General features: G+C 36.5%; 2 protein-coding genes across 2 annotated transcripts; both read right to left on the reverse strand.

Moving 5' to 3' along the window:
- Positions 1 to 24,891: 24,891 nt before the first annotated feature.
- On the reverse strand, positions 24,892 to 26,252 carry LOC127252307 (probable glycosyltransferase At5g11130). Its single transcript, XM_051276417.1, has one exon. It carries the CDS (start codon positions 26,127 to 26,129, stop codon positions 25,041 to 25,043), a length of 1,089 nt encoding a protein of 362 aa, XP_051132374.1. The 5' UTR covers positions 26,130 to 26,252; the 3' UTR covers positions 24,892 to 25,040.
- A 25,833-nt stretch (positions 26,253 to 52,085) lies between these two features.
- LOC127252700 (glycerol-3-phosphate acyltransferase 9) lies at positions 52,086 to 56,470 on the reverse strand. The gene is made up of 13 exons (XM_051276993.1): positions 56,360 to 56,470; positions 55,927 to 56,293; positions 55,767 to 55,824; positions 55,265 to 55,383; positions 54,925 to 55,024; positions 54,494 to 54,589; positions 54,307 to 54,403; positions 53,626 to 53,713; positions 53,441 to 53,537; positions 53,122 to 53,207; positions 52,692 to 52,811; positions 52,481 to 52,579; positions 52,086 to 52,355 (listed from the first exon to the last, which is right to left on the reverse strand). Exons 2-13 carry the CDS (start codon positions 56,031 to 56,033, stop codon positions 52,307 to 52,309), a joined length of 1,116 nt encoding a protein of 371 aa, XP_051132950.1. The 5' UTR covers positions 56,034 to 56,293; positions 56,360 to 56,470; the 3' UTR covers positions 52,086 to 52,306.
- Between the last annotated feature and the right edge of the window lie 15,619 nt (positions 56,471 to 72,089).

Genomic DNA, 72,089 nt, shown 5'->3' on the forward strand with positions numbered 1-72,089 from the left:
ACAAATAAAAAATGAATGGATTAAAGAAATGAATACTAGAAAGATTAATATGACATTTTTTAATGATTTTCATATTGGATTAGTAAAATAGATATTCATAATTCTTACGAAATTCCTCAAATTAATGTACAAATAAATTTATATAAAAAATGGAATTTAATTAATGGTAATATTGTAACTAGTATTTATCCACTTCTTCAATCTATTCAAATTGATACTCAAGAATGTGAAATTAAAGCTTCTCCATTTCAAAAGGGTAAATATAGTAATGAACTCATAAATATAGAAGATATTAAGAAAACATATTATCAAAATAATTACTCAAATCAAATGTTACATTCAATGTCTAGTCATTTAGAAGTAATTTTAACAAAGATAGATTCAATTCCTAAACAAAAACTTTTTAATAATATCTCTAATCCTCATTTTTAAACAAGAAGTTTACCAAAAGAAACAGAAGAATCAATAAAATTATCTTCAAATAATATGGTTTTAAATAGAATTAATCAAAATCTAAAAATCTAAATAGAAGCCAATTTAGCTAGTTCATCTAAGAAATCATTACCTAAAACTGGTTGTTTAGATCAATGTAATCCAAAAGAAAAAACTAACTCATCATCTTCAGAAGAAACCAAATTAGAATCATAATTGTCCAAAAATATTAATCAAATAAAAGATAATTTTCAAGAAAATAATGATAAATAAGTTTAAAAGATCTTCAAAAGAGAAAAATGAACAAACTAAAAATTAGTACAATAGGCCTACACCACCTGATATTCAATAGGAAGAAAGATCAAAATTTTATCCTAGTAGATATGATTGTCAATCAATTTATGAATTAGAATATAAAATACTAAGGGGCTGTTTGGTTCACGGACTTTTTTTTATGGGATTGAGATTTTATAGTAGGATTTATATGTGATAGGATTTATTATATTTAGAATTTGGAATTCTATCCAGTGTTTGGTGAGTAAGATTATTCGGGATTTATATTTCCCAAATTCAGTTTGTTTTGCAAATTAATTTAAGGATTTGGATTTTTATATTTAAAATGACATAATTTTCCCCAAAAAGTTTTTATTTGTTTTAATAAAAACCCATATATCATTCTTCTAAATAGCATATGCAATTTAATTATAAAATAACAAAAAAAACCAATCAAATCAAATAATTAATATTCACAAAAACAAATCATCCAACATAATTCACAAAAATAAATCATCCTGCATAATTAGCATTGAGAGCATCAAATAACATTAAAACAAATCAAATCAAATAATTAATATTCACAAAAAAAAATCATTTTGCATAATTAGCATCAAATAACATTCAAATAAATAAATGAACTCAAATAATTAACATTCACAAATGGTAGCTGCAAAATTATGAATTGAGAGCATCTCATTTCATAGTGTTTAAAATTTGTTAAATGACCATTTCATGTAAAACACTTTAATCTAATATAACTAAACTAAGCAAATGCAACAAGCCGACATCATATATTATAAACAATAATAACACAATACCATCATTCAAATGCCACAAAAATGTACAGGTCATTCAAGTCTATATTCCCAAATCAACTGAACAAGTATTAACACATAGTTCATAATAATTCATAAACTAGTTAACCAACACAATAGTCTTATGGCAACTCAATCAAAACAATAACCCATAAAAGATTCATATTCAAATGATACCTAAGATTCATTGCTCCAAAATATACTTGACATAAGCCTCTTTGTCAGCCTCATCCAAGTCCCAAAACAATTTGACCTTCTCAATATCAGCTCGTATTTTTTCACATGCTTTGAATTTTTCAATTGTAGTCAAATCTTGCATCTTTGAGATTTCTGATGTGATCATAGAACGGTTATTATCAAAGTCCTCCTCTCGTTCAACTCCCTTACTAAGTGTATTAGACATTTTTTCAATTCCACCACCAAGAAGCATAACTGTATCTTGAAATACTTCGATCATAGGATCAACTCGGTTTTTTTCCTTTCTTACTTTGACTTGGTTTTACAACTTCAAAGGAATCTCCATCAGACTCTTGTGTTTCTTCTTCCTTGTTAGCCTCATTTTCCATCTCAACAAAATCTCGAACATCATTTCCTTGAGCTTTGTCTTTTTCAAATACAGTGCACAACTCTTCATAATAAGGAATCACTTTGTTTTGCCATTTTTTAGCTCCTTTATTCGCCTGTTTCATAACACATGATTATATAGTAATTTTCCATAGCTAACAATAATTATTTAACTTTTTTACCTTAAGATATGCATCCCAAACTTCAGGTTCAGCAACCAGACAATGGGTAACTGGATCGTAGCCAAATCCACTAGTATTCGATCCATTGAGCATGTCATGTACAATTTGCCAATCTCTTTTCATCACTTTTAGTTTTGATTCAATATGAGGTTTACCCAACAAACCTGAATTTGGTAGTTCTTGCTTTAGTACTTGTTCCAAATGTGCTAGATATCCTGTCTTAAAGCCATTATCAACTTTATATTGACCACCACTGATCATGTTCACCAAAGCCTCCACAAGTTTTGTTTCCTCAATATTTTTCCAGGTTCGATAGTGTCATCCTTCACTCGTCATACCTACGACATACATGAGTATATTTAAAATAATCCTACTAGCAACATATATAACAAACTATAACAATTATTAAGTAATTCAAAGAAATACATAAAGATAATAACATGCAGTATTATCCAAAATAAGATAACAATAAACACTTACTTGAATAGCAAAACTTGTAATATTAAGAAACATGTATGGACTGCAATCTCGCTAAAGTAGTACTTGAAGTAGTATTATTGCAACGAATATCTCTAAGATAATATAAGTCCATAAATATGACCTCAAATAATTAAAAAATAAATAAACAATATAGGAAGGTAATAATCCAAAATTAATAGGAAGCTCTTCAAGTCTGAAACATAAACTCAGCTAAATTATCTCTAAATGCAGTCCACTCGTTTGAAGCATCAATAGAAATTATATTATCCTCCTCTGCATCCCCATGATCTCATGTTCCTTCATCCAATGTGAACGTAGCTTCCAATGGATCAAGGATCATTTCTTGTCTTATAAAATTATGGAGAAAAGAACATGCCATAATAATCCTATTTTTTAATTGAATTGGATAAAAGGATCTGTCACTTGAAATATTCCACATTTCTTTCAAAATCCCAAAACACCGTTCTATAACATTTCTCGCAGATGAATGCTTCAAATTAAAAAAAACTCCTTTGCTGTTGTAGGTTGGTATCCATCACGCCAATCATTCAAATGATATATTTGACCCCTATAAGGAGCTAGAAAACCCTCCCCATTTGTATAGCCAGCATTAACCAAGTAATAATAATAATAATAATAATAATAATAATACTTAATTATTATTACACTGACTAAACCTATATTATAAAAATTATATTTAATACATACCTGGTCTTGGAACTTTCAACCCGTAAGGTCTAATAAGAGCATCCCGAAGTACTCTATTATCAACTGCTGATCCTTTCCATCCAGATAATATACATAAATAAACTGCATATCTTGAGAACACACCCCTAACACAATTGTTGCGATGTCATTCTTTCGTGTTTAATATTTAGGTTTGTCTTCAAGAGGTACTAAGCACTTTATATATGTCCCATATAACGCCCCAAGACAATTCTAATACAAAAAAGTGTGATTAATTATTTTTACAAAAATAAAATTACGGTTAAAAAAATGTATAAAGAAGTACATATCTACCTTAAACCATTTCCATCTCGAATCGATTGAGTTTTCAGGAACCGGTTCCGGTTTTTTAAGCAAATGTGAATGTAATCGTAATACCGCATTACAAACACAAGTAAAATACCTACTAATGCCAGAACGATAGAAACGACTAATTATTGTTCAATTCTTTACATTATGTGCAATAATATGATGAAAGATAGCAACTTGTTCTCCAGTACTAACAGTCCTACTTCCTCGCAACCTTCATAATGTTTCCAGCATCCCACACAACTTTGAAAAACACCTCCGGTTCATTATAATTCTGATATGGCTAGCGTATCACTCTCATAAACAAGCCTATGCAATATCGGGTACCGATCAATCTTCGGAGAAAGGTTTGAAATTCTAAGTTTATATTTTTTCCTTTGGACTATTAATATCCAACTCGATAAAATAAAGAATACTACAACCATGGAAACTGCGTAACAAGATTCGATGTAATCTTCCATTCTTCTTTCTTTACGTTTGCGTGTGCTTAAACTTAATCGAGGCATATCTTGCAATAAAAATAATAATACATACAATGACACTACCAAAAAAATGGCCTTTCACCACGGCCCGGGAGTTCGTAACAACAACATCGTAACAAATAGTGGTTTTAGTTATGTGAGTATCCGTGACAAACAAATTTCCTCCTGGTCAACGTTTCAAATTTATTAGTTACGCAAAAAATATGTAACAAATAGGGAGATTATAGACAAAATAACATTAATTATGATAGTTTTTCGTAACAACTTGTTAAAATAATATTAATTAAAATTTTTTTTGCAATAAACAAATAAAAAAAAAGAAAAAGGTAAAAACGTATCTGCGCTTTCACTCCACAGACAAAATAAATACGCTTGTAGAGATCTAGGGCAAAAATATTTCACTTTCCAGTACTTAGAAAAATAAGACAAATTGAGGGCATAGTATTTCGTCCCCTCCAATGATCGACGACTCCCATCTTTCTTTCGTCGACGCGACGCGCATAGTTGTGGAATTGAGTAGGTAGTCCGGCGCTGGCGTCCAGGTAATGTTTTAAAGTTTTCTCCAGTATTATTTGTTGTCGATTCACAGTTCTTCATCTCTTCCTATAAGGAAAAATCGAATTATGGAGTATTAATATTCAGCTTCTTCCTCAGGTTGATACGGAGCTCTGCTTTAGGGAGTATCTTTAGGTACGGAAAGATTTCTTCCTCATCGTTACAATTTGTGTGTGAACATAGGTATTGAGCCCAATTTTGATTTTTCTTTCTGGGTATATTGTTCTTTCATGATATCTTGCGCTAACTCTCACATTTCACAAAGGTGTGGGGGTGGATTTTCAACTATATTTTGTTTTATTTTTCATATTTGAGCTTTCAGTGCCGGGCTGCCCTGCCCCTTGTGCAACTTACTTTTTGTAATTCTAGATTTAAGATAAGACTGTAATCAAAGTGATTCTTAATGTGTGTCTTCATTAATAACTCAGCTTCATAATAAAGATAATTTAATATCTTTATCACCATATTTTCAAATATGATTTTGAAATAAATAAATAAATGTATATTAATGAAATGAAAAAAATAAAATATTGACAACTGCACAAAATGAACTTGAAAAGCCACAGGCTTGTAAATTAAGGATTAATAGTGCGAAGGCCAGAAATTGTTGAATTGATTAAGCATTATATTCGAACAGTGAAACTGTAAATGGTGCTATTCATACTACCCAAGTTTCTTTAAAATCTAGTATAATTCTACCATTCAATAAGTGTTTTGGAAACAAAATCATTTTTGAAGCAGTGAATCAGTTGTTGAATAGTATGATAAAGATGATGTATGTGTGGAATGGAGAAGGAAAACAACAAATGGGTTTTGTAACTAACTCCATCTAATTCATTCCATGAATATATGCATACACATGCACATGACATGTAGTATCATCTTCTTCTCAATGTCTTTTTGTCTGTCTTTGAAAAAGCTCTGTATTCATTGTTGTTGCATTCATTAATATTAAGTTGCTTCTAGAATTGCTGATGTTGTGGGCTTAAGTTAAATTAGGCGAGCTGTTCATTGGATAATTTGCTTAACTGCTATAAATTAATTTAGTTTGATGTGTGATAGATTAGTTTAGTGAGCCAACAGTGTTTGCAATGTGTATATCTTAGTTGTTGCTGCAAATTTAATTAGTTCTAGCCTACCCTGTTAATCAATCTCGTTGTAATTGTAATAGGCTCAGTCAGTTCAGATTGTTTAGGTTAAATTTAATTCCTTACTATGTCTGTGGTACATTAGATAGTTAATATAATCTACTGCTGTCATTATACTTAGGCTAGTTTAATTATGTTGCTCCTTGCTTGGTTAGTCGTCAATTCGTCAGCTTCATTCCCATCAGAATAATAGCATTTCACACTTGTAATCCTTTATTTTAGTTTTATGTACTTCAAATGTTAATCCTGCTCTATCTAGTCTAATTATTGACTAATGTTATCACTTGTTTTGACTGGTTCTTGTTGGCGTAGTTTTGTTCCGAATTCGGCTTTATTTGTGTGTTCCAATTGTGGTTTATTAGATAGTCCAATTAGTGACCTGTCAATTATCATCCCATTCATTATCTTGCACATGAACATATGTATTTATTTTCACGTGACATGCATTATCATCTTCTTCTCATTTTTGTATGTTTGTTATATCCATCTTGCACACAAAACTCCATATCCCTCTTGAAAATGCATGTTTTGCCATTTCTGCATTCAGACCAGCATCTTCTTGCTACACCATTATGATCTCAAATGCTTTTCTACCAAGAACTGCAGTAAAAAAATCAGATAAGGAATTCACATTCACATTCTAGACTTATTGCATTCTAAATAGTAAATGTCAAAAAACATCACAAAAAGAGTAGAAATGTTGAAATCACAACATAGTTGAGATTTGAGAAGGTGATCAAGACATCTGTATTTGGTCATTTCGTTAAAGGGGACTACACTATTTTCTGATGAAAAACAAAAACCAAAAGATATCCAAATACACCTTTGGAAATTGACATAATCTAGTACATGGAATTGTGCAAAGAATCTTCAAAAAACTAAAGTGACATAGGAATATTGAAATCAACAGATCCCGTTGTACATGCATAAAATAATACATTTCACTATGTTGTCAAAGACAGAAGGGATGGGGATGCTATGTTTAAAATCATAATGTCAACTTCAATATGCATAAGCAGATCCATTTTTAGGAAAAAGAACAAATTTAGATTAACAATATATGCAATGAGACAAAACCTACCTTTGTTTATTGTCCAGCCATATCTGAAAATGGAACTCTTACGCGCTTCAAAACTTTAGGTGAGAAAAGATGTTATTTTTGTGGACATAAGGAAAAAACCATATGTATTGATATATCCAGCATATGTAAAAAATAGATTAATTAAATAACTAATTACTTATTAGATTAAATTTGCCATAATAGTATTATCTATCCTTACTCTCTAGCATCCACATCGTTGTATTTTCTTCTTATTTGTTTTTTGTAATGGCGAATTGTTGCTATAAATTTGGAATAGTTAAAAAATTGCCTTAACATAACTAGGATAAGGATTGAAATGATGTAACAGCGTCGGTTTTCCCTTTATATTGTGAAGATTTTGTGTTAGTTATGAATACACAATATGTGCCTTGCATAGACATAAATCTCATTTGTTTCTAAACAATGTGAATAACCTCGTTCTTATTCTAAAACAAAGTATACCCGTGGAAATAATATGCATCATGGTTTTTTATTGTGTGTTAATTTCACATAGTGTCGAGATCCTAGAATTTATAGTGTCAAACAGTCACTTATGATAAATTAATGAAGGAACTAATTCAAAGGCTTATGCTGTAGTTTCAGTCCCTTCATCAGCATATAATACTAAAAGTGATATATATATGTACGAATTCAATCCTAAAATAAAGAATGGATATTGTGAGCTAGTGCGTGTTTAACTTTTGTAGTAGTTTGTGCTATTTTTACTGAAAAGTAGTGTATATTTAACGGGTGTTTTTTTTATAGGACACTAAATTGCGAAGACAAAGGCGTGCAATTTGAATTCAGGAAAAGCAGACTTGAGTTTAACGGAAGGCCTGGTTTCTTTTTAATGCATTTCCATTGTGCAAAGCTTCTAAGTGGTCTATGTTTTATCTGGTGGTGGTGTAGTTAAGTGTTGTATGAATTCCCACAAATCTGAATAATTTTACATCTCAACATATGGTACTTATTTCGTAAGGGTGTAAGAGTTCAAGTATGTATTAGGTAACAACTTTGAGTCAATCATCTTATTTCATCAACTCTATTTTCTATTGTCGTATGTTCTTGCACTTTAAATGCATTACTGGTGTTATTATGTTGTGACTTTCGTGTTGTTTCGCACAGCTCCCTAATGCTTATATGTTGTAGGTTCTGGCAAAAACTCAACAAGGTGCCGTAAGAGGGTCCCAGGATCTGGCTGGCTCGCCCGTAAGACGTGTTACCCTGGCATCCGCACGCAACAGCCCCGTAGATAGAACTAATGTAGCTAGCAGGAACCCATCACCTATGCGGAAAACTGCAAAGAAAATGACGAAATGAAAGGGAACGCGGGTCTCACCATTGCTCCGGAAAGTTCGCTCCATCACATCAAAGTTGGAGAAATGGGGCAATATACATTCTCACACCAAATCAATGACATCATCCGCTCGACGGGTAGTGCTTCAGGATTTGCAGGGGCCTGCAGAGGTAATGTTGCTCTTTTACGTAGATTGGTTCTTAATTGTCATTGAAGTATGTCCTTACTGTGATGACCATATTAAAGCAAACAGGAACATGATACTAGGGATATCCCAACTTCCCTTGAACCAAATGCACCCATGCATGATGAGGATGAGACAATACCCCCCACACAAGTAGATGACGAAACAATCCCACCGAGGCAAGACATGGAGACAGCAGAGAGTGATATGCCATTCTTGGGTGGGGAATTGGGGCCTGAAATTGCGGCCATGGAAGACACAGAGGCGGGCGATATGGTACACTTGGATGGGATAACATCATATGGCGGTTTGGAAATCATCCTTGACAGATTATGTCTTGCATTAAGTAATTACGAAGGTGCTATACATGTTCCTTATAATAACATGTAATATCTTTTTTGTATTAGTTGGTCCCTTAAAGAAGAAATAGGGAAGGGGGCAACGAGAATGCCATGTGGATGGGGAAAAGATCACAAGATGATTGTATTCACATCGCCGGATGGCAAAAGCATTGTTGGACCTGATGTAAACGAGTACAAGACCGCTATTGGGGTCATTGAGCGCAATGGAGCTCGACTTCCTCTGTATTACCCGACATTTGCTGGAATACCGGAGATAAAGAGACAGAGTCCACGGATGGAGGTTCAGGTGATGCAATGTTCATTAATAATAATCTCCTTCAGATTTTTTTTATAGTTTCATTTACTCTTATACTATCTTGTTTGGCCAGGGCGATAACCACAGCACATGTCTTACCACAGTAGCAGTGGATTACCAAACTCAGCAGAGAAAGTGGTCTTGACTGACTTGAGGGAGGTTTGAAGACATTGGAAATACAACATCAAATCAACTTACTTCAACCCAATCGAGGATGACGATGAAGCATTGAAAAAGGTTCCTTCAAGCCGGATCGTGGCTGATCAATGGCCGAAGTTGGTCGAGTATTGGCAGGATGAAAAGGTTAAGGTATGCAATAGAGACGAAAAATAATTTGATTATTATATTTGCAGAGTCCTATTTGAGAAATAAATAATTCGTTTGTATGTAGCTTCAATCCAAGAAAAATGTATCTAACATACAAAAAAGAAGCTTCCCGCATCGTATTTTCTTACAGTTAAGTAATCAGTTCAAATTTCTTTGTTTCTATGTTATGCTCCATCCCTACGTTTTCCTTTCGCATAATTGATAGGTTTTTCAATGACGCAATGCCTTGTGTTGATGCAGATCAAGGCAAAGGGGAAGGACCCCGACAGTTTAGAGATTTGGATATTCAGTCGAGCACAAGGCAGGGAGCAGACAATCAACAAACCGAAGAGATATTGCTATGATAAATTTATTCCTTACATTAATACAATTTAGACATTACGTACCTCTATAAAAATACGTGTAAGGTTGGCCTCACTTGATTCCTTTATTGTAGACATATTTGCAGAATGAGCTAAATAAGATTCCTTCGGAAGAGCGGACTCTGGCTGTTCGGGAGACTCTTCACCGATGGGCTCTTGGGGGAAAGAGCAAAAAGTTCTCAAAGGTTGACAGTGCCATGAGTTCAGCTCATCCCCGCAGTGATGCAACTGGTAACAGATATTGTAGCATTCCAACAAGGGTGGGAAGAAATGCAGAACGGACTTGCAGAGTTTAAGGCAACGATGGCTGAGTTCAAAACCATTAAAGGTGATATGTATGCATTCATGCACAGAAACTCCGGAGCAGTTAGTGGCCCATCTGTAAGTATTCTTAATATTCATACTTTCTGTAATTGTATCCCACGAGCTTTGGATGGCTAATAAATTCACTAGGATCTACTTATTCTTGATAGGCCACAGCTCGTATTGATACGGTCTCTGAGCTTCTCAAGCCTGTGTCTGAATCACCTATGATGGTATGATTTCGTCAAACCCTAAAGTTAACTAAGTGTCAACTTTAGGCTAACCTTCTTCTCCAACCTGTATGCTTCCAACTATTTTTCAATCTTTGTTGTAGGTTGGCACCCATGTGCTTATATTATCTCATACTGGGGAGAAGAAAATTGTTGTTGAGGGGCTTCTGCTCTGCCCCCTGCACCAAGTTCGTGGCATTGTTCTTAAATTTTTTCTTTTAAATCCTTCAATATGATGTTCATACAACATTGTTAATGTTGTGACCATTTAGGTCTCATAGTGCAGTTGATTATGGTTTTATTGAGTATGGACATATTTAATTTGACATATGTGGTAGTTAGAATATTATGTATATATAGGCTGTTAATGTAGGGACAATGGCTATGTTGGTGTAATGCCGATTCTGTGCCGATCTTATATTTTTGATCGTTCACATGACATTGTTTATGGCTATGTTGTTATTATACTATTTAGGTGCACACTAAAGTCCCAAAACTGATGAATGGTTGCTTTATTATTGAGTATTTGTGTAGCCCCGACCTGCACAAAATAGGTTTTTATGTTATGAGGATCACTAACATATAATTTAATTTATCAGTGGTCGATACTCTCAACTTGAACTCATCTACGGGGGTCTTCTCATATTTAGTGCATAAGTGATAATTAATCTCCAATGGCATGATACTACGACACATACATGGAGCAGTCCTATTTGGGGGTAACCATAAAGATTTATTAATTATTGAAATTATCATTTTAATACTATACATTATCTACTGCTTTACGTAGGTTTTATTGGTGGATGGTTGGTTTATAGTTCGAGTTGCAAATGCATTGAAAATTAGAAAGTAGTGTAGTTTGGTGGCTAATTAATGGGTCAAATACCATGTATTGTACTACATGTCCGAATGTACATACTCGTGGTATATAAGCTGGGAAATATACACTTCAGATGAGTTATGACATGTTTAAACATACAGTTTGATCATGATATATACGGTTAACTAAATACTTTTAAATTACTCTTGTGAATGTGTTGATACATACACTTCATACTTGTAGGTGACGCACTTTTTTTGGTCAAGGTGTTCGTTACATCTGCTCAGTCCTGGACATACCCCTTATTTTGCCGACAATTACTGGGGCGACTACCTTTCGCGAGGTTGCCGGTGAAGATCCTATTGAGTGGAACTATAAGGACGTATGGATCTACTTTCATAACTTTCATGTATTAACTTCCAAAATTAAAAGAAATATTACTTAAACTAAACCTTATTCTATTGGTAATAGCAGCTCATGCGCCACCCCTGAAGCATATTGACCAATTTCTTTATGTTTTGCCTCTATTTGCCTTATCAATTGCATGTCGTAGATGTGCTTAGATGGTAGATTGTTATGGCTCTGTGAAATACCAATGGAATAGATGCATAGACATTTGGATTTATATTTTGTGTGGTGAAAATTGTTTCTAGGGATCGATGGATTTCCCCGCTTGCTTATTACTAGGTTGGATGTTTGACATGCTTACGTTTTGCAAAACATAATGTCGAAGTGAAGATGTTGCTAGGCTTGTTTAATGGGTTTTTTTATTTTGTTGTTTGGTGGTGGACATCGACTAGTAAATACTGTTATGTTAATATCCTATGTTGGGATTCCCTTATAGTGTTTATTGTTTGCAATTATGGCTGATCGTAATATTTATAGCATGGTTGTATACAAAATTTCCTTTGGTATAAGAAAGATCACAGTAGGTTAATTTGTTACCCAACAATTTCAATTGTACCACAACTACTCTTTTTTATGAGACGCTATTTTTTCGTAACAAAAGAAAGAAATGATGTAACAAAATGTTGTTTTGGATGTTTTTTGTTACGATCGGTTCTGTGACCATAAAAATGGATAGTGTTATTAAGGGTTCAATGACGTAACAAAAAAATTAAATGACGTAACAAAAAAATGAAATAACTTAACAAAAAGAGGTTTTTGGACGTAACAAATATGAAGAGATAATTTTGTTACAGCCGATTTCGTGACCATAAGAAAATATATTGTTTATTACGGCTTCATTGACGTAACAAATATCGTAACAAAAAGCGTACTTTGACAAGCGGTCATAGTAAATTTTTGGTACGAGGAACTTTTGTAACAAATATCGTGACTAAAAGTCCTGGCACACGCGTGGAAAGCTCGACTTTTTATTACGAGGAAAAATTTGTAACAAATATCGTAACAAAAAGCTTGCCATAAGGATCGTTGACCAAGAGTAGTAGTTACGAAAATGTGCGTGGCAAAAATCATTCGTTATGCGAGTACACATTACGGATAAAAGTCGTCACTAAGGCGTAGCAAATACGCAAATTGCACGAAAATTAGCTTTTTGTTACGAAGTTCCGGCTGTAGCAGAAAACTGTTTTTTTGGTAGTGTGAGATACCACAAAAATATACCAATAAAATTACAAAAGGGTATTGCCTATAAATTGAAATAATAGTTAGAAGAAAATAATATTTTTTAACACAGACAAACAATAAAATAAAATAAAAATACAATACATGGGATCATACAAATTTGGAATTTAAAAAAAAAAACTGGAATAAAAAAAATCTGGAATAAAAAAAATAATCATTCGTACCTATTGCAGTGTCGATTAATCGAAGAGGAAAATACTGGAGAATAAAAAGTACAGAAGAAGTATTATTAGCGCTTTATTGAAAACAAAATTAAAATTAAAAAATAAGTACTGCGTAAAAAAAAAGAGAAAAAAAATAATAATTTATACCTTTACTCGGAATCCGGTAAAGTAAAATGGCAGTGGGAGGAAAGATGGAAAGAAGCAGCGAGAAAAGAAGAAGAAGAAAACAGAGATACGACAAGAAATAAGAAGAACGATCCCCAAGAGTAATTCCGAAAATGCGAAAGGAAGGAAAAAAGTATAGTGTAATTGGAATCCGGTGAAGTGAAATCGCAGTGAGAGAAAAGATGATGAGAAGAAGCCAGAAGAAGAAGACGCAAAAGAAGCCAGAAGAGGATCACGCCGTCGCGAGAAAGAAAAGAAAAAAATAGAGTTTTTTTGGGAAGGGTATAAAGATAAAAATCAAAATACAATAGGAATGAGATTTAAAAATAATAGGGGTACCCTATTATTAAAAAAATCCCTCATTTGCAGGATTTTATACAGTTTTTAAAAATCCGAGTATTTTAAATTCCATTATTTATTTTGTAACCAACATGGATTTGATACGATTTTAAAATCCAAATCCTACGGAATCCTGTCAAATCCTTGAATCAAATAGCCTCTAAATACATTTCAAGAAATCGGTATGACTAGACTTGCCTACAAACTTCAAAATGTAGATGAAAAAAATGCAACTACTTTAATTAATCAAAGTTTTACTGGTCAGCCAAAATATTGGTGAGATAATGCAATTTCTCTTTAAAATAAAATTATAATTTTAGAATACAAAATATAAACTGAAGATGAATTAGGAAATATTTCATTTAAATCTAATTCAACTTATTGCTTAATAGTTACAATAGTTATGGATTTTGTAGAAATCCAACTGAAGAATTAAATTTATCAAAAGTATTTTTAACAAATTTAAAATTTCCAATCTTATCTGATTTTAGATGTTATAAAGATATATTTTTAATATATGTATTAAGAAGACCTTATTGCAATGCTTCATTATGGATAAAAAATTTGTAACTGTATTATCAATTTTGTTTTTACAATGAATTATGAATAATCTCCAAAAAGAATTATGAACTGAAATTAGTAATTTTAAATCTATAACATTTGGTGAATTATTTATTTTTATTAAAAAAATAAGGATTAGCCTTATGTTCAGAATTTAAAATACAAGCTAAGTATGGTTCTGAGCGGAGAGAAGTATGTTCATTATGTCAAACTTTTGGTATAAGTACAATTAAAGCCACTTCGCATCAAATTCCTAAAACTAAAAAATACAAATGTCACTACAAGAATTATGAAAATAGGAAACAAAAAACTTAACCAAATAACTATAGACGGAATAGTAATAACAATATAACATGTTGGAAATGTGGCAAATTAGGTCACAAAGCAAACAAATATGATTTTTAAAAAAATTATGAAATTTTTCAAGATACGGATTTAAAGATAAAATGAAATCATTATTAATTTAAAGTACTGATAATAAGAGGAAAGAATCCTATGTAATATTATGTTTAGAGTCTGTATTAATGTAATTACTCAAAAGAAAGATACAGAGTTTTTATTCGATATTATAGATCGAATTCAAGATCCTAAAGTCAAAAGTGATTATTTGAGAAATTAAAAGACTTAGCACTAAAATAGGAAGAACCTCTTAAATTAGTTTAACCTTTTAGTTTATTAAAAGTTTTAGATAAGTATCCGTCAAATCCTGTCTATTAATAAAAAAAAAAATTCTTCACAAAAAATTTAAAGTGAAATTCATGCATTAAAAAGTCAAGTCAATAAATTAAAAGAAAAAGTGCATTCATTACCAATAAAAGATTTAGAAATAGATGCTAGACTTGCTTCAATTATAGTCAAACTGAAATCAAAATAGGAACAAATATTCCTCCCGACGCTAATTTTTACAAGTAATAGAGAAAATTACTTTTCAAAAATGGTATGTCTTGGACCCCAAGTCCAAAATAATTTAAATGTCGAAGTTAGTGACTTCCATCAGGCCGCAGAGCTTCCATGGAGCAAAAAGATACGACTTCCATAGACCTTTGGACGACAAGCTCCATCAACCCTGAATTGGCAACTTCATAATATCAAGGGAAGACCACAGTACTTATACGTCCTATACGGAAGTTCTAGGGGTCGAAATGGAAGGAAGAGGAATGAGGGTTCCACGTAACTCGAGGCTGTCGGGAACATACCCCCATAGACCGGCTAGGAGTATGGTGGAAACGAATCAGGGTAGGCTGCAGGTTTGGTCCGAAGGCAATGGAAGAAATCCAGAGCGAATGAAATTTGGTCCAGGAACGACGGAAGATGCTCAAAGTGAATGGAACTTGGTCCAAAGGCAATGGAAGCCACTGGGAACTGATGGAAGGAGGTTACTTGGTGGTTAAGAGAGGTAGAAAAAAGTGGAAGAATAATTGTAACCACCCTGTTAGTGGGAGAAGTGGTTATTCTAGCCTAGGACTACAGTTAGGAAAAAGAAACACAACACACACACACACAACAGATCAACTCGTCTATTTTTCATACTTTTCTTTCCTGTTTTATTTTCGTTTATGCAATTTAATTCCAGTTAGATGCTTTCTGCAATTGATTTACTCGCTTTCCGTAGATTATCGTAGTTTAGTTCGTTAATCGCGTAAAATCTGCATTGCCCGACGACGGATTGGCTCTCTCGAGTACTTCCGGAACCCACACCGACGAAATCGATGAGATATTTTGGAATCCCGAATCCCAGGATCCAACAATTGGCACGCCTGGTGGGACCAAGTCGGGTTCGTGTTCGTGTATGCAACTTCGTAGCGGTAAAGTGATGGCCATGGACAATCAGAATCAGGGCTCAGGCCTGAATATCGGTGCAGGATTTCCTGGAACTGGAATGCCGGTTCATCTCAGTGGAAGCTGCACCCTAGGGCTGAGGAGAGAAGAGGAATCGTCGTCGACCGAGACGATGGTGACCATGGTGCGCAGGGAAGTGAATCAGTGTATTCAGACCGGAATCGGGGATATCACGTACGGAATTTCTAGGCAATTGGCTGATGTGATCCGGCCGACTGTGAGGAACGAAGCGTTTCAGATTCGCGAAGAGGAACGTCGAGTAGCGGCCAGTGGAGTCCAAATTCTGGAATTCCAGGAAATACATATGGAGGTCTGAGAGGAATAACTCCATCTGCTGGAGGGACTCCATCCTTCATAGGAAACGTCGATTCCAACTTGGTTCGGGGAAACACTGGATCTCCTAGGGGACCGACGAGTGGAGCAGGATTGCAATTCGGTAATGTGATGATTCTCCAACGCCCACAAGAGGGCAACCCAGCGGAGGCTGTGGCCCGCAAATGGTAGGAGGACAAGATGTCGGAGGAAGCATTGTTTACGGAGCCCATCCAGGGACAGCGCCACCAGGGCAGGTCGCAGGACAGCCTAATTGGAACGCACCTCCAGCGCCGTGGGCTCAGCAGGCTCCATATGCCGCTGTCCCTCAGGGAGGAATGGCTGGTCAAGCTTGGGGACCAGGAGGGCAGCTGCTGATTCCTAATCAGCAGGAGGCCCGACCATTAATAGATACGGATATTCTAGTGGAAAGTATCCGAAGAGCTTTCCCACGAATGAAATTCAAAGAGCGGCCGGTGTATCAAAGACCCTACCCAGCTTGAGTAAGTGAGATGATGATGTTGCCCGTTCGAAATAAAGCACCGAATTTTTCACTGTTCTCAGGCGAAGATGGGAGGGAACAAAGCATAGTCATCCCCTGTTACAGGGAGACCTAACAACACCGCAATGTCGAGTAACGTAGGTGAAATCATGCCGAAAGGAAAGCAAAATCCGTTCACTTCCGGACACCAAAACCCTAAGAGTACGAAAAGGAGGTTGGGGGGGGGGGATGAGAAACCTGTGTGCTAACGGTGATCATGTCGTTAATCCCCCAAGCTTCCCATTGGGTATCGACCGCACCGCCGAGGGTCGCCGTCCACTCTTTGAAGGTTGCGCCATCGGGATATCTGGTCAGGACCCTACCTTGTCGAAGAGCCAACGAGTAAAATGGTTTCGCGATCAACAAGGGAGGGGTATACACCGTCACCGACAAGAACTTGTTGGAGTTCTTCCTTTTGAAGATCCGCTTCCGCCGACGGTGTCAGTACCCACGAATTCCCATCATCGGACGGGTGCAAAAGTTCCTCGACCGGCATCGAGTATCGGATCGGACTCGGGACCGCCGTTAGCGGCGAAGGTTCAGCTACATTACCGGAAGGAAGGGCTGTCGAAGAGGCCATACAGCTTGATGCTCGCGTCCATCAAAAGAGATAAAACCTTCGAAGGACGAGTGGGAGAAGAAACGAGGGGATAAGGAAGTGGAAAAAGGAAAATGACGATAAACCTTTACGAAAAAACCCTTGAATGTCTTTTCTCCCTCAGAGGATGTGGGAATCGAAGGGAGCAGCTGTCACATCAAAGCTGGGAAGCGTTACGTGAGATATCAAGATGGGATAAATTTTGTGCTAAGGCCCACGAGGGTAAGTTCCATACGAAGGAAGTCCCAAAAAAGAGCAAAGCTTAACCCAGTTCATATTTCATCCCTTTTTTTAGGAGGGCAATTGTTGGACCCCAAGTCCAAAATAATTTAAATGTCGAAGATAGTGACTTCCATCAGGCCACGGAGCTTCCATGGAGCAAAAAGATACGACTTTCATAGACCTTTGTACGACAAGCTCCATCAACCCTGAATTGGCAACTTCATAATATCAAGGGAAGACCACGGTACCTATACGTCCTATACAGAAGGTTCTAGGGGTCAAAATGGAAGGAAGAGGAATGAGGGTTCCACGTAACTCAAGGCTGTCGGGAACATATCCCCGTAGACCGGCTAGGAGTATGGTGGAAACGAATCAAGGTAGGCTGCAGGTTTGGTCCGAAGGCAATGGAAGAAATCCAGAGCGAATGAAACTTGGTCCAGGAACGACGGAAGATGCTCAAATCAAATGGAACTCGGTCCAGAGGCAATGAAATCCGTTGGGAACTGATGGAATGAGGTTACTTGGTGGTTAAGAGGGTAGAAAGAAGTGGAAGAATAATTGTAACCACCCTGTTAATGGGAGAAGTGGTTATTCTAGCCTAGGACTACCATTAGGAAAAAGAAACACAACACACACACGCACAACAGATCAACTCATCTATTTTTCATACTTTTTTTTCCTGTTTTATTTTCGTTTATGCAATTTAATTCCAGTTAGATGCTTTCTGCAATTTATTTACTTGCTTTCCGTAGATTATGGTAGTTTAGTTCGTTAATCGCGTAAAATCTGCATTGCCCGACGACGGATTGGTCTGGAGTACTTTCGGAACCCACACCGATGAAATCGACGAGCTATTTTGGAATTCCGAATCGCAGGATCCAACAGTATGCATTAGTTACTCTAGTGATTATATAAAAACTTGTATTATTCCAACAAAATATTGTGATAAAAATAATAAACAATTAATAATTGCTAATGGGTCTCCTTTAAAAGTTAAGTACAAATTGTGAAAAGAATATATTCATAATAATGAATACTATTTCAAAAATATTTTTTTTATATTATAAATAATATTAGTTAAGATATACGATTTTAGAAACTTTTTTCTTAATTCAAATTTATCAATTTACTGCAGATAGTCAAGACATTCGTAGTAGTGTGATAGGCAAAAATATTACTTTTAACTTTTTGAAATCATTTAAATAAAATGAGTTATCATTACTTCAAAAAAAAATTTATTTATAAGTAGATGAATTTATTACAAAAGCAAAAGAAAATTATATTTCAAAAATCATATAATTAAAAAAATATTAAACTAATTTATTGCATATTAATATTTTTATTTTTGCATGAATGAACAATTAAAATCAACCTACTATTAAAAAAAAAAAAAAAAGTAAATGATTACAAAATCACTCTCATAAATTGTGATTTCTATTCAAAATAGATTTCAACCAACGTTTATATTATGAAAAACACATTCTTATTTATTTATTTATGTTAAATTTTTCTAATTTAATTATTTATATATTTAATTAAAATAATTATATTGATTGAAGAACAGAATGAAAAAACAAAAGAAAAATTAACACAAGTGATTTGTATTCTAAAAGAAACTATAAATTTACAATTTTATCCTTACCTTTATATTTCAGCAATTGGATTAAATAACATATGTAATAAAATTATTTAGCAAATAAAATTAAAATACAAAAACACGTTGCATAGGATGCAAATTACATAAAATATTACATTGATATAATTCAAATTACATAAAACAAATTGCATAAAAAAAACAAATTACATTGATAAAATACAATTGCATAAAATATTAAAATACACTGATTTAATATAGAGGAATATCAACATTTTCATCTCCACCAATATCACTGAAATATTGAGAAAACATATTCAAAGAAGACTGTGGATTTGATCCCTGAAATTCTATTGTTCTTTTTATGTACAATTTCATCTTTCTTGAGCCGGTAATAAGCACGTTGCGCAGGATCAGAAATAGCATTAAGTCCATATTCATAATTATTTCCTCGCGTGTCATTCTCTTAAATACTAATTTCTATTGTTCCAAGTTGCAAAAATTCTTGTCTGTGCAAATTTGATTTTTGTAGTATTTCCAGAACCATTGAATTTTGCTCTTTAACTTTACTAACATAAGACAAAACCATTGAATTTTGCTCTTTAACTTTACTAACATAAGCATCTTCTTTATCTTTATTTTTCTTTTGCTGCTTTGCATTTTTCACCCCCATGGGGTGCTCATATGAAGACCCACGAACATTATAATTTAAATTTAATTTACTCTCATCATCGTCTAAGTTAACAGAAAATGATGAATTTCCAGGAGATTCAAAAACAGTGTTATCCGACGATGATGATACATGAATGAAATTATTTTTTCGAGGCATTTTATATGGATTTCTAGCTTCAATGTGATCATTAATTCTTCAAAATCTTTTAACGAATTCCAAACATGATCAAATTTAAAACCTTTTTTGAAACTTGCATCTTCCTTCATTAGTATCTTCTTTGCTTGATTTAACTGCAAACAATATATTAAGGTTACAAATAAAACTTTCAAGTTATATATATTAATAATAAATTTAAGAAATGACTTACAAGCAAGTAACTTTCGAACAGCTTTATCCATGACTTGGATCCGATTTTGTACAGATCTTGCAATACGTATCTCCCAATCAGGATTTTTTAGTTTGGTTGTATGCATCAGTGATTCGATTCCAAAATTGATCCCTGAACTTTTGTCTTCCGGTAATTGGATCTTGCGAGATATCTAAATAATGCTGGCATAGCAACACATATTCATCATGACTATAACCACCACCTCGGATGGACATTTTGAAAAGAAATTTCAATAAACTTTTGTTATATTAGAATGAGAAGTGAGTGGTTTTGGTGTAATAGTTCAAATAGTGAAAAGATATATTTATAGACAAATTTTGGATAGATATCAAATCTTATCCATTGAAAAACTTAATCTCAAACGTTCATTTAGATTTCACAACACCCTAGCCATTGAATCAAAACATTTTTTTGACCAATCTCAATTATTTATATTATATTTGACTAAACATATATATATATACATATTATAACAATCTACTTATCTATATCAGAAGTAATCCGAACCGTTCATTTGGATTTCATTTACATTTCATCAGTTTGATTGTATATCTATATTATCCAATCAATTATTATATTATTATAGATTATAAAAATCCACTTATTCATGTCAGAGCAATCATGAGCGTTCGTTTGGATTTCATCTCCATGTCATTTGTTGGATTGGATATCTATATTATCCAATCAATTATTATATATTATAAATTATAAAAATTCACTTATCCATGTCAGAGCAATCACGAGCTTGCGTTTGGATTTCATCTTTATTCCATCCGTTGGATTGGATATTTATATTATCCAATCAATTATTATATATTATAAATTATAAAACTCCACTTAATCCATGTCCGAGCAATCATGAGCATTCGTTTGGATTTCATCTTCATTTCATCCGTTAGATTAGATATCTATATTATCCAATCAATTATTATATATTATAAATTACAAAAATCCACTTATCCATGTCCGAGCAATCATGATCGTTCGTTTGAATTTCATCTTCATTTCATCCGTTGGATGGATATCTATATTATCCAAATAATTATCATATATTTATATTTTATCTAAAATTTTCATTCTATAAATTATTGGGCATTCAACGAAGGTTTATTCATCAAACTTATATTCATTTATCAAAACAATATTATTTATTCACCATGAGTAACTCTTCATCGTCGGATGATGAAGAAGTGAGTAGAATTTTCATGGAGTCCTTTCAAGAGGATGAAGCAGCAATCTCCATATTGATGCAAAATAATGTTTATTTGGAACAGTTACTCAATCCATCAAGGCTCTATCCCAGGTCATCGAGTAATTAATCGTGATCGTGAAAGTTCATATCGTAATTTATATAATGATTATTTTTCAAATAATCCTTTATATAATGAACAAATGTTCGTCGACAATTTAAAAAATCTCGAAGTCTGTTTCTTCGTATTGTTGATGCGGTTAAAGATCATGATCCTTATTTTCAACAACCGAGAGATGGTCTTGGTAGACTTGGTTTGTCAACCTTACAAAAAGTAACTGCTATTTTTCGGGTGTTAGCATATGGTGTACCTGCAGATTCAACTGATGAGTACATTAAAATTGATGAATAAACAACAATTGAAAGTGTTAAACGATTTTGTCGTTCCGTTGTTGAAATTTTTTCAACTGAATATCTTCGACATCCTAATGCTAATGATATTTCAAGGTTGTTTTATATTGGAGAATCTCGTGGTTTTCCAAGTATGTTGGGCAGTTTAGATTGTATGCATTGGAAATGGAAAAATTGTCCTACGGCTTTCGCAGGTCAATATGCAGGTCGTAGTGGATCACCAACTATTATTCTCGAAGCTGTGGCTGATTATGATCTTTGGATTTGACATGCATATTTTGGTATGTCAGGTGCCAATAATGACATTAATGTTTTAGAATCCTCGCACTTTTTTTCAAATCTTGCTCTAGGTATTGCTTTTCCCACACATTATACCCTTCAAGGGAAAGAATACAATATGTGGTATTATCTAACTGATGGTATTTATCCTAAGTGGACTACTCTTGTTCAAACTATTTGTGATCCACGATGTCTAAAAAAAAGACTTTTGGAACATAAACAAGAGTCTTGTAGAAAAGATGTTGAGCGTGCTTTCGGAATTCTACAATCACGTTGACATATAATTGTTGAAGCTGTTCGGATTTGGCAAAAAAATGTTATGCATGATATTATCACTGCTTGCATTATTATGCATAATATGATAATAGAATATGAATGAGATCTCAGTGCACTTATCAGAGAATTTTTAGAAACACCACTCCCATCCGTGGAAATGACAACCGATGAAACTATCCAACTTCAACAATTTCTTACCCGATATAGACAAATTAGAGAAAAAGATGCTCATTTTGCACTTTGTAATGATTTAATAGAGCATATATGAGGGCAATATAGTACACTGAATAAGTATGTCGTATTTTATTTGAACTATTATTGTAATGTATGTTTTTTTTCTTTTTTTTTTTTTAACTATATAGCAGTGGCTGCACCCAGAGTGGACTGCCTATGTACCCGAACGAGATCAAGCCATACGTAGTTCTATCTACAAGCTATACAGTCTCAATAAAGCAAACATTAGTAGTCTAAGTATCAAGGCATAAAGCAATATGCCTAAGGCATCGAAATCAAATACTAAGCTATCAAGTCTAAATATCATCTATCAATGCTAAGTCAAGAATCAAGGAATATGGTGAAGCCTGCTACCTGAAGCGGAAGGTTGGGAGACCGTCAACGTCCGCTCGAAGGAGCCCTCTAATCAACGAAGGAATATCTGAAGGGAGAAGTGTCCGCTCAATCGGGAGAGAAACCACCAAAGTCGTTAAGGCATCTGCGACGCGGTTCCCCCCTCTATATATATTCGATATCCTTCAAGTCGCATCCCTAAACCGCAACCGAATACACATAAGGCATCGTTGGTGAGTCCAGTGGCTCATCTCGGTGAAGATCAGAGAGATGCATGCCATCGAGTCTGTCTCAATCCATAAAGGCATCAATCATCGGTCAATCGCTATCCCTACTCTAGTCTGAATCGCTGTCAGCTCTACCAAAGTGTTCGTCGCCTGCAGAATCGGAGTCTGAAATGCAATGAGTACTGCCCTGGTTGAATCTCGGATAATGCCAGCCGCTCCTGCTGCTCCAGGATTGCCAAGCGAAACACCATCGGTGTTAAGCTTGAACCATCCCGTAAACGGTGTCTCCCATATTGTAATGTATGTTTTTGTAATAAATTGTTATGAAATAATAATATTATGTTATCTTTGCTTAATCATTATATCATATTTGTCTTGATAGCATTTAATTATTTATTTAAAATTATTTTATTTGTAATAGTTATTAATTATAAATGTTAATTTTTATATATGTAATTTTTAAATAAAACATAAATTATATGTGTATGGATCTAATGTAAAAATAAATTAAAGTTGAAGTGTAATTTATAAATATGAAAAATTATATAAAATAATATATAGAGAATATATTTTCAGTAAAAATTAAAATTTATGGTTGGAGAGGGCTTACAAAATCAAATATCACAACAAACGCAAATTGTGCGGCAAGAATGAAGGATAACCTGTGCTCGTGATATTAAGGGTGCGTTTGGCAATTAGCTGATAGCTTTTAGCTGTTAGCTGATTCAATTAGCTGATTTGACTAGCGGATTCATTTAGTGATTTGTATTAAAGTGTTCGGTGAAACAACTGTTTGAGCTGTTTATACATAAAATGACTATTAAGGACATTGATATGTTATTTTTTAAAATATGTAATTTTGTTCATTGTGATTTGAAATTTATAAGAATTTTTGTTATTAAGTATTGAAAATTATAAAAATATTATAAAATATTTATTTATTTTTTTTAAATTATGTAAAATATAAAATAATAAATTTTTCGTATATATTTTTATTATGTTAATTATTGTTTTAATATATATAAATAAATTAATAATCTTTGTCTTTTCTATTTGATTTAATAACCTTTCTTTTTTCTATTTGATTTAATTTTAAAAATTTATATATTTTATAAATAAAATAATTTATATGTAATAATTAATAATAATTATTATTTTAAATTTACAAAAATAAAAATATAATTTAATAAATTAAATATATTAAAAATAATTAATAAATACTGGTATAAAAATATATTTATATGTATAAAATAAATAATTATCAGAGTAAATAAGGAATAACCAAAATTAAAATGAAAATTTTTTTTCAAAACGGTAGGTAGATGAACTTTTCAAAAATTAGTTTTTTTGGATCCAAAAAAACTCTTTCAAAAACCTAATTTACCAAACAATTAAATTAATTTATTGACTGATCAGTTCAATAAGTTAAAACGTGTTCAAAAAGCTGTTTTCCAAAAATTTATTGACTGATCAGTTCAATAAGTTAAAACTTGTTCAAAAAGCTGTTTTCCAAATACCCTTTAACCCTTTTAGTCTTGTACGAGATATATGATTTGTTTAGTGTATATTGCTACGGTCGCCGCTGAGATTCAATGGAAATTTATCTAAATACGCACCCGAATAACACAGAGTTTCCAAACATTCCATAACACACTCGTGTAGAAAAAGGTGATAGTGAATAAGGGCAATCTGAAATTAACGCGGCATCCAATCAAAAGAAGTACACGATATGATACTGAGTGGCCGTGTAGAGAGAAGAGAAGTAATACACCAACAACATAACATAACATAATAGAGAGAATGAATGAATGAATGAAATCAGTCAAGCATACTCAATTCCCTCCGAGCGTATCTAACTACATGGCGCCTCTGCCACAGCTGATACATAACCATATGAAACACATCCATCGCCGCCGCACCCTCCTCGGCGACGGCGTTCCACACCAGATGCTTGGCCGCCACCGCCATTCCCACTTCCCTCATCTCCGCCCACTTCTCCTCGCTCACCCCGCTCAGCACCTCCTTCACCCGCCCACCCTCAACCACCACCGCCATATCACACCATCTCAACACATCCATCAACGGCAAGTCCTGAATCGGACGCTCCACAATCACCGCCGGCACGCACCCCTCCCTCATCGCCTCCACCGCCCACGCCCACGCCGCCTCTCCGCCGCCGTACACAAACAAGCAGAACCTGCTGCTTCTGCTCCGCCTCAAAACTTCTTGTCCCGCACCCTCCGACTTCAATTCCTCCACCAAGAAATCGGGGTCACCCTTCATTTGGCTCACAAAATTCACACCCCTAGTCCCATCCCATCTAAGGTACCCCAGAATTGACGGCGGCGCCGTCGGATTCTCCGGCGGCGGGGTGCGCCGCGGCGGGATCAGTGGAGGCAGAGTGATGTCTTTGTGCGGAATGAAGAGACCGGAAACGACGGGGAAAAGGGAGATTTGAATTGAATTCTTCTTGAGCTCGAGGACGTTCCTGTCGGAGGAGAAGTCGATTCCGACGGGGGAGAGGAAGAAATGGTCGGCGCCGAGAGTGCGATTCCAGTAAGGGTAGGCGCTCCTGAGGTCTCTGATGATGCGGCCCAAAGAGCGCGCGGAGGTGTGGGGAGAAAAGGGGACGAAGAAGAGGTGGGCCTGGGCGGGGTCGGGAGTGACGAAGCGGCTGCGGAGGAGCGATTTATAGAAAAGAGAGGCCGCCGGGAACCGGGAATCGAAGGGCTTGGAGTTGGAGGGGTGGGTGTAGACGAAAATCTTGAAATTGGAGAGCATGTTTTGGTAGTTTCGGACAAGAGTGGCCGGGGAGAGATAGGGGGAAGGGGAGGCGGCGGACGGAGCTGGGAGGACGAGGACGACGACGAGGACGACGACGACGACGGAAGAGATGGCGGCAGCCATGGATCGGAATTGTTGTGGGGTGGGGTGCGTGCGTAGTTGGGGAACTATTTTGACTTAGAAAGAATTAGGCAGTTGGAGCATTTCTTTCAACCTAATTGTTTCTTTATTTATTACTCCTTATTTTTTTGCAATTTATTATTATTTATTACTACTCCTTCCTTTTTAAAACTATATTCTGAGTTGTGTTGAGCATATATTTAAAAAATATTGATATTATATTGGTAGCGGATAAAAAATAAAGGTAATTTTATAGTGATATGATTATTTATAAAAATAAGACTATTAATTTGAAACGGACAAAAATAATAAATAGGACTGTTCTATCAAATGAAGTATTATTTTGCATATATATATATATATGTTTTCAATTATATATATATGTGTTTTCATAAGACTTTTGTTAGCCCATAAGTCAGTAAGTCAGTACTGTGACGAAGCGGCTCTTGCTCACCCGACACGATCGTACGAGGTCACAATTCACCCAACACGATCATCCGGGGTGAACAAGAATTGGGGATCGGATGCGGGCGAAATTCCCGCCAATGTACAGTTGAGATCCCTGCCGGTTCATGGGATCAGCATGCAACTTGGGAAGGTTAGACATGCCATAAAAAATAGAGAGACTTGGATTAAAATCTCTGTCAGAGTAATTTACTTGCAATTCAGTCCCCATTGTAAATTAATTGATCTGCAGTCCCTACTTTATTGATTAGATATGTTATAACTCATTTTTTGTATTTTCCACTCAATCACAATTGTATATGCAACATGTACTTACGATTGATTAATAAATACTTCCAATTTTATAATATATACATACATTACCTCCCGTTGTACCCCCAGTATACAATTAGATAATTCCATTTAAATACTGCGTACCTTATTTTGTGATTTTTTTTTTAAAAAAATCACAGAAAATATGCACGATTTAAAAACTGAAACCTTCCTTAACTTTCCTCACTCTCCGTCCAAGCCCTAGTTCTTCGAGAAGCAAATCGACCCTCGCGAACTCAACGATCAAGCAGTAAGACATTTGTTCAGCGAAATGGTGAGAAAAACTGCGAATCCGCCGCGATCCCCCACGAGGAGTTCGAAGAAGTAAGTGTCTGGTCGAAACCCTTTCCGTTTTATGATTTTGTTGACAATCGAATTTTATATCGTAGTTTATTCGATTGTTTGGGGTAGAAGCCTTGGTCCCGTGTTTGTATGCCTCGGTTCGGTGATGAGGAGCCCTGGGTGTTCGGTGTTGTGTTTGTTCAACGGGTGGTTTGAAATTGTTCGAATTTTTGGCCAGGAAACCCGGTTCGGCCGATTTTGGGTGATTTTATCTGTTTTATCTTTGATTTTGTTAATTTTGGAGATGTATATTTTGTTTAGTTACTCGAAGTTGCATATTTTAGGTTTTTTGGTGGATTGTTCGGTAATTAATCATATTTGTGGGTTGACAAATGCGGTATTATTAGGCACCAGAGTTTCATTTGTTTGGTCTAATTTGCTAATTAATATACCTGTATGGCACTATTGTATACTCGGAATGCGTTTTTACTCCTGATAAATTGTGAAAAACTTTTAACTAAATTAGAGATTTGGATAACGTGGACTTATGGTTTTTACTTACAGGCAGGGAAAGAGCACAAATCGGTAATCAGCCGATTTGCATTACCATTTTTTCATAATGAGGTGGGCAAACTGAAGCAACACATGACAGACGAACACATCACAGCTATAAAAATGACACCGTTCGGGCATTTTCTGGACTGCCCAAAAATGAAGTTTCCGTGGCACCGAGTTGTTGCCCTCGTCAATAGCTTTAGTTCGGAATCTATGTCCTTCAAGATTGGAAGTGACATTAAGCTTCCGTTTGAAGTTGAAGAATATTATAGTCTTAAGACTACATGCGAAAGGAGTCTACGTGACCGAAAACACATCGGTCGAAAGTGAATGGTTTGTTCGGATTTTTGGGAGCAAGCCGCGTTCTGTAACCCGCGGCCAGGTGTTGCAGAAGCTGCGTGAGGCTCTGTTGCAGGGGCTGGAGCCTCTTTCTGTTGCGGACATTGCCCGTCTCTTTATTTTACTTGTTTTTGCAAATACTTTATTTTGTTCTGCGAATTATTCTGTACCCCTTTTTTTGTTACCGTATGTGGAAGACCTGAGTGCGATTGGTGACTATGCGTGGGGACCCGCGAGTCACCGTTATCTGTTGAAGTCTATAAGCGACTTTAAGTCCGGGAAAAAATATTTGACAGGCTGCACCGCCGGTTTGTTGGTAAGCAATGTAATATCGGATTTGTTATTTTTTTCTACTTATTTTGGTATATTGCACAATATGTATTATTATTGGCAGTAATGTCTATTACAATATGTGCAGGCTTGGTTCAATGAGAGGGTCCCAACTTTGGACAAGACACGGTGCCTTCCGAAGGTACCGCGTCTCTTTCGGTGGCTGAATAGCCTCGGTCCAATGTCCAGGGTTCATGCAGTTGGTGAATTGACATCCCTAAAGCGGTCAGATATTCAGGAATTCTATCGGATAGGCACGGAAGAAAAGTTTGTTCGTGCAATTTTCCATGCTTCGGAGGTAAATGCATTATTCAATGTTGCTACCATTGTAAATGGATAAAATAATTTCTTATATGACATTATTAATATATATTGCAGGAAGCAGCTCAACAAATTGCCATTGAAGGTGGAGCTGCGGAAGAAAGACGCTGCAATTGCCAGACTTGCTCATAAATTGCAAAGATCTAGAGATGGTGTTGTCAATGACGATAGTGAAGGTGAGGGTGAGGACGAGAGCGATGGCGAGGAGGGTGATGCAAACTATGGGGAGGAGGAGACAGCAGACCGGATGGCTGTGGAGTCAGAGAGGAAAGAGAAGCAGGCTGACGGGGAGGAGAAACAGGGTCAGGAGGAGGAGAGTCAGGGTCAGGAGGAGGAGGATGAGGAGGAGGAGGAGAAAAAAACTGGGGATGAGGAGAGTCAGACTGAGGAGGATCCCGAGGAGGCAGCGGAAGAGCGAGCGAATACCGAGCGACGAAGCAAAAAAAATGGACATCCTTTTGGCCGAAGTTGATCCGATAAACGAGTCAGATGACGAAGGGGTTGGTAGCCTGCTAGAGTTTAACCAACTGATGGCCATTGTTCCTTATATTGCACCGATAGATGTCAAGGTAAGCTAATTAATATAGTAAGTACAATTTGTAGGTCGTAGTTGTCTATCTGTTGAATGATTGTTTGCTTTGTTGAAATTGTAGTAGGCCGATGAGTCCGACTGTGAGACTTGTAGCAGGGTCGCAGATTCATCGATCGTACGTGGTGTAATGGCACGTAAGGATCGGAAGAGAAAGAAGAAGTCTGAATTCGTGACACCTGTGTCGACACCGCGAATTGAGAAAGCGAGAAAAACATGGAGGGCGAAAGGAAAGTCAGCGGTTGACGTCAATAATGAGCAGGTACGTAGTTCCATACAAATATAAGTCGTCCGGCTCGAAATACTTCGGATAGATTCTTAAATACCCAGTGTTTCTGAGTCAATACCTGTACAATAAATACAGATACCTACGGAAACATGATTATCTTCATTATTGGTTCAGGAACCATTTGTCGTCGGCGACGATGGGGACTCGGATGCTACGGTTGTAGCAGACCCTGGAGCACAAAAGTGGGAGGGATATCGCAATAACGACAGCTACTGTGGAAAGGGTACCTTATATGAGGATGAGACGAACACCATTGAACATTTTCTCGCGTCATTCGCCGTCCGGTATTTCTATTCACTATTAAGGCTTTATATATTTTTCTCAATTGATGTTTTTATCCGTTTGTGACTATCATCTTGTAGGGACACTATATGGCAGCAGGGTTTCGTGTCTGTCTCGTCCGATGCCATTTTAGAACTACTATTTGATGAAGCTGTGAAAGGCAAAGTCATCGACGCGTACCTACATCATCTATGCAGCAATGAATATCAACTCCAACACAATCCGCAGGTGCGGTGTGGTTGTGTGCCATGGTTCGTAGCGGTGAGTATCCTATTTGGAATTTATACGGTTAGTATTACAAATCACATTGTTATTATTGCGTTGGTTGCTGTGTTTGATTTTTAGAAAGCCGTGAACGACGCGCTATCACGACCAAGCAGGGGAGCGAAAAAGCCGAGCATCAATAAAGGTATTGTGCTCGCGTTTGCCAACTCGCTGCAAGTGACCGTAGGCCAAGAGATTGTCGGAATCATGGACAAAATCTGGTCTGGGTGCCGGTACATATTTCTACCCGTACACACCCGGTTCCACTGGCATCTCTGCATACTGGATACCGTCAAACGCGTTGTGTTGGAGTGTAACTCAATGCGCGACCCCTTCGGCCAGGGGAATGCAAAGAAATTGGTACGTCTTTTGAATGATCATAATTAATTGCCTATGGGTAGGGTGAATTCCTTAACGAAAGAGTAACGTTATTTGTGCAGACGCGATTTTTATTGTTGTACATGAATGCGTCACGACTATGGCCTATGGTCAGCGACACGCCCGAGTACATTAGATGCCGGCACCAGGGTGAAACGCTAGACTGTGGACCTTTAGTCTGCATGTTCGCAGAGTGTTATGCGCGGGCAGGTCCAGATGTCATTGTCGTGGGCGTCCTCGGCGAGGACTTTGGCGATGTCAAGAGCTACCGAGGCACGATTGCGGCGAGGATATTGAAAGGTCCCCCCTCTGAAACGTAGACCCCTATGGAAAAATAGGGCAGGTTAACACATGTAATGAATTTGGATTGATTTGGGAAGTTCTTGCGTTGTGTGGCAAGGTGATGGATTTGTTGAATGTCTTCAGTTTGGATTGATCTGGGAAGTTATTGTGTTGTGTGAAGGTGATGGATTTGTTTAATGTCTTCAATTTGGATTGATCTGGAAAGTTATTGCATTGTGTATCGAGGTGATGGAATTGGTAAATGTATTTTATGTGGATTGATTTTTCATCTTCATTATATACCTACGTTGTGTGGTGATACCCGTTGATAGCTTTTATGTGCCTACGTTAAACTAGTATGTACTTCCATTTATATGTTACATGCTCCAGTCACTTGCGTTTGTGGGACTGGCCATTTCTTTTGCACTGATCACTGAAATAGCGTTCACTTTGAATCAGTTCAACCGTGTCGGCGTTTCTCATGAAACCCTACTGGACGCCATGTTTTAATCGACCAGAGAAACTGCAAGGGCTTACCCGTTAATTTAAAACAAACAGTACTAAAAAAACATGATAATATTACAACAAAATATTTGTGCGGGACATAGCTGTCTGGTAATTATGTGTGGGCCAACGTCTAGATTACAATCAACTATTTCCTGCGTAATGCTAAGCAACACGTGGTTACAGATAAGTGCTACTATACCTACAACTATGATACCTACAACTACAACACAGATACCCGCATACGCAATCTGTGTACCTCGTTCAGCGAGTCCGGTACTCGGCTCAGATGCATAAGTAATGGAGTCATTACTACAAATACCCTATAGTATCTATTATGTACCTACGGAAATAGAATTTATACTTCCGTTACCATTTCAAATGCTCTGGTACCCTGCGGGTGGGGACTCGGCCTTTTCTCTTAAAATATTCACGAAATGATGGTAAGAGTGTATTGGCTTAACCATGGTAGTGTTTCTCGTCAACCCCATAATCTTGAATGGCGTGTTTTAGGCCACAGATAAAACTTACATCGCTTACCTGTTAATTGAATTAGAACACAATAGAATAGACACGATAATATAACCACAATATAGTTGTGTGGCATATGGAAGTCTGGTACGTAGCTGTGTGCTGAATTTTAATCAATACTACGCCTCTAAGATATTACACGGTAATACAATTTAAATACCGTAGAAACAAAATGAGATATGGTTTGTACTCGGACCGCAACCCTATATGTTGGAATCATTAATGCATATACTCTCCGTAAGCTACTGCGTACTTACAACAACCATGACATTATACTTCAGTTGCAATTATGTATGCCCTGGTTACCTGTGGCTGGGGAAACGGTCTTTTTTTTTTTACTTCAAATAGCATGTATTTACTGCTGATGGTTAAAGAAGGCATCAACAAATACTTAAGTTGTATAACATATGCACTTGGTTAGTATGACGAGTTTAATACAACAACTATACCTCCTAGTAATAACCCAAAAATAGGATAGCATGTACTTTCAAAACAATTAGATATTACATTAACCATCCGTCCCTACAGAGCTACATCATCAAATGCCTCAGTACATGAAAAATATACCTGCAGAATATAACTATGAACCTCCACAACTTCATCATATACCTGTGTGAGAGGGCTACATACCACTTACTACTGCAAATAAGTCGGTGGATCCAACCGGTTACATCCTAGAGACACAAAAAGCAATTACAATATAGCTATTGAATACATACTACTATCTTAATATATACTCCTGGAAGCCAAAAAGATGTACAATGAAAAAAAGGTTCGCTAATCTATTTGTTGCCTGCAACTTCTTCTATTATGTCCAAGACGCCCACAACGACCACATTTTCGTGGATTCTTTACTTGTTGGGACTCGAACCTTCGCTTCTTTGGCCGGCCTGGTTGGACAGACGACGGAGAAGGGTGAATTAGGTCCGCTTGAATTTCAACAATCATGTCCATATCATGCGTCGCTACGGGATTTATTGGTTCCTGGTACGTTTTTTTTGTAGCATTCAATGCTATAGTAAAAAGATCGCAAAAATCATAAATTGACATACTGCATTTTTCAATGCAAGCGCAGGCATGCTTGCAGGGCAATCTGAACATTTGCCATTCTCGACAAGAGCATTTGCGCGCCTCCAAATCGACTGCGTATCTTTCATTACAATCTGTTACCTCGAATACATTTCTAGAGGATGAACTGCACTATAGCCGTCGAGACGCCATGTACGACAGTGCCAACTTGCTCTCCTGTTTTGGACAGAGCCTTCCGTGCATTATCTCCGACTTTTCACGGCGTTCATTCATCATTACCATCACTTGCCTTCTAATGGTATCCAACATCCCAACGAATGGCATTGACCTTGCGGATCTCACCCAACTATTCCATGACCCAGCAATGTTATTATTTATTATTCCCCAACGAGTGCCTCTGAATAGTGAATTTGCCCAACATTCTGGGTGTGATTGAGTAATGAAGTCCCGGGCCAATGGTATTGATTCGACCACAGAACTAATGTGGTTTTCGAAATCTCTCCTCAACGGAGCATAGGCGGCCTTGTTGAAGATAGCGGTCCACCGTTTCTTATTATGCATTGGGTATCTCCGCATAACCTAAAAAAAAGATATTTTTTGGCTGATCATAACCAGTGATGTTCATTACAAATTAATATTGACGTACACATACCTGGGTATGGAAGTTGTCCACTAAGTGTCGGAGACAATACGCATGATGTGCTCCGGGAAAGATGCACGAGATTGACTTTAGCAAACCCGAGTGCCGATCCGAGAAGAATGTGTACTGTTTCCAATCCGTACGTCCTTCACATTCTAAAACAGATCGCAGCTTCCAGCAAAACCACTCCCAATTTTCATCATTTTCCGTAGACACAGCTGCAAGTCAACAAATAAGACACAAATAACTACAAAGGTTTCCAACGTATAAGGGTACATACGTGCCTAAAGAGAGCATGGAAAACAGCATACACGAACAACTATACCCAGCATTCTAACAAAATGACAACCGTAGCTAATATCAAATTACGTACAAGAAAATGCTAAAGTAAACATCCCATCATCCCCATCCACTGCAATTGCACTTAGCAGACACCCTTTGTGTTTGTTTTTTATATGTGTCCCATCAAGAAAGAGTAGGGGCCTGCAACCCCTCAAAAAACTCAGCCGGCATGCACCTAAACAAACAAAAGGGCACTGGAAACGTTTGGTTGCCTGCTTAACTTTGCAGTCTATAATACTTCCTGGATATGACTCCCGAAGTGCATGACAATACCACGGAAGTTGTGAGAAACTGTCTCTACCTCCACCATTAATTGCCCTTATAGCATTCTCCTTGCCACGCCATGCTTTATGATATTTCATGTCAATCCCATAATCTATTTGGATATGCTCCCGGATGTCGGATGCCTTATACGCTGGCATAGAACGTATCTTATCTTTGTAGACTTCAGAAATCCAGTTCGCATCGGCTGCTGGATGATCTCTTGATTGCAATAGACTCATAGTACATGTGTGATGTAAATTGCACTTACGAATGCTGAATGATGCATCACGAGCATGGAAGGATGCATAAATACGCCAACCACAACCTTTGTCGATGCACACCGCAATAATTTTGCTCAAATAATTCTTTTGATACCTGAAGTATTTATGAGTGGCAATAGAATAATTCTTCAGTAACTTTCTAAACTCCTGCGGTCCCTTGAATGTTTGACCTTCCCCGACAATGCATCTTTGCATTGCAATTAGACTAGTACTTTCGTCGGGAATAAAGATACCACCTGCGCAATCTTCGTTCAATCCCTAACATTCGGCCTCACCCCTGCCTTACAAATACAATAATAAGAATGAAAATTATGTCAGATGTAAGTAGTTCAAATTCTATATGGTAATAGATTATTTTCTTCGTAAATAGAAAAACATAGGTACCCATCTTACTCAACCGAGTATGTCCACGGTGTGTACGGTTACCTACCGTGTCATCCAGGGTATTTAAAAGAACAACTGCATCTATTCGCCGCAGCAGGCTACGTGATGCAGTAAATGCCACGGGCTACAGAAATTTCAACGCATCGATCATGGTACACCTACCTAAACTGGATTGCTAGAGGATATTGACAGTGGCGTGTAAAGAATGAGTGAAAATCATTAAATACCTTCAAGATGTTATATCCCCACTACATATCTTTACAATCTCTTCAGTGGTTCGTTCTGCACTGCGCTACTACAAAATCGCGGAGGTGGATCCTTACTACCTACAAACAACATCGCAACAATATACCACGGTATTGTTGTATGCCAATATCATGAAAGAATTATTACTAACGTAACCTATAAACAACATTTTTTTAGATGTGTTGAACATGACATTATAAGTGCTTATAGACTGCATTCTTACAGACTGCATTATAAGTGCTTACAGACTGCATTCTTTCATAAGGAACAATTGTGACTGCATTCTATAACAAAGTTGAATAAAGACTACTTAATTACAAATGATGAGTAACGTACCTGCGTCCAACCGTGCTTCGGAGAGGCACGCTCTGGTGCTCGCTTCTACACCATGCAATCATATCCACAAACATCACCTTTAACAAGATATGCATTCTCCACATATTGGCGACATCATCGTCACACAATAACGTCATGTAGCTTTTCTGAATAGGTGCAATATATTGGAGTTTTACCGCCTCAATACTTACTTTATTCCATCTTCTCGATATATTCCAGTAAAGATCCTCCAGCGTGGTGCCCTCTTGTAAACCAATTACATGATGCTCACCTTCGTAGGAACATATAATTAATAATTTCAGACTACTTTGCTCCATGTCCATCGGAACCTAACGATCCAACCAATGGATGTATGAACTATATTAGGTCGTATGAGCAATTAGATAATCTTACACAGAATACACTAAAATCATATGTTCTCACGGAATTCTAGTAATGTCTTGATCCTCAATAGCAACAAATTACCCATTTCACAAAATAAATATTACCCTTAAACCCTAAATAGCAACAGAATTTATTATCAAAATCACCCAAAATAATACCCAAACATTTTCTTCCAAATAATAATTTTCCAACTAAGATATCGATACAAAAACACACATGGTACATCTAATTTCACCGGAGAACAAGAAAGACGGGCCAGGGAACCGGTGACAGCCTTCGGTAGTTCTTCGACCGAATCAACCGACCGCCGATGACAGGGAACCGGAATAGGATTCAGAGAGTGCCCTAGGAAATTTTCCAATCGAACCAGACAAGAAGCGGCGATGTAAAATCGGGCGAACAATTAAGAACCTTACCTGTGTGGGATGTGGCTTTCGAGCTCACGGAAAAGGACAGCGGATTGAGAAGAATTTTTTGCGCGAAGAGAAACAAAATGAAGAAAAAAACGAGTATGGAGGAAGAAGAAGGAAGAAGGAAAAAGGGGGGAGTGCAGACAAATTTTTTATCATTAGGGACTGAATCCCAATTGATAAATGGACAGAGGGATTTTTGGCCAATTATCCGTAAAAAATATGATAACATATTGTTTTGATTTTTAAAACCGAGATGAGGGGTCAAGAGAAAATCTTTCTTAAGAGCAAATGCAATGAAGGCACTGTCGAGGGCTTCTTTACCTGCGACCAAGCTGTTTTGGTGAGGCAAAGAAATCAAATCACATAACAAGAAAGAAATGGAAGTCATTTTGCACTCGCCTCTCAACTTGGCCTGGTGCAGTGGATGGCATGCCCAAGGTGATTCTTCTATTTCCTCTTTCTATTTCCTCCACTGTTTTTCTTCTTTCCACCGTTTCTTTCCCCAAAACATTCAGTCTGTATCTTTACCAACACAAGCCTTCATTGTTGTTGTTTCAATCATTATCGTCGGATCGATGTTGGAGCCAATAATCTTTGTCGTCGCTGAGTTGGGCCTTTTTTGGTCGCCGTTGGTTGAAAGAATAATGGGTATGTCTTTTACCTTTCAAAAAATCAAAAGTTAGATTGAGGAAGAAGAGAAAAGTGAGGGAAAAAAAAGAAGAGTGAGCAAAAATTTGTCATTTATCTTACGAGAATTTGACCGATTTAATTTGTGAGACCCTTCGTTTCCGGTGTTTGAATCTCAGTGAGAAGTATTGAGCTTGGTTTCTCAAATGACGATAAAAAACCTATTGTGAAAAATTTGTTTTACTTTCCTTCCCAGTACACGCTGGCCCAGAACACGTGGGTTAAATGTGACGTTTAACTACGTATTATTATTGTGTTTGCTCCAAGAGTACATTTAATTTGTTCCTTGCAGTCCAAATATAATAAATGGTGTAAAGTTGAGCTATTACTGTTGTACGTGCTTAGCAAACTACGAGGATGCTTGAGCGAGTGTTTGTGTGTCGAGACCCCTCGGCGCATGAACCCACTCGCAAATACAAGTCCAAACTTTACACGAGAAAGAGCGCGTAGTAGAATATGTAAAATAATCTGTCACGCCAGCCAACATCTCTTGATTGCTCTAATGTGTCTTATAAATACCAAATGATTTTATATTATTTATATATTTGTTGATGCAAATTTTTCAACAATAAAAAAGTAAAATCCGAAAATAGGAAATTATCTTCGAATTTGATATAATTAGTGCCTGAGATTAGAAATTTCTAAACATTGTACAGTACATAAGTAAACTGGAAAATAAACGCTACAGACTGAAAATTAAATGATGATCCCCGAATCACTGACTTTGTTGTCGTTTGAAGATGATTGAAGATCCCTTGTCAGTTGCTGAACCCAATCCTTAAATATTCCTCAAAAACAGTACCTGTAACCGTCACCCGAACGGTTACAACGCCTCCTCTCAACCGTCTACTAATTCCTCTTTTGCTGACACGTGTTCTCAACCATCTTACCAACCGCATAACCCAACCGACCAAGCTACTGTTCTCACTCGATCTCCGCAGCATCCGACCTCCACGACAGCCGACTTGCTCATCCAACTTCGGACCAACCGATCTGCCTGTCCGACCGCAGACAAATCGACCTGCTCGTCCGACCACGGACCTTCTGACCTTCTTATCCGATTGCAGACCAACCGACCTACCCGTCCGACTGTGGACCTTCCGACATCGAACCAACCAACCTGCCTGTCCGACCACGGACCTTCCGACTTGCTTATCCGACTGTGGATCAACCGACCTGCCTGTCCGACCGCAGACCTTCCGACTTACTTATCCGACCGCAAACCAACCGACCTGCCTGTCCGACCGCGGACCTTTCGACTTGCTTATCCGACTGCGGATCAACCGACCTGCCTATCCGACCGCGAATGTTCCAACTTGCGGACCGTACGACCTGCGGACCATCCGACTTGCGGACCATCCGACCTGTGGACTGTCCGACTTGCAGACCAGCCGACTTGTGGACCATCAGACCTGTAGACTGTCCGACTCGCAGACCATCCGACTTGCAGACCCAATTACAGGCCCACATCTCCTTCTAGCTTGGGCCCTTTAACCTAATTATAATTCATACGTAACAACTTGCCCGCCGCCATCGGACTTTCAAACGCCACTCCTCAATCGCCGTTTGGAAGTTCGCAATCTATATAACAATACCCAATTGTAGAACCACCTCTTCAACTGCACCCAGTCTCTGCAGCACAGTTTTTACCACAAAACTCTTCACCTTCGCTGCTGACTTTTGCTCACCTCTGAATCTCTGCAACTCCAAATTATGGCAAATCAATACATACCTGCACTTCCTTTTGATGGGTTCGTTCCAGAAACAACATTTGTTGCTACGAAAATGCTCACTCCTACTATTCGCCCATACTGCACCACTCATGAAGATTCCAACCGGATGAGAGAGATCTTGAAAGCAGGAAACCCCCTCGCTGTCAATAATCCCAATTACAAAGCTATCCGTCTCCATGACAGTATCAAAACGCACTTGACGGACCCCAAAGACCCTTACCGTACTTGGTACAAAAGGGTAGCGGAACGTTTCCGAGATCAATGGAAATGCCAACAAATCGACCAGACAATACTTCTATTGACTCTCCCATGTCATTTGCATGAGAAATTTCTTTTGGCGATGTCGGTGTTCTGGCACTCGGAGATGGGCATCTTCTTCCTTCCCACAGCCCCCATCGGCCCAACGCTCATGGATGTGGCCATGATCGTCCATCTTCAAATTGTAGGTGAGGACCCTGTGATAGGAGCCCTAGATGGACAAGAGCCCAGTGCAGACCACTTGGGCTGGTCTCTGGTTGGCGTAAAGGAATGGGGCTAGACCAAATTTTTAAACGACCAACAAGGAGCAGCAGGAACCCTTGTGACCGACCGCGAGCATGTCGCCTTCCTTCTCTTTTGGCTCTGTATGTATGTCATAATTTCTCCTTCGAAATGCGTCATTCTTTCTCATCTTGACTTGGCCATCCATATAGCCTCGGGTCATTTCTTTTCTTTTGGTACTATCTTCCTTGCCAATCTTTTTGAAGGGTTATCTAGGGTTAGCACCCGCCTTACAGATAATGATGGCAAAAAATTAGATACCGCCGCATCGGGCCCTTTTTGGTTCTTGGAATTATGGTTCCGTCTCTATTTCCCCGAAGCGTTCCAACTCGGCCATCCCCCTGTTGCTCCAACACCTGAAAAATCTTTGGGAATAGCCCTTAACCGACTTTGTTTAGGTCGCAATAACCTCTAAGCATCCGACCCTATCATAACTGCCATTCTAGCCGATGACCGTAGTAACTCCCGATTTTACATGTACAGAAAGTATGTCAGTTACGCGTCTGACCTGTTTTGGCCATTCCCTGTATCTTCACCTTTGTTCGAACCAGACTCGCTTTCTCATCCAACTTACTCCTTTGCCTGGGATGCTGCTCTTAAACCCAGGTCTTTATTTATTAGTAAAAAAATTGATAAGAAAGGCCACAAAGCGTTTTATACCTTCAGCTATCAGCCTCAGTTTTTGGCACGCCAGTTCGGATGCCAACAAGGTTTACCTGGCCCCATCGCCTGTCCACATCTAATAATTCAAAGTCCGAACGGGAGAGTCATCCCTTAATTGATTGCTCCTTACGTATCCCAACTTACCAACTACATAACTTCTAACTCTTACATTCCCTTCCGATCTTCTTCAGACTCTATTGAGTCCTTCCGCGAATGGTGGTCGGTCACCTGGGTCCTAATTGCCCCTGACAAAGATCGCCTGCTGGGCACTCTCCTACCTCAGCCTGCCTTGGTATTAGGGGCAGCTCCATTGACCAACAACCGAAGAAAAGTAATAGCCCCAGGCACCGGATTGGGTGCCCCACAAAGAAAAATGAGAGCTTCTCAAATCCAAACTATCCCGTTCCCTAAAGAAAATCAGCAGACTTCGAAAGACCGTTCATCAGGTCGGGCGCCAGTAAAGACCCGACCCCGTCTAGGTATGTTCCAATAATCCTGACTTAATCTGTTTTTTTCCTTAAAATTTTATAAATCACCATTCTTATATTCAGGCCCGACCCCGGCAAGAGCGACCGTCCAGACTACTTCAAGCCCAGCTGAATCACCAAAGTCGTCAGCCGACCAACTTCAAGTACCTGAACCCCCGACCAAACGACGAACCTCAATGCAAACGCCTTCACCAGCCAAACTGGCAACAAAAGGGGCTTCATCCAATAGTGAGGCGACTACCTCGCAGATGGGTAGATTGCCTTATGTTGCCTCAGAACCATCTCTCTCTAACGCGAAACAAATGGCCACACCTGTATCCGCCTCTGCTGCGATCGCTTCTGGTGCGGCCACCTCTGCTGTAGTCTCTCTCGAGGCGGCCGCTCAAATTAATAGAGATGTCTCTGATGCGGCCGTCCTAATTGCTCCCGACGAACCGGCTGCAGCCGCCCTGGGTGCAGCCGACCTGAGGGCAGCAGACCCCCTCCAGAAGCAGCCAGACGGGAAGAAGAACCCGCAGCTGCCCAACCTAGAGATCTTTTACAAGAATTACAAGAAGTCTCCTCATCTGATTCAGAGACCTCTGTCAACTTGGTAAAAGCTTTAAATTCCTTTCTCCAAACTAAGAGCCAATATTCACACAATATTAGATACATCATATTTCCATCATGCAGGGACCCAGATCAATACCGCAGCGTCCGTTTGAAGCAGCCGACGAATAGGCCATTGCAATTCCAGCCGTCCCTTCTTCCAGACCCATAACAATCCTGGCACCTTCTGCGACCACGATCCGCCCAGAAGTAAGTAAAGTTTTCACAACTAATTCTTGATATTGTGCTTCATGTGATCTGAAATAAAAATCCATTCTCTCAGGGATGTCTTGATCTAGCCCCTTTGTCAGCTGTTCCAATTCTGACAGACGTCCGAACCATAATTGCTCAGGCTGTCGAGCAACCTTTCCCCGACCTGGGGTCAGACTTGTTAGACGGTCTTCTTCAAGCCATTGGTGGCCTTCTAATTCAAATTCCTTCAGAATCGGCAGCCGCCCCTATTCTTCATCGGTTGATGGAGAGACTATCCGAACTCCGAAACGACATCTTATTCGCTTAACTCCTGTCAGCTGAAACGCCCCTACCCAATTCGGACCAAATAAGTCTAGAGGTTTCCTTGACTAAAACCAGGGAATCAATTCAACAAGAAACTGGAAGACTAGACGGCCTCTCTAATGCCAAAACACAAATAGATGAATCAATTCAAAAGAATGAGGCAGAATTGAGAGCACTTCATCAAGAAAAATCTGTCCTGGAAGGCCACATAAGCGACGAACAACGCCTGATTGAGCGGTACAAGAAAAATGAAGCCGACTTGGACCAAGAATTAAAGATTCATGCTAGATCTCAACTTATAAGACAGTACCAGTCGGCTGCTAACACCAGACGACTTTTCAGGACAGAAGATAAATGGTCTCAGATTAAAATCGCTTTAAGGTCCGTTCTGTAAAATTTTGAAAACCTTGACTTAGTAAATAAATTTTTTCTCCTATTGTTAAGGATCACTTTCCAAAACTCCGACCCTCCAGGGAACAGATCCAACTCATTTCTTTTATAAACATTTGCAGTCCCTTGTAAAGCAATGAACAAAAGCTCAACCACAAATTTGAAACTCGGGCACGTCTGAAATATTTATTAAAATGCCACACAAACGTCCTCATGTTCCCGTAAGCAATTGGCAAGGCGTTATTCAACCCTTATTCGTGGGTAATCATCCAGTTGGAGGCCATGCCGAGGACTTGTTATGCATACTCAAGCAATTGGATTTCAAATTCAGATTCTCCCACCGAGGTAGAAAAACCATTCATCGTGTTATTCGCCTGATGGAAAACGTGCTGGGAGGATATGAGACCCTTCGGGATATACAAAATCGCCTTCCTGACATCGATCATCATATGGATTTGATTGAACACCATGTGACAGCCATACTCCCAGACCTTGGCTGGGATCATACATTTTCCAATCAGCGCGTAGTCTTTTCGAGATTATGCACTCTTGTTGATCGTGAGCGTCAAGCCGTAGCAGACATGAAGGCTCGTACCGACTATGATCTAGAAAAGATGCAAGATCAATGGGAAAAGTACCGACCCGACTTAGAAGACCTTGTTGATGAAGAACCAGAATTAACCCCTAATCACTGGGATGAAGATTCTGACTCAGAAGAGAGGAGTTCTCTGCATGACTCAATATCTGATAATGAGTTAACCCTTTTTTGGGTCTGAACCCCTAGTAATCGGGTTCTGAATAAAAATTATTGTTTCATGCGTTCTTGTTATCTGAAAGGCAGGAAAATACCTCTTCAGATATTTAGCATTAATACAATCATGTACCCTCTTACCTTCTTGACTTATAATAATAAAGGCACCATTACCGATCTCCTTTTGAATGATAAATGACCCTTCCCAATTCGGAGACTACTTCCCTAATTGATCAGTCTTCTTATATGTAGGAAGGATAGTTTTCCAAACCAGGTCTCCTTCTTGGAACGTTCTATAAAAAAACTTTCCTTCCATAAGTCTTAGCCCTGATTTCACTCAGCTTCACAATCTGATCAATTGCATGGAGCTGATTGACATCCAAACTTTCCAATTGTTGCAACATAATTTGTTGAGATTCCTCAGTAAACTCATCAGTAGTAAAGCTTGTACGTCCATATGACACTTGAATTTTGGCTGGCAACACAACATCTTGTCCAAAGGTGAGCTGATATGGTGAAAACCCTGTGGCAGAATTTCTGTTATTCCTATGTGCCCATAAGGCTCGAGATAACAACAAATGCCACTTTCTTGGGTTCCCTTCAATCGTCTTTTTTATAATTCCAATAATAATCTTATTGACTGCCTCTGCCTGCCCATTAGCTTGGGGATAATAAGGCGAAGAATGGTTTAAACGAATACCAAACTCTGCCAAGAAGTTTAAAAACTTCTCCCCAGTAAAAACCAAACCTTGGTCGGTCGTTATAGAATGAGGAATACCATACCTATATATGATCTGATTCAGCACAAAATCTATCACTTCCTTTTGATCCACACTTCTCAAAGCAACCGCCTCGACCCATTTGGTAAAATAATCCGTTGCAACCAAAATAAAGCAATGATGTTTGGATGAAGGAGGATGAATTTTACCAATGATATCCATAGCCCAAGATTTAAAGGGCCATGGTTTTACCATAGTTTGCAATTCAATGACTCGCAAGTGAGTCAACTGCCCATGCTTTTGACATTCTTGGCAACCTTTGACGAATTGTATACAATCTTCGAAAATCTTTGACCAAAAGAAACCCAAACGATGAATAGCCCATCTCATATTCAAACCCGCCCGATGAGCTCCACAAATTCCACTGTGTACTTCTGTCACGACTTCGAAAGCCTGTTTGGACCCCAAACATTTCAAAAGTAATCCTTCGAATGTCCTTTTTTATAATACTCCTTCTATCAACTGGAATCGCAAAGCTTTCAACCGTATTCCAATCGGTACATTCGCTCCTGGATTTTGTAGATACATGATAATTTCTGTCCTCCAGTCGGCTCCGGCTTCTATTTCAGGGCCGACCTCTGCACATATATCGTTTGGGATTCCTTTACAAGCTTTTTGACTAACTCATCTGCAAATTGATTTTCTTTCCTAGGGATGAACTCAATTATCACTTCGGAAATTTTTTATAGCAACCGACCTACAATATCCCTGTATCTACGTAGATTAGGATAATTGGAAACATATTGTTTGTTTACCTGGTTGATTACCAATTGAGAATCCCCTCTTATGATCACGGACTGAACATTCCTGACTATTAAGGCTTCCCATCCAAAGATTAAAGCTTCATACTCTGCCGAATTATGGGTCATGGCTTCCAATTGCAACTGCAACTTGACCCTTTGACCATCTGGTCCTTTCAAAAAAACACCCACACCTGATCTGTTTCCTGAAGTAGAAACATAAAAAAACATTAACCAATTTCGGGTACTTACATAAGACATGTATCCTGTCGGTTCCTGCTCATAACCCGAAAAGTCTGCCAAAAAATCTGCTATTGCTTGGCCTTTTACCGCCCTCAAAGGAGAATGATATAAATCAAAAGGAGCCAATTTAATGGTTCACTTCATAAGTCTGCCCTGCATAGCAGGTCTTTGCAAAATTAATTTGATGAGATCAATCCTTGAAATAACCTTAATTCTCCTGGGCAACATATAATGTTCAAGTTTGGTGCATGCAAACACCAATGAATAACACATTTTTTCTGGCATAGTATAATTTAATTATGGTCCTGTGAGGGTCTTACTCAAGTAGTAAATTGCCATTTCCTTTCCATCATCCCCATCTTGTGCTAATAAGCAACTGACCACTTCATACGTATTTGCCAAATAAAGTTTGAGGGGCCGACCTTCTTTGGGGGGCATCAACACAGGTGGTTGAGCCAATGCTTGTTTTATAGCTTCTAAAGTTGTCTGTTGATCTGGTCCCCATTCGAAAGCATTTCCTCCAGCTTTTAATAATTTAGTAATTGGTCTGACCTTGCCAACGGCATTGGAAATGAATCGTCTGAGATAATTTACCTTCCCTAAAAAGCTTTGTATTTCCTTAACCATTTTGGGTGGTCGACTGGCAAAAATTGCTTTGGCTTTATTAGCATCGATCTCTCTCATGTACCAAAAATCCCAAGAAACTCCTGGCTGATATACCGAAAGCACATTTAGTCGGATTCATTTTCAACTTGTACCTCTTCATCTGTTTGAAGGCATCTTTAAGATCTTTCAAATGTTCCTCAAAACTGGAAGATTTTACGATAACGTCATCAATATATACTTCCATGGATTTACCAATAAGATCATGAAAAATTGAATTTATGGCCCTTTGATAAGTTGCCCCTGCATTCTTCAAACCAAAAGGCATAACCGTCCACTCGTAAATACCTAAAGCTCCTGGACATCTGAATGCTGTCTTATGAATCTCTTCTTCTGCCAAGAAGATTTGGTTATATCCTGCATAACCATCCATCAAACTGAGAATTTTGTGTCCTGCTGCTGAATCAATTAGCATGTCAGCCATAGGCATCACATATTCATCTTTAGGAGTGGCCATATTAAGATCCTTGAAATCAATGCATATCCTGATCTTACCATTCTTTTTAACCACTGGTACAATATTCGCTAACCAATCTGCATAACAGCAAGGCCGGATGAAACCTACTTTAAGAAGTTTCTGAATTTTCTCTTTAATTTGAGGCATCAAATCAGGACTCATACGCCTTGGAGGTTGCTTGTAGGGTTTAAAATCTTTTTTAATAGGCAAACGATGCTCTATCAGACTTCACTCCAGACTAGGCATTTCTGAATAACCCCAAGCTAAACAATCAATATTGTTTTTGATAACTTCAAATATTTTTACTTGATGCTCCTCAGACAAATAACCACTTATCCTTATTATTTTTGGAACCAGGTTGGTTCCTAAATTAAATTCCAACAAGGATCTTGTGCTGAAAAAGCTGGTTCTGTCTTCTCTAATAAATCAGGCTAACGAAATTGTTCATCTTCTTGAAAATGAACATCATGAACTTTTTGATTTTTTCTACTTTTTCCAAAAGCTGATGTAAATAAAATTGATTAATAAGTAAACTACAATCTTCTAAATTTGCACTTTCCATAAAAGATATATTATAAAGTAGGTTTGGCTTCCTCATGAGCCATACAGTAAAATTGTTCTTTTAGAAGAACATTGAATTCTGGTTGATGAATTTAAAACCCTTCTTTGGGTATTAACTAGCCATAAACAACTGAGACATTGGGGGTAAATGACTGGAATAAAAAATTGATTCTTCAACTTGTTCTGATGCACCAAAAGGGTTGTCATTTGCTTCCATTTTGAAGACTTGATTGCCTTCCCAGAACATTAATCGTTGATGCAATGTTGATGGTACACATTGAGATGCATGAATCCAGTCTCGCCCAAGTAGGATTGAATATGTAGTGTCCGCATCCACCACAAAGAAAACATAAGAAATCTTTTTAGGACCGACTTCAATTGTAGCGACCATCATACCTTCTGGTTTGGTCGGCTGGCCTGTGAAACTAGTAATCTCAAAATCTACTTGAGACAAATCGTGAATTCCTTTCCCTAACTTTTTGAGAGTCTTTAATGGCATCACATTGAAGACGGCTCCATTGTCTATAAAAACCTTTGTGATTGGTTTCCCGCAAATATGAGCATTAACATACAGAGGCTTTAAATGAGATGTCGTGCCTTCTAGAATGGGAGGGAAGACTATCAGAGGAATCTCTTACTGAAAATCAGGATCTGTAATATTTGCCTATTCTGGCTCTTCTATAATATCATCCACCAAACTTGCCCACAGGGGTTCTTCTTCAATCCAATTAATTCCTGTCATTCGGCAGGGAACTCGTGGCCCTAGTCGAGATTTGACAGACCTTGAATCTGTTTCCGAGGTAAGAATTTCTTCTATGGTCTCACTTTCAGGTTGAGCTGTCAGAGATTCCAAACGAAATTCCTCAAGAGATGGATTAATGTTAATCCGTTCACAATACTGACATCTGAAACCTTCAATTCTCTCATCTGATACTCCTTTATCCTTCTTCTGTATGGACCGACCTCTTTCAGAGTACTCAAAGACACCTTGCACATACTTCGGCTGCCTTGATGAGGAGACCATTATGGACCAACCCCCCTATGGATAATCAGTAGCGCCTTGCATATCATTCGGCTGCTTTGATGAGGCGACCCTTATGGACCGACCTCCCTCTGGATTATTAGCAGCGCCTCGCATATCATTCGGCTGCTTTGATGAGGCGACCCATATGGACCGACCTCTTTCCGGATAATCGGTAGCAACTGGTACATCATTCGGTTGCTCAAATGAGACGACCCTTATGGACCGACCTCCTTCCGGAGAATCAACAGCGCCTTGAATATCATTCGGCTGCTTTGATGAGGCAACCCTTGTGGACCGACCTCGCTCTGAATAATCAGCAGTGCCTCGCATATCATTCGGTTGCTTTGATGAAGAGACCTTTGTCCTGTACCTCGAAGTATACGTGCGCTTGGCATTACGAATTTGAGTATGATTCATACCCGGAAAACGAGGATCCACATCAACTGGTAAAGGTTTTTTATTTCGAGCCCACTTGCTCCCGACCAACCCAGTTCTTCTAGTCGGGTGGTTTTAGAAACTTGTTCCTTTAATTCCACATTAAAAGAACCATCTTGATTATCCCATTTTTCGGCCACTGGTTTTTTATAAACCTTGAGTTTTTCTTCTGGTCGGCCACTGTTTGATGGGTTTCCTTTTCCCGATCTGGGACTTGCTTGTATATTAACCATTGTTGTGGTTACTTTTGGAAAACGTTGTTGCTCTACACCCAAAGTGATATATTTGAGCCGACCTGCCTTAATGGCCTTTTGGATCTCATTTCGAAAAATGAGTGCATTGACTTGTATTGTGTGTGAAAGAGTTATGCCACTTACAATATGGTCTTCCTTTGATTTCTTCCTTAGTAGCCAACCTTTGCCTTTTGGAATTCGAATCTGGCCATCAGTTAGCAAAATATCAAAAATTTCATCAGCCTTTGAATTGTCAAATGTGGGTTGCTCTCTTCCTTCAGTTCCTGGAACTGGCTTTAATTTAGAGCACACATAAGGCTTTCCTGAAATGATTTCGGCTGCCATTTCTTCTGTCTGATCAAAATCAAAGTCGTATGCTTCTGTTTCCATACTCGCCATATGTTGAACTTTATTTCGTTTGAAATTCTGATCCTTTTCTCTGAAAAGAGACTCTAAACGTCCAGCCTTGGCAGCGAGACTTGTCAAATCTTCCACATCATGAGCAGTGAGTGCCTCTCTTAGACGGCCATGCATATTTCTTACCACTAAATTGGTCATTTCTTTTTCATTGATTATAGTAGGACAACGTCCTTTCATCAATTGCACCCTTTCAATAAACTGTGAGGCTGATTCTTCTGGATATTGCTTCAATTCCAACAAATCGGTAAGAGAAACAGTTGGTAAAGGATTGAAGAATCTAGCATGGAACGCCATTTCCAAACGTTCCCAAGTTTGTATTTGCCCAGGTGGCAGATTTACAAACCATGAAAAAGCTGTTCTAGTAAGAGATAATCCAAATAATTGCAGTTTATAAAAAGGATTATTTCCAACTTCCCCCAACTATGCTGTAAAACGACCCACATGCTCTATGGTGGAGGATCCGTCTTCCCCTGAAAAAGCATGGAAATCAGGTGGTCGATAATTCCCTCGAAGTGGATAGTCGTTAATGATCCTTTTAGGAAAAGGTCTTTGATAAGCAGAACGGTTGGCCATCTGAGGATTCAAACCGAAATGAACCCTCAACACTTGCGCAATCTCTTCAGGATCCACACGAGAGTTTCGATGATCAGGGATAAGGATGGGATCCTGTACATGTACTCCTTGCCTCTTTTCCCTGACAGTGTTCAGCTGCACATTTTCAACTTTTGATCCCAAAGGAACATTATTAGGGAAAGTTAGAGGAGTCTTTCCCCTATTTGTTCGGTTGAACGTTGTGGCGCTTGGCAATGTACTGTCAATGTATGATGGCCCTGCGAAATTTGCTTGCATTCTTGATGGTGATATTCCTGGTGGCGTCTGAGTGGGTTGAAGAGTAACCTTTGATAAAGCTTGATCTAACATGTTCTGCATGAGATTCTGTTGCTCGCGCAATATGATGTTCTGTTGCTCGCGTAACATGTTCTGCATAGCCAAAGTTTACTGATTGTTAAATTGTTGAACATAAGACAACCAATCGGTGGGTGGTTGGGGAATCTCCCCTGGATTTGGCATCACAGGTGGTGAAATATTTTCTCCCACCGGTGCTGAAGATGATTGAGGTTGTGAGCCTGCCATATTGATCTTTCTGATGATTCGGCCGAACCTCAGTCGTATGAAAATCTCTGTTAATGTAGGATCAGCAATCTTGCCTTTCTCCCACTGTGGTCGCCAATTTGCTGATGCAAATTTTTCAACAATAAAAAATTAAACTTCAAAAATAGGAAATTATTCAACAATAAAAAATTAAACTTCAAAAATAGGAAATTATCTTCGAATTTGATATAATTAGTGCATGAGATTAGTAATCTCTAAATACTGTACAGTATATAAGTAAACTGGAAAATAAACGCTACAGACTGAAAATTAAATGATGATCCCCGAATCACTGACTTTGTTGTCGTTCGAAGATGATTGAAGATCCCTTGCCAGTTGCTGACCCCAATCCTTAAATATTCCCCAGAAACAGTACCTCGAACCGTCGCCCGAACGGTTACAACGCCTCCTCTCAACCGTCTACTAATTCCTCTTTTGCTGACACGTGTTCTCAACCGTCTTACCAACCGCGTAACCCAACCGACCAAGCTACTGTTCTCACTCGATCTCCGCAGCATCCGACCTCCACGACAACCGACTTGCTCATCCAACTTCGGACCAACCGACCTGCCTGTCCAACCGCAAACCAATCGACCTACTCGTCCGACCACGGACCTTCCGACCTTCTTATCCGATTACAGACCAACCGACCTACCCGTCCGACTGCAGACCTTCCGACTTACTTATTCGACCTCGAACGAACCGACCTGCCTGTCCGACCGCGGATCTTCCGACTTGCTTATCCGACTGCGGATCAACCGACCTGCCTGTCCGACCGCGGACCCTCCGAGTTACTTATTCGACCGCGAACCAACCGACCTGCCTGTCTGACCGCGGATCTTCCAACTTGTGGACCGTCCGACCCGCGGACCATCCGACTTGCGGATCATCCGACCTGTGGACTGTCCGACTTGTAGACCATCCGACTTGCCGACCATCTGACCTGTAGATTGTCCGACTCGCAGACCATTCGACTTGCAGACCATCCGTCCTGCGGACCATCCAACCTGTGGACTGTCCGACTCACAGACCATCTGACTTGCAGACCATCCAACTTGCAGACCATCCTGTGGACCATCCGACCTGTGGACTGTCCGACTCGCAAACCATCCGATTTGCAGACCATCTGTCCTGCGGACCATCCGACCTGTGGACTGTCCAACTCACAGACCATTCGACTTGCAGACCATCCGTCCTGCGGACCATCCGACTTGCCTATTTCCTTAGAAGGACGTCCGATTCAACCGATTATCTTGAAACACCCCTTAATTAATCTAGCGGACCCAATTACAGGCCCACATCTCCTTCTTGCTTGGGCCTTTTAACCTAATTATAAAATTCATACGTAACAATATTATAAACACAATAATAAATAAATAAATTATTTTAATACTATTTTTATGTAGAAATTGTGTGTTCTGACACTTTTTTTTAAATACATTTTTTCAAAAAATTAATATATTACATATTTATTATTTTTATATTACTTGCACTATACCTCAAGTAAAAAAATAAAGAAATACTTTCTTGAAACTATTTTCTAAACAAACACACCCGAAATAGTTGTTCTTTATTTTTATATTAAAATACTACTAATTTATTGAATATTATGAAAATTTTATTATAAACTTAATTAAAAATAATGGATAATTAGAAATATAGTAGAAAAATTAATTAAGGTAATTAAATTATGAGCCTATACGATTATTTATTATAAAGAAATTATACATAAATAAAATCTATGCTTATACAGTCAATACGTGAAATTTAATAATAGTCAAATATGCTCAGTTAATTAATGTAAATTAAGTATTTTAAATATATATACTTAATATGTATATATAATTCACATTAATTTAGAATTTAATTTTAATTTCTTTTACTATATAACTACTAAATTGTTTTTGTTTTTAGAAATACCAAATTTTCTGTTTTTCATAAAATCTTCAAATCTCTTTTAAAAATATGAAAAATAAAACAAAACAAAACTTCAGAACCCAACATATTCCTTAGTGCCTGAGATACATATAATTCAATTGTAGAGACATAATACTCTCTCCGTCTCAAATATTTTGTCAGGTGAAAATTTAAGAGAGATATAATTAATAAATAATTAAAAATATATTAATAAAAATAATTACAGTATAATCAAAATAATCATAAATTAAAATTAAAATAACTTATTAGTATAATTAAATTTTTAAAAATTATAATAAAATGTATAATTATTGACAAAATAAATGAGACAGCAAAATGGAAAAATAGACATAAAAAGTGACACTGAGGGATAGTATGAGGGATAGTATGAAACATCATTGTAGAGAAAATAAATTTAATAGAGAATGTGAATTGATTATTTAATTTGGTAAAATAAATAATTTAATTCAATACATAATGAAAAAATATAAATATATATATATAAGGACAATATATTGCAAGTGAAAAAAGAAATCAATTAAAAGAAAACAACAAATTAAATCAGAGGAACTTTTACAAAAGTAAGAACCCTAACAAAAAAATTATCAGAGTATTTAATTAGTATATTTTTATTTTGATATTTTATTTAAATAATAGTAATTTATATGTGTGATAAGATATTTAACATAAAATACTATAAAAATAAATATAAATAAATAAACACAGAAATTCTCAATTTCTAATAAAAACAAACAAAATAATAGTTCATTTCGCAAATTTCAATTGTAATGCGCAGGATACGTGCGGCCCCTAGGCCAAAGACATAGACCATCAATCCACCTTGCTCGCACACATGTGTGACCGACGGCTATAGCAGAGAACCTGAGGCGGTCAACCCAGCTCCAATAACCCCATAAAAATTGGGGTTGGGGTGGGGTATTCAACACGACGGTAATATTTTTTATTAAGAACAAAGGGAACAAGCAAAAACAACAAGAGTTAAGTTGGTGAACCATCATCTGATAATTAGTAGCATCGCAGGAAAGATGTAACAACTGATTCCTTAACAGAAACCTTCCAACTCCCTATCCCACAAACAAGAAACAACCATACCTACCCCTATCCCTATCCCTATCCCTATCCAGCAAACATACACTTCTACTTCTCTTCCAGGCGGCGGAGAACCGAATCTGCAAAGCTTTGCTGCCTGTAATAAGATTTCATACTTTAGCTATGTTATATACCTAATTCACATCAATGAAATTATTCGATCAAATAACTAACTCAATCACTCGCATGATATTGGAGAATCACAAAATGGAAAAGGCTTACTTTCGCTCGCGATGCTTTGGGCTGGGACGAGAGTATTTCAAATACCCATCCCAAGGCACCTTCTTGAGCCCGGCTCGAACAGAGATGATGTCCCTCACCCTTGAAACAAACAGAAAAAGCTGCTATGTCAACGCAAAGCACTAATTTTGCTACAGTTATTCAAGAATGACCAAGGAAAATGAGAATCGGGTTTGGTTAAAAAGCCACTCACCTTTCAGCAAATTCAATTGGAGTTTCCCCCGGTTTCAGATTTTGGGGCTCCAGGTACCAAACATCACAAACAACAGCCCAGGATGTCATAAGCTGCAACAAGTGTGTTGTGAAGGATTGCCTGCACAAGTGTTCATAAGTATATATGCTTTAGAAAGGGTCTTTCACTACAGGAAAGACTTTTGTAATCTTGATTGTGTGTCATTGTTAGTAATCTTATATGAAACATATTGTTGGGTAAGTTTTGAAATCTGGATTTTTGTAGTTAGTTGTGCAGATAATTTGTTAATAGATTCAATTTACACAAAAGAATGAATTTGGGAGATATCGAAAGTATTCTATTGTAAACCCTGGAGAGCTACCAAAATCACATAAATATAAGCCTGACAGTTGAACTGGTATTGGAAAGAAAGGACCATTAAATAACTTACTTTCGGCTGTTCCAGAAGGCATCAACGAAAATCTTGTTATACTTGATTGCAATTGGACATACTGTGCAGCCAAGTTCAAAAGCACCCTGAATACCATGGAAACATAAGATATTCTAGCTACAAAAGTGAAGATATCCACATTGAAATATACTATTGTCAAAAGCAGCAAGTGAAATGATTCAGTGAGGTCCAGTTGGGAAAAAACATGCTGAAAGGTTTCTTAACTAAACAGTAATCCGGAAAGGATCAGAATTATCAATATTAGGAAAAATCAAGTATTATATTATAAATGATAAAGAACCATGTGAAAAACGACAACCTTCTTAAACATCACTGTGTAATGGTTATTCACACAAGTTCCCTCAGGGAATATAAGCAGAGGATTACTATCCAACGCATTAACATGTTCTCTTAACCTGTATAGAGATAAGAGAAGATCAGGATGAGGAATAAGAATGATGATCAAATGTTAAAAATTATTGAGCTCTTCATGGTAGCACATACTTTCTTGCAACAATCTCACGATCCTTAGACTCTGAGCGGTTGAACCATATACACCCTAAACTCTCCAATATTGTACTTTGCAATAATCCTATGAAACAGCAAGACCAAGAAAAATAACAAATAAATAAAGCAGAGGAAAATACAGAGAAAGCACTCGCCCAACAAACCCCAGTTCCAACTTAACAAATAAGAAGATTATTATCTCTAATCTGCAGGTAAATTCTCATTCAGCAAATAACCCCACAAGATGGCATATATTTCCAACAATGGGAAGTGCTGTTGTCCTAGATATAGCACTAATCCAACAAATAGTCCCAGGAAAGTAAAGCCATCCATTTTAAGACTGCTCTGAATCAAAATTAGATTCCTCAAAAAATTGCAAAGTGACTGGAGGAACAATTGAAGTCCATTAAGATAATATATAAAAATTTCCCCAGTCAATTATTTACTCGATAGATACTCTTTCAACTATATAGGTCTTATTATGGATAACAAACTAGTGCAATTAGTTATATAAAAAGTGAAGATAATCATACATTTAGCAAACCACATACAACAAGATCTTGAATTGTCAAACAATTACAATAATTGTGTAAAATATCAAGCATCAACAATAGATAAATAAATGAATAAAAGAAGCTGTAATTCCTCCAAAAGTTAGTATGACTATAAGGAACATACCAACCCATCCAGGATGCTTTTGCATGATCACTGCAAATGCAGTCATTTGTTCCAATACAATGAAATCGATCATGGATGTGTGATTAGCTACAAAAACCTGAACAACACATACAAAAGTGGATTCTGAAATTTGTGCGTTGCCATAATTGTTATATAATCGCAGCAAATATATGGCACACACAATCACCTGCTTAGGCCGCATGCTGGGTCGTGGACCATGGTACTTGACTACCCCAGTCCATGATGCAACAAAGAAACTGCAAATCAACTCCACCAAACCTCTCTGAAAAGAAAATAAAATAAAATGAGAAAGTAGGAAAAGGCCATTCAATGCATAAATGGCTTACACACAACAATGCTCCAAAATCTTTTAGTGGCATTATCTTATCTCTACTTTTCAACCTTCCCCAAAACCCCACCCAGCCTTTAAGATTTTACATATATTATCCAACAATCATTGTACCATGATCTCCCAAGAAATAAATGGGAAAAAGGGACCATTTCTTTCCCTGGCATTATGTAACTGGGTCAAAACTAAAATTAGGGAAAAGAAGGTATAAATTCTAGCTGACATCTAGAAAAGCATTACATTTGAAAGAGAAAATTAATCCATCATACCTCTAATTTTTTTCTCAGTTTATCATGACCTTTTAGCAGGAAATGCACTGGAAAATAGCATGAAAGAAATATAATCCATCCTACTGTGAGCACAAAAACCCTGCACGTAAGGTGAATTGCATCAAAATTTCCCAGAGCATAATTGTTAGGTAAACCTATGTGCTACTCAAATCGATGATAAAACAGAATCAAGTAACACGTAGCATTGTAGGCAATAATGGAGTAATTTTCAATTGTTCAGTATAGAAGAATATAACATAGAATCACATATGTGGGACAGAAAATAGATTGCCAATCTACAAGTAGTCCAACAACAAACTCCCATGCACCACAATCTCACCTTAATGGAAAAAGAAACCCGTATCTGACAACAACTCCCAAACACCATAAAGGAAACAAATATATGTTCCAGTTCCAGGGTTCTGGAGGGTTAGATTTGAAGCATCTTGTGAAAGAATCCTGCATTAAACAAAGATTAAGAAATAGAAGAATATTACTATAACTATCTTCATAGACCTTCCGAACAGAGCATTCACCAAAGAAGATGAAGATATGTTAAGTAGGAAGAAAGCAGCAAATGCTACATTAGTGAAGGGATTCGATAAGCAAACATTGTGGTCAATTAAACCAAAACAAGGCAGGTCATATATAAATAATCGACTCAAACCAAATGCTGTGAAGAATGATTGTACTCATCTCATGGCTCAGGAACAAAATGATAAACATAAATATGCTCCTCAAAATGGTGAAAACAAGTGGATTAATAGGCACTAAAACGAAAAATGGGCCTAATTTAAAGATTGGCATTACAATTAAAATTCGGAATCTGCAAGATGGCTTACATCAACAATGGCACCAGCTGCCTCGGTTAGAGTCGGTGAAATATCGAGCAAATCACGGCTAAACAGAAAATCAAAATATCCCGCAAATTATAAACAGGGGATGCATAATACCTAAAAGTTGAAAAACAAAATAAAATAAAACAAAAGCACAAAACATTACAGGCGGAGTTTTCCGTGGGGTTCTTGAATGGATCCAGAAGGTAGATAATCTTCGATATTTGGGCGATCCAAATCCAATTCGGAGGATGATGTGTTTAGCTTACTCATTGAATGAATACCTCCTCCGATTCTATGTGATCCTTAATTATCCCAAATACTAGTAGTAGTAGAGGAAATTAAAAGCATACGCCGTATCTATCCTGATTACCTGGTGGTTGTGTGACTGTGATGCACGAAGACAACGAGGATGAGGATTTCGGTGCGGAGGAGGCAGGCAGGAGATGAGAAGATTGGTCGGGTCACAGGTGGGTCACCTGCACCGGCTGACTGCTCTTTATTGCATTACGCATGGCCACATCCAGTCACGGCTGCACAGTCACAATCAGTGACACTAACTAAATAATTAATTAAAAGGGAAGGGCAGATGCCATTACTAAGCCTATCCTGGATCACGTAACACATCACGCATCTCAAAAGGAGAACAGTAGTAGCAGCGATTTTTCCCTGGATCGACTTTTCCCTGCGTGAATCGCCTGTTGAATCGAACCGCGGCGGTTCAGTGTCATTATTACTAGAGCTAAACAAACCAACTGTTGGCGAATTTCGCCCGGTTCCTTTTATTTGAGCTTACTGCTTAAGCTAAATGAATCGATCAAGAACATAAATTTTAGATCATTTTTGTTAACAAATAACATCAAGTTTGTTTGGGAGCATTCGGCGGTGGTATTAATTAAAATTTTTATATTTAATAAGAATATATATCTTTATAAATATTATATTATTATATCTTTTTATTTAAATTTATTTATAAAATATTATAATTATTATTAATTAAATTTTAATTTTTTAAATAAAATAATTTTTTTTTAATGGGCGAACCAAACCAAATACTAATAAAAAAATTGTTAAACAAATTGAGTTTAAACAAAAATTTCAACTCATATCTCTTAACGAATGAATACAAGATGAACTCGAATCCTTAACGAGCCGAACGTAAAGACAAGTATGACTCGGTTTAGCTCGTTTACGGCTCTAATTATTAGTAGTACTAGCCGAATCCGTGTCTGAAAATATTTTCAATATTTTATTTACATTGTCACAATAAAATGTCTTAGTGTTTTATGTTTTGGTTTAAAAGAATTTTTTTTTACTTGAATTATAGAAACAGTACAAATAATATAAAAATAATAAATATATTTAATATATTAATTTTTTGAAAAATATATTGGATATTTTTTGATATAACACATCCAAATTTTTTATATATATGATGCATTTTTAATATTTATTAAAAAAATACATTATATAAAATTGAATTCACTTTACATGTAATTTGTTTCAAATATTCTAATGTCAATATTCTAAGAATAATAATAATAAAAATTATTACATAATAACAATGACTAGAAATTTAATAGAAGACAATATTTTATAAAATAATTTTCAAATTTTCAAATTAATATCTAACAATAAAAAATTATTTTACTATATGTATTTAGAATATAATATGCAATAAAATGAAAATCATACAATGTTAAAATAACAATTTTATTTATGGGCCAGTATAAGGGAAATTGCAATAAATATCTTGTATTTTTGCATAATTATTATTTTTGTCTTTTAATTGTCACTTTAGAAAAAATATATCTTATAAGTGTGACAATTTAAAAACAAGAGTGATAATTGTTCGTTTCTAACCTTAAAATGCCTAGACAATTCAAAAACATAAATCTATTTTTAAACTCCAAATTTGAGAAAATTCATACGGTTCATTTGAAATGATCAAACAAACTAATCAACAATATTGTTTTGTTCATCCAATTTCATTTAGAGCCCCAAAAGTCCAAAACAATAAAAAAACCGTACACCCATTTTTAGACTCACAATTACACAAAACTCACACAATTAATCTGAAACAACCAAACCAACCAACCAACGATATTATTTTGTTCAACCCAGGTCATTCAGAGCCCAAAAGTCGTATATTCTAAAAAAATATACACCTATTTTTAGACTCATAATTATACAAAACACACACAATCAATTCAAAATGACCAAATAAACCAACCGATGATATTGTTTTATTAATCCGAAGTCGTTTAAGGGCCCTAAAAATCATAAACGCTAAAAAAACGTAAAATTACTTTTAGACTTAAATTGGAGAAAATTCGCACATTTAATCCTAAACGACCAAATGAACCAACCAACGATATTTTTCTCCATTCGAGGTCATTTAGGGCCCTAAAAATCCTAAAACCAAAAATAATATAAACCCACACAATTGTTACGAAAAATTGTCTGGCTAAATAATTCGTTACACAAGTATACATTATGAAAAAAATTTGTAACTATGGCATCACAAAAAATCATTTTGCATGAAAATCAGCTTTTAGGTACAATTTTTCGGCCGTAAAAAAAAAGAAAAATGTTTTTTTTTTTTTTTATAATGATTCTATTTGTATTGTCATTCAGAGGAGTGAATGGCAACATTCAAATATTTGTTTGGCTACAGTTCCCTAGCATACTGATCATTAAATTTCCCTTACTTTCTCTAGCATCCTCTCTATATAAAAAATTAACAAAACTAAACAAAAATAGGTAGATGATGAAACAAAACAAAACAAAACAAACACTAGGTACATGATCGAAGAAAACAAAATTAAACAAAATAATATGTACATGATGGAAGAAAAAATTAAACAAACAAAGTGACACTTTTATATGTGTTGGAGAATTTGAGGGAGAAACTATTATATGCCAAGCTATCAAAGTATGCATTTTGATTGAGCAATATGTTTTTTCTTGTCTATGTGATCCCTGCTAAGGTGTAATTATGGATCTTTCAACTGAGATAGTATCGAGTTAGAACCGTGTAATATAGGTGAATTATGAGTTTTTTTTTTTTTTTTGGATTGGCTGGCTAGTAATAGTGTTTCATTAAGAATTTTTTTACAATTGCATGACAATTGGACAATCTAACAAAGAAGATGGTCAAGTTTGTATTGGATGATAACTATGAGGTGGCTTTTCTCGAGTTGAAGTCGAGATTGACTGATGTGCAAAATTTGCCATTTCCGGAGGATGACAAAACTTTGATATCATTAGAAATGCATCATTGAATAGTTTGAGATATGTGTTGATGCAAAACTATTGGCTTATTGCATATGTTTTGAGACAATTGAAATTGCATAAGGAGTGATAACGAACCCTGCGATTTAGATATGGTTTTCATTGTACATGCTTTAAGTTTTGATGACACTACTCGTTGAGAATTGAGTACCGAATCATCACATATCACAAGAGTTTGATGTATTCACATAATCGAAATTGAAAATGAGCCAACGATGTTGGTTAGAGTTTTTTTGAAGATTATAATGCCGAGACTTTATATCATGAGAGTGTGGCCAGTATGGTGGATGATGGTTAAGCCAGAAAGGACATTATACGAGTGCCCTTGTGTTCTCAGATAAATTGTGTGAGAAGATTAGTTGCTTGAGGTTTGAGATAGTTCCATCATGTTCTACGCAAGTATATTGGGTGTGTTGTTGGTGGCACCATAATTATCTGATGAGATTCTTGAAAGGTAATAGGCGGATCCTGAATGGCTTAATATTATGCAATGATTCTGGAAGGACAAATTCAAATTCACAAGTGATTTTGAGATTGCTAGCGATGGCAACCTCCGATTTCGAGGAAGATTATGCATTTCAGATAGTTCCAAGAGTTAAATAAGAGATTGTTGGATGAGACTCATTTTTCGTCGTACTCGGTGCATCCAAAGGACAAAAATGTATAAATATTTGTAAGGCAAAATCTGGTGGCCAGGTATGAAAAAATAAATCAATAAATAATTATGGTAGATTATGTGGCTCAATCTTTAGTATATTTGGAAGTAAAAATTGAGCATAACTAATGGGCTTGTTAAAGCTGCTTGAGATTTTGATTTGGATGTGGGATTCAAGTGCGATGGACTTTGTGACTAGCTTACATGTGAGTAAGAATCAAATGATTCTATTTGGGTCATTGTTGACCAGTTGTTGAAAGTAACAATGTTCATTTATATAAGGAATGATAGATTGATGACTAGGTTAGTCGGGTGTATGTTCGGGATATGATGGAACATTTTGAGGTTCCAACTAGTACTGCATCAGACCGTGATTTCAAGTTTATATCACAATTTTTGAAGGAGTTGCAACAAAAGTTTCGATCTAAGGGTAAAAATATTGATAATCAAGAAGATACACTTTGTGAAGGTAGTGTGGCACCGTCGTGGAGTTAAGAAGGTCACGTGGAGGAGGATAGTTTGATGCAAAAATAGTATCCCAAACTCGTCGGTATATGTGCGTGATTATATTCGTGCAATTTTTGTTTATCTCCTATGTGATTTATAAGAGTCTGTGATTTGATTGCATATGTGATATATGCCTTTGTTTTCTAACTTGATACCATCTGAATTATTGATCTCAACTTAGATATGATATTTGTTAATGCTCTGATGGTATCGTTGTTTGGCTCATTGTTGTTGTTGCGTTGTTGTTAGTGATGAGGTACTAAATTTTGGAGTTTGAGAGTGAATTATTTTATTGATTTGGAGTCCATGATTGGGCGTGTTGTGTTGTGATTGATTTTTCTATTATTGAGTGGAAGACCGATTTCGGGGATGAAATCTTTTTTAGGTAGTTAGAATGTAATACCCGACACATAACAGAATGATCTCATTAGATGTTAAATGAATTCGATTGTTTTAACCCCTTGTCGATATGTTCACTTTGATCATATACAAATTTTTATGTTTTTATTTGTTGTGAGTGATTTAGACTCATTGGATAGGCTTCTTATGTCATCATTTCAATGCAACTAACAGAGAGTCGATTGAGTGCTGGACAAAAGAGAAATAGTCTGTTAGAGTTCATATCATAGTTGATGACTTCAAAAATTTACCATAAAAATTGTATAAAGATTCAATTGATCTGAACTTTTACAGATAGATATTATTTTGAGTTAGCTATCTATCTCTACAAATGAAGGGTCAATAAGATGTCGGATGAGTGAGTTGCAACCCAAACAATGTCTTACTATCCAGGTCATATGGTCAAACTTTTTAAATAAACGCGTTTTGTATATTTTGACGAATTAAAAACCTCTCCAAGCTTCTATTCTTTCCCATTCTTTCTCCAACATGGATACGGTTCTTGGGAGCTTAGGTAATCACTCCATTCAATTCCAATTCAATTTTTACGGTAAATCTTTCAACTAACTCACAATTTTGGGTCTTATTTTTATTCTAAAGTATTATCCAAGCTTTGTTGCTCTTTCTATAGTATAATTTTCTGTTTTGAAACAAGTATTTTGAGTTCATGTCAAATACTATTTTGGCTTTGGTTGGAAAATGATATATTTGAACTCTTTTTATTATTTACCAATTTAAATATCATGTCTACTTTGAGAAATTGAGTTGCATTGTAATTTTCTCCGTATTAATTTATAAATTAGGGTTTTAAACTCAAATTGGTGTGTTAGGGGTGCAAGTTGATGGGGATCTTCAGATATTATTGCTACGTTAATTATACGATTTGAGATTTCAAAATTGTGAAATCGACCTGATTTCCAGCCTTATTTTGAATGACTTTTGAGTTGAAAATTATTTGTGAAGGTACCCAATACCTTTTGAATAATTTTAGTAGTTATTGGGTTGAGTTGGGATCGTTTGGACGCCGGCTTGGGGTTGTGCCATATTTCCATTAGGCGACGTAAGTCTATGGTTAAGGTAAGGGGTTAAATTATGCAAAATTGAAATGAATAGACCGTTATGATTACGTCTTTGTGATTTGTGATGAACTTGTTTTGGTATGATAATACTAATTGCTAATGGAAGTTGATGTGATACATAGTATATGTGATAAATCATTTATTGGACTATTGATGTCGTTGGTAGGAAAATAATTATTGATAAATTGTGTAAGCCGTAGATTTGACTAAACTTAGCCGTTGATGGAAAGTCAATTGATAAATTGTGATAGCTGTGAATTTTTCTAGACTTAGCCATTGATTGACAAGTCGATTGATAAATTGTGATAGTCATGGATTGGCTAGACTTAGCCATTGATTGGAACATTAATTGATAAATTATGATAGCCGTGGATTTGGCTAAATTTAGCCGTTGATTGACAAGTCGATTGATAAATTGTATAAGCTATAGGTTTGACTAGACTTACCGTTGATTGGCAATAACACTAATATTGGACATATTTTTCTAATAATTTAAATAAGCACATCTAATATATATATATTTTTTTATTTTATTATTTATTTATTTTTTTTCTGAAACTGCTATAATTTGTGTCAAAATTTCTTGGTAATGGCACGTTGTGTCCTTTTGGTGCAAATTGATGTGCTTTGGTATTTTTGAGACATGTCAGGTGCAATTACATATACATTATTGCGTTCTCAACAAAAGCAAAAAGGGCACATGCGAAATGAGAATGCAAAATAGGTTGTTTATCGCGTACGTGATTTGAGAAACAGATGAGGGTGAGGCCAGCTGTATTTCTAGTAGAAGGAGGCCGAATTGATTAAGATCCATGTGTCAATCCGTGTCAAAGGCCATCTTGGCCATCAATTAGAAATGATCATCTACAGGATTGGACGGTGAGGAGTTAACTTGGCAGCTATCAATGGCAAGCACCACCATCCAGAAGCTTGGCCGATGCCTATAAATATGACCCAACTCATAACTCAATATCAAGATTTTATAATATGAAATTCATATTTTTTTTTTGGAAAAGAGCTTAAGTTGTAAGGAGCTTTGCACGTTAGAAGTAGGTGGCTAGCAGCAGTAATGATAGGAGCCGCGTGCTCACCACCCATCTCATTTAAATTCTGCACTTAGATAAATTTACAAGCTTTGTAGTATAACACACATGTCAAAATTGTAGATAAATCGCAATGTTACATTTTTAGTGTGATCGCAACATTCAATTCATTTATTCCTATGTAAAGAAAAATTATATCTTCTCAATCGGATTCTCACCCCTGGATGGCATAAACTTGAGATAAACGTTCGCAAAGTGCTTCAAGTTAATAAGAATAAAAATGTATGTAAGTCACTTAACCAAATCTAGTTAGATGAATCCGAAAGAAAATCACACTGGTAGGTAGACTCAAGATGTTCAAAAAAGCAACTCTTCACATGTAATTTGGCTTAGAAATAAAGTAAAAGGGTAGATAGCTTTTTCAGTTGAGTTGAGGGCTTTTTCAAAAATTTTGGATTGACTCTTGTCACAACTTGTTTTAAGTCAAGAAATATTTTAACTAGTTGTATTTTTTCTAATCACTGTGTGTTTGGAGCAGCACATATCTTTAATTGGTTTGCTCGATTTTTTTTTTTATTTATTACCATGTAATAAAATTAAATTTTATGTTCTTTATACAACTGAGTTAATAAATATTTATTTGCATAGATCACAAAGTCTATTAATTATGATATTTTTAATTTTTTTGCTCGACCTTTATTTTATTATGTATAATCCTCAATCTTTAAGCTATTTGAATCTGTCTTAATTCACCAATGGTCAAATCAACTAACTTTTTAGTATTTACCTTTCTATCGCTATAAGCTAAGAAAAAAGTAAAATCTTTTAATTGTTTTTGAGTTAATCATTATTTTCATTTATTCTAATCATCGTACTATTAAGTAATTTAAGTTGATAATGTGTTTATATGGATATTATAATATCTTTGTAAATATTATACCTATATATATAATTTATATTTTAAAACTATCCTATGATTACAAATTTTTTATAGTAGATTAAATATAATCAAATTTAAGTTTTTAATTTATTTTTCATGTTTAATATATAGTAATGTTTTATATTATTAATAGCATTGCTTTTGAGATTTCTTATTTGAAAGAGTCCTCATATTTTATTTTTATTTTTTAATTTTCTCTTTGACCATTGTTTATTGAAAGTATGCATGATCCTTAGTTATATTAAATTTTATATATGATAATTTTTTTAGTTTTAATTTGTGCTTAGGTAGCTGGGAAACGTTTGTGCCTCTGTCCGTATTTGTTTTGTACTATATTTGAATAAGTTGCTGCAACAACTATTTATTAGGTGAATATCAATATCCAATATATAGATGGAACACCAAAAGAACAAGGATTAAGCTATTAATGTCAAGCTTGGAGCTGAGATCACTTTATGGTCGTGTTGCCCACACTGCAACACCCATCATCTGCAGGACATACAATTTCTGAACCATATTATCGATCGTGAGGTATGTGAGAGTCCATATCTGGCAGAAATATTAATACTCCACGCCCACTCGTTAATGGACTTGCTATTGTACTGCTGAGCGTATCTCCTTGGGTCGGTCGGTAGAAAAATAATCGAGGAACAAGCACCGGGGCAGCAGTGATCTCGGTCAAGTTTGCTCTCTGGCACTATTTCTGCCTTTGCCTTTGCCTCTACATCTACTTATGCAGCTCCACGAAGTGAGAAACCTCATCCAGAGGTTAAGGCTTCTTGTTAAAAATTAGTGCAACCTTGCGTTTGAAATTTATTTTTCTTTTTCTTAATTTTTATTTGGAGTTTGTTTAAATAATTTAATTTTTTATTATTTAACTTTAGTTTGGAGGTTAAATTTGGTTTTGAGTCAGTTTGCATATCTTTTTTAGTTTCTTCCTAGTATGATGGTGAACTAGTTTAAACTCTCTTATATCATTATGTAATAATTTTTACTTTCATCTGCATATGAGCAATATATCTTTTTAATATCCTCTGCATCATTTGTATTCTTTGTTTCATGGTATCAGAGCCTGGTTGTTGTTTAGTCAAGATGAATGGTGAAAGTAGTTTTTCTTGTAGTTCCATGGAAAAACTTGGCGCACATAATTTCCACTACAAAAAAAATCACAAATTGCGATGGAATTATTCCGTCGCAACTGCATATTTTCCATCGCAAATTCATTTTATGATGGATTTTACATCCAAATGAAAACCGTTGCAAACAATTGGTTGCAATTCCCGAACGACCAACCTGGGTTCCGTCATAAAAATTGAAATGGAAGCTACAATGGAAATTCCGTCGCAACATTGAAATGGAAGCAACAATGGAAATTTTGTCGCAACATTGCATTGAAACTAATCTATTGCAAATTCCATCGAAATATTGAAATGGAAGCTACAATGAAAATTCCGTTGCAACATTGCAATAAAATTAATTTATTGCAAATTCAGTCGCAACATTGAGCAACATTGCAATGTAATTAATCTATTGCAAATTCCGTCGTAACATTACAAAAAATATATTTGTTGCTAAGTTTGTCACAACATTTAGAGTACATTCAAAGAGAATAATTTTGTTGCTAATTCCGTCGCAAAATTCGTATTCAATTATTTTGATTTTTTTTGTCTGTTTTTCCAAAAGTTCATATAGCTAATATTAATTCAAATTTAAATGAGTCTAATGAACCACATATTATAATATGAACAAAATATATTTAGTATTAGCATTGTCATTACCAATATCAATCAAATGTAAAAGTTAGCAAATATCATACAAAAAAACATAAAGTCGTAACTAACAAATCTGTACAGATAAAACATCACGATACAGGAGCACTACCACCATCTAAATCTGGATCACGCCTGTGAATGGGTGGTTCTCCCATACGTCGTAGTTGCTCCATGATGGTCAAATTAAGATCGTATATGGCTCGTTGCTAATTCTCCATATTTGTAACACGTTGTTGCATAAGTTCCCACTGACCACATCCCTCCTTAAGCTCTTTCCTCACCTCACCTAGCTCGCACTCCATTTTCGTCAATCGTGTCTCAAGGATGGATGTGCCTGGAGTACAACCATCATGGATCGAGGATGATGGTCGATAAGGGACAGTCTCAGCTAATGATCCTAATCCATAAATGCGATTCTTTTTATCTCATGGTACTACGGTAAGAAACACATCATCTGAATTATATGACGTATTGCCCTGCTGAGTGAGCTGTTCTACAACAACATTTACCTCATTCTGAAAGTATTTGATTGAATACCATATTAGTTTTTCAAACAAAATCACAAACACACCTAAAATTAATACATACATATTTTTTAAAAAAAGAAATAACCAAACACTCAACTAATAATATCAATCTAATCACAATAATTTATTTACTCGGTACCATGTTTCACTAAGGCCTAACCATCCAACTTAACCCACTAATCAACCTAAGGATAAACATATCCCAACATTCATAATAATAACACTCAACAAAAATCTAAGTTATCACCAACCAAACACACCTAAAATAGATCCATATGTATTTACAAAAATGACTAGCTACTCAATTAATAAAATCCATCTAATAACAATAATTTATTTACTCGGTACCATGTTTCACTTAGGCCTAACCATCCAACTTAACCCACTAATCAACCTAAATATAAACATATCCCAATATTCATAATAATAACACTCAACAAAAATCTAAGTTATCACCAACCAAACACACCTAAAATAGATAAATATGCATTTACAAAAATGACTAGCTACTCAACTAATAAGATCCATCTGATAACAATAATTTATTTACTCGGTACCATGTTTCACTTAGGCCTAACCATCCAACTTAACCAACAAATCAACCGAAATATAAACATATCCCAACATTCATAATAAGAACACTCCACAAAAATCTAAGTTATCACCAACCAAACACACCTAAAATAGATCCATATGCATTTACAAAAATGACTAGCTACTCAACTAATAAAATCCATCTAATAACAATAATTTATTTACTCGGTACCATATTTCAACTCACAGCAACTTTAGATGTTTTCTGGTTAATGTACTCATGGCGGTTGTGACCTCTAGTATGAGCCCACGTATAGGTCTCAACCTTATTCATCCCCTGAATGTTTGCAACAGATAAATAAAGTTAATAATTAAATTTTAAAAATATTGATCAATATTAACAAGTACAGAAATACCAGTATTTGGGCTGACTCCATAAAAGATCGTGAGCCGCCTGTGTGTGTCAACTCAACCGGACCAGCCATATTCCCTCTACGCCTTTTTTTTTTTTTTGCTATCTCTGATTTTTGTTTTGCTTCATTAGATCACCAAAGTCTCCGCCATTCAGCCAATATCGTCTCATTAATATACTCTTCTGGATTCCTCCCCCGACCGGATCTAATATAATTTATCCAACTACCATATGCTCATCCTGCCTTGGTATTGAATGCTTCTTTGACTAGACCATCAATGGAAGCATCCCAAACAACATATTTCTGCATTTTAATGTAAGGTGCAAATAATTTAATGTCTACAAGTAATAAAGTACAATTACATTATATTAAAAACTTAAAACTATATACCTTAAATTCTTGTCAATACCAATCCTTTGTGGCTGTTGAAACCCTCTTCCAAGTAATCCCATCCTTATCCACAGTCGATCGAAATATTTTATGAAATTTACTAGTTACCTTACGTGTCCAAAAAAAGCTGAAATATTAATGCAAAGATAATTATATTAAAATTACAACAATACTTTTCAATCAAACAAAAAAAACCATTTAATTCAAATAATTCAAAACCTGCCGTCACTTTGATTGATGATAGAACACTGCGCTCTAGTAGTGGATGAAGCTTGAGGCAGAGCGGAACCTATAATGAACATATTAAGAATTAATATCAATATGAATTACTAAATTACATTATATACATTTGAAACTTACTAGAAGTTTCTGCATCCATGGGAACTGAATTACGTACTCGTGATGGTGAGCCTACAACATATCACACACATATATAAGTTTGAGAAAAAAAAAATGAAAATAAGTGAGGGAGCCTACAATATAAAAAAAACACTTAAGGCCTTAATAAAGTAAATAAAAATGTTCATATTTAAATTTCTTCTTAAATACCTGAATCATCATTTAGATCTAGATGAGCTGGTGCATCATCACGATGGTCACCCTGACCCCCTCTAGCCCTAACAAGTCGGAGGGCCTTCTCAATATCCCTCTGTGTCTGATTTGAAGTGTGATCTCGACACATCTATATCATTAATGCACAATTGAATAAGTTTCAGTAGTATTAACAAAAATAAAAATAAAAAGAAATATAAAATAGTATGTATACCAGTTATTTAAACATATCATTTTGGACTACGTATCAGAATCTTTCTCCAAGGTTGTCCACTCAGATAATAGTGTTTCATCCTCGTCGGTTTCTATGTACACCTCTTCATCATCCGAGTAATCAGACTCAACCAATGGGATGCCACTATCATCGTCAATAGCCGCCAAATTGATAAAATCCACATTACTGACCATTTCAATGCCCCCTGCCTGTACTATGGGTTCTTGATAAGTTTCATGTTCAATCATCATAATTTTTTGATCCTCTTTTTTTATTTCAATCCAACCACGTGGCTTAACCCTACAAACTGCAAGCCAATCATCTTTGTCTCTTTTTGTACTTGGAAATGGAATGTAACATACTTGCAATGCTTGCATTGCCAAAATAAATGGCTCATATGTACGGAGGTGCTTCCTTTTTTCGATCTCTATAATGTTATATTTTTCATTTCTTTTCGTACCCACACCTATTATAGGATCATACCAATTGCATTAAAAAAGAACACACCGTTTAATTGGAAGTGTTGGGAACTCTATTTCCAAAATTTCTTCAATGTTTCCAAAATATTCGAGTCCACCACCGTCTATGGATACTCCACTATTGTATGTTTCTTTTGTAGAACCATGATTCTTGGTATGGAAACGATATCCATTTTTGAAACAAATAGTGTAAGTGTCAACTTCGATCAATGGACCATGTGCAATGTCTTTAAATGTAAGATCGAGCTCTTCATGTTATGATGCCTACATCAATAGGTATATTCAAAAGTGACATAGTTAAACAAGAGTTATGAGAAATATTCATAACCTAAATTATTATGAGATTATACTTACATATCTAGCAAACCACGAGACAAAGTTATCTTGAAGCTGGACTCCTAATTGGGCATTAGTAATTCGTGGATTTTCTGCCCTCAAAATCTCTTCAAAAATTTCCTGTGCAAACTATTTCCATTAACATCTCCAAATAACTTAAAAAGACATTAAAATTTGACTTACCCAATAAAAGGCTCAACTTCGGGAATGTTCAACAGAAAGTATTTATGAATCGCTTTTCTTTCCACCATGGTTAGAAAACGCCTCTTTCTTTTTCCTTGTAAACGAATGGAATGGTTAAAAGCAGTAATTTTGGTAGATTGATCCGTCATCTTGCCTTGGAAAATTCCTAGTCCGCGTGAGTACGTGTTGCTCAAAGTAGTGCGAACAGAAAAAAGATGCCACACGTACTAGAAAGGCATTGCATATGGAACCTTCAACTTGTGCTTTATTCTTTACCATCCCCTTTAAACGACGCAGAAATCTACAATTGAAATTTTTTTAAGAGGCATGTTTCATCTAATTTACATTGAGAATAAAAAAATACCTCTCAAAAGGATACATCCAACGAAATTGGACGGGCCCACCGATATGAGCTTCATACGGCAAATGGATTGGAAAATGTTCCATGCTATCGAAAAAGCCTGGGACAAAAATAGTCTCCAATTTGCATTGAATAATTGCAATCTCCTCACCTAGTTTCTTCATATCGCTTATCGTAATCACCTTTGATGTCAACCGTCAGAAGAAGTTGCTCAGTTCAGTCAATGCTTCCCATATATTTTTAGGTAACAACTCACGAAACCCAATAGGAATAAGTCTTTGCATAAAAACATGACAATCGTGGCTTTTCATGTCAAACATAACAAGTTTCTTCATGTTTATGCATCTATCCATCTTTGACATGTATCCGTCAGGCATCTTCAATTTCCCCACCCAATTTAAGAGCTCCTTCCGACGAACTTTGTCCAAAGTATACGCTGCAGTAGGATAGCATTGTCGGGCCACATTATACTCAAGTTCTTTTCTATCACAAAAAATTGTCATGTCCGCTCGTGCTTTTGCATTATCTTTTGTTTTTCCCTTAACATCCATAACTGTATTGAAAATATTTTCAAATACATTCTTCTCAATGTGCATCACATCGAGATTATGACGTATGAGCAAATGTTTCCAATATGGCAGGTCCCAAAAAATACTCTTCTTGCACCATCCACATTCTTTGCATAACTTCTTGTTTGTTTCATCAGCATCTTTCTTAGTAACCTTTACACAAAGCAAAATATGTACTTTAATATGAAAAAATAATTTTAAAACTTCTTATAGAAATGAAGGTGTTGTGATGAAATTATGTTACCTTTTTAAAGCCATAACTTTCAAGTTTATGAAGTTGCTCAATTCCAGTTCTTTGACGAGGTGGCGGCCTGAAATCAACTAGCCCCTTTTTGAACTTCTTTTTCTCACTTCGATATGGATGGTCTTTGGGCAAAAATTGTCGATGTGTATCAAACCAAGATTTTTTAGAACCTGTAGGCAGTCGAAATGAAATAAGTTGATCCTGACAAATTGGGCAAGCTGTTTTCCCTGCTGTTCCCCACCCGGACATCATTGCATATGCCGGTAGATCGCCAATCGTTCACATTAAGGCAGCCCGCATATTGAAATTTTGTTTACTTGAAGCATCCAAAGTTTCAACACCAATATTCCAAAGAATTTTCAACTCCTCTATCAACGGTTGAAGATGCACATCTATTTTTTTGTTTCAGATTAGCACCGCCTGGTACAACAAGTGAAAGAAATATATACTAATCCTTCAAACACATGTTTGGAGGAAGATTATAAGGAGTAATCACAACTGGCCAAGATGAATATTGTTTCCCAGATTGCCCAAACTGTTGGAACCCATCTGTGCAAAGTCCCAATCTCATATTTCTAGTCTCTGAGGCGAATGAAGGATATGTCGCATCAAAATGTTTCCATGCCGCAAAATCATAAGGATGACACATATCATCTAAACTAGCATGTCGATGACCAACATGCACCGCATCAAAGAAGCTGTCTGGGCGGAAATGTACAACCGTTTCAGTCGTGGTGTCAACGGAAAATAGAACATATAACGTATGTGTACCCATTTTCGATTTGTATCTTGTATCGTGGCTTTCCACATATTTTGCAACTACGTAGCTCAGCATCATCCCACCAATACAACATACATCTGAATTGACAACAATCAATTTTCTCCATTGGGAGACCTAATCCCTCGATCAACTTCTTTGTTTCATAAACTTTATTGACAAAGCAATTGTCCTCTGGCATTATATCATGCATTAGTTGACATTGCACGTCAAACCATTTCTCGGATAAATTAAAGTCTTCCTTTATAGTAAGCATCCGAGCAACTGTAGATAATAAGGTTGCTTTCTTACAACCTGGCCATAGTTTCTTATTTTTGCAGCACTCAAAAGATCATATAATTTTTTGTCATCTGCATTTGGCTCTTCATCCTCCATTTGGGACACAAATATTGTCCCTATAGCATCCATCACCATCTGTGTGTAATCACCTATCCTAGCATAATAGATTTCAGTGTACATTGGGTTATCTGAAGCATGGGATGCTCCATTACCATCGTGACGCTCACCATGACAAGTCCGCCTCTCATAAAGTTCTACAAAACCCCATGAAAAAAAATGATTTGTACATCATCTGGAGGTAGAGATCTAGCATTCTCACAACGTTTGCAAGGACATTTGATTCCCCCATTAATTTTCTTGACGTCTGGATTAGTTAGACAATATTGAATGAAACCCTCAACTCCGGAAACATATTCTCTATTAAGAATGCCATTGGACATTCTGTTGTACATCCAGGACCTTTGATTGTCGCTCATATTCTACAATAAAATATTTATTTAAACTTTAAATCCATGGTTAAAAAATAAAAATAAAATAATAATAATAATAATAATAATAATAATAATAATAAAACAATCGATTAGGGGGATGTTCGTTTGGCTGATTTTTCAGAATTTCTACTATTCACTAATTTTTTTTCCTCTAAAAACATCAAATCAAATACTTATTTTTTATTTTTTATATTATACTAAAAATCAATTTTACATTCAAAACATCACATCAATACCTATTTATATCATATCACATCACTATTTCAATTCAAAATTTTTACTATTCAAAT

The sequence above is a fragment of the Andrographis paniculata genome, unplaced genomic scaffold (assembly GCF_009805555.1).
Source record: "Andrographis paniculata isolate CXL003 unplaced genomic scaffold, ASM980555v1 Contig46END, whole genome shotgun sequence".
Taxonomy (NCBI): domain Eukaryota; kingdom Viridiplantae; phylum Streptophyta; class Magnoliopsida; order Lamiales; family Acanthaceae; genus Andrographis; species Andrographis paniculata.

Coding starts and splice junctions, on each gene's coding strand:
- LOC127252307 (XM_051276417.1), bottom strand. CDS start 26,129: ATGGCTGCCGCCATCTCTTCCGTCGTCGTCGTCGTCCTCGTCGTCGTC.
- LOC127252700 (XM_051276993.1), bottom strand. CDS start 56,033: ATGAGTAAGCTAAACACATCATCCTCCGAATTGGATTTGGATCGCCCA. Junction 55,825..55,926: donor CCCCACGGAAAACTCCGCCT/GTAATGTTTTGT, acceptor TTTTCTGTTTAG/CCGTGATTTGCTCGATATTT. Junction 54,404..54,493: donor CCAGCATGCGGCCTAAGCAG/GTGATTGTGTGT, acceptor TGTGTTGTTCAG/GTTTTTGTAGCTAATCACAC.